Source organism: Oryzias latipes, chromosome 10 (genome assembly GCF_053564925.1).
Source record: "Oryzias latipes strain Hd-rR chromosome 10, Olatipes_Hd-rR_3.1".
Taxonomy (NCBI): domain Eukaryota; kingdom Metazoa; phylum Chordata; class Actinopteri; order Beloniformes; family Adrianichthyidae; genus Oryzias; species Oryzias latipes.
In genome coordinates, this window is record NC_136246.1 from 31,630,898 (window position 1) to 31,691,845 (window position 60,948).

Below are 60,948 nucleotides of genomic sequence, written 5' to 3' on the forward strand. Positions count from 1 at the left end.
GCAGTTATACACAGAGTCCTTAAAGCCTCATCTGCAGCGAAATATGTTCAAATCTGGATGGGGAACGAAGGTGGCTCACGTGGAATATCAAGGTCGTAGGCCGCTTGGTGAACCCGTAGAGAGGAAATGTTTATGCACAATTTTTCTACGGGCATGCTGCGGGTGACAGGTTGTAGTGAACACTTATACAACATGTAAAGGTAAGACAGGGGGAAGTATGTGAGACGCAGGCGTACGTCGTACAAATTCTTCTTTGAATCCTGAGCACTCTGTAACGAGCCTGTTAGCACTGTTCACTCGGGAAATTAGACAATCAGAGAGATTGTGTGGGCATCCTGTGGCCGTCTGTGCACATGCCCTACAAGCAAAACTTTGGCAGTAACTTTGACCAATCAGGGACTCTGCTTTAATAGTCATGTGTGGATGGCGTCCCTATTAACTCACGGAAGTACCAACCGTTTGAAAGTTTATCATTAAGGAGAAATTAATAATTGCAGTTTGTTGCTAGTTGGAAATCTCTGACACCACATTTTTCCTATATCGGAACAGAGCCGTGGAAGAAAAAACCCGGAGCGAGTCTTGCAAAATTTGCACCGCTTTGACATTTCGGATCAAGCCTCTTCCAACTATGAGTTCATGCACTAGTTTCGGGTAGTGACACTCTAGTGTGAACAACCACATGCTAAAAGCATGTTCAAGAACCTGCGTCCACAAAGGTAAATCAGGGTCAGGCAGGCAGGGCTCAATAACAGGCATAATTATTATCAGAGGAGAGACGGGTTAGTCAGGATCCAGGCGAGAGTCGGGGCAGGCGGCAGGCAAACTGAGTCAGAAACAGGGTCAGAAGACAGAAGATCAGGTCCAAATAAAACGCTTAGTAATAAAGGCAGAGTGGCACAAACAAAACTTCGCACTGAGTGAGGCTCGGTGAAGTGCTTAAGTATGCTGTGATTGATTGAATGAAAGAGAGTCAGATATGCGGCATCCAGGAAGTTTGTGCTGGGATTGCTGGGAGCTGTAGTGTGGGTAGAACTCTGGCGACGGCTCCTGCCGGTAACTAGAGGGGGACACAGAGCTCTGACTTCTAACAGTTAGCATGGGTAGTAAAATTCTTTTGTCTCAGAAGGTTAAAGCTTCCACCGTGACCTTTTGAAACACATCCTGATCTGAGGCTTCCAGCAGCCTGTGATGGTTTATAGAAAACCTCCCCACAGTACTCCGTCATATAATAGCATGAAGCACAGAGTTTCACAAATTAAAACCGTGTTCACTAGAGCAGAAAGCTCCAGGTAGTTCATGTCTAGGTAAAACTCTGTGAAATGCTTTCAATTTGCAACATTGCATCTGGATAAATATCATATTTTAAAAAAATGCAAAATAGCATTTTGTATGATGATTGAAAATCATTGATGATGAAAAACAAGCCGCTAGATTTACAGACCTGCAAGACAAATACTGAATTCGGCTGTAGAGAGGCTTAATTGTGGCAGTGGCTGCTCAGACAGAGCTGCAAAATTTTGATGTAAACCTCTAACTGGTGCTTGGGGAACCAGCTTTATCAAAGAGGCTGCACAACATTAAATAAACTTAATTATGCAGCATTAATTACATCCAATTATGCCGCTATAATTAGACGTCATAATAAACGTCTGATCTACAGTTGGTATGTCGTTGTCTAGTCGATGTAAAAATTAAATGTACTGCTTTATATATTTATTTTTGTTTTTTCTCAGTTTTCCATTTTTTTCTGCTGTACTTTGAAAGTATAACTTCTGTTCCTCTTGAGTCATATCATCATTTTCCTTTACTTTAAGTTTCTTTTAGCAGCATTTTTTCCCAGTTTTCTTTCCAGTGCAGTTTCCTCTAGTGCATTGTTTTTCAACCTTTTTTGAGCCACGGCACACTTTAACCCTGAAAAAAATCCTGCGGCACACCAGCATCCAAAAAAAAAAAAAAAAGCAAAAATTCATGGTCTGTATTGATCGACAGCCCCCCCCCCCCCCCCCCCCCCGCGCAATCTCACGTGGATTTTTGTGATAATTGTGGCAGAAAAAGCAGGAAGTTGCGGCTGTTTTTTTCTAAGAGATGAACCACCAGCTAAAGATGAGCTTTAGCTGGTATTTTTGTTAGAACTGAGCGACTTTATCAGCAGGATTAAGAACATGGAAGTGAAGACTTTAACCACTTCTGATTGGTCAGACTGATGACATGTGATTAAACCTTCAAGAATGATTGGCGGAGACAGTTAAAGGGGCGGGACTTTTTCTTACACAGTTATAGCTGCAGCTAAATCGCGGTACCGTGATTCTTATCAAAATGTCTTTAATAGAATTAAATAAACACAAAGAAAAAGTAATTTTAATATCTTTTATATTCCTAACTACTCAGTGTTTTATCAGGGCCTGTTTGGATGAGCAAAGAGCTGATTTCCTGGAGATGGAAAATGTTTTTAGATCAGTGAATGAGGGCAATTTCTCCACGGCGCACTTGACCATCTCCCACGGCACACTAGTGTGCCGCGGCACACTGGTTGAAAAACACTGCTCTAGTGAACGTTAGTGGGACAGTTGGTGACAAAACACCGAAGGCAAATTTTGACAGCGTTTTAAAAAACAATCAACAAACAAAAAAGAAAATTACTTTCAAAATAAAACACAGTTAAAATCAGAGTAAACTAAATAAAAGCAAGAAACTGTAAAAAGTCCCTAAAAAATATGTCCATCCTTTTTCTTTTCTCGTTTATCCAGACTGGGTCATGAGGGCAGCGGTCTAAGCAGAGATGTTCTCCACAGAAACTTTCTCAGGGAAAACCCAGGGTCAACCAAGGGTCTCCAGCACATCCTGGGTCTCACCTGAGAGATTTCCCCTGGAGGCATTTCAAAGAAGCACCTCAGCTCTCAATGTGGAGAGGCAGCAGCTCTGAGCTCCTACCAGGTGCACAATGTGTGGTCACAGTTACAAAAGGTTGTGCTACCAAAGAAGTCCAGGAATCCAATCTTAAGACTACTTGCCTAGCTTGACTCATGGATCTTATTACCTGGGCTTTGCTTTTTTTGTAGAGAGGGTCTTTGTGTAAATCAGCTTTATGGTTCCAAATATTCCACAGGTGGTGGAACTGGCATTTCTATGGCCAAAGCTTGTAAATCCCTGGCGATGGAAGCTGCACAGGCCTTGCTAATGCTCTTCTCTTTCTCAGAGTTGGGCAGTATCTCATAAAATTTTGACTGGAATGGATCCACTGTTTCCTCTTTGTGGGTGACAAACCTTACAAAGAGCATTCGCATTCTACTGGTCATCCTTACCAGTCATCTCATGAAAATCCCTAATTTGCCCACATCTTCACCAGGCATCCGAACTAGGCGTGTTTTTTTTAAATTCCTCTTGGATTTAGCCTCTTTCCAACCATTTCGACCAGCTTAATTCACCCAGAATTCAATGTGACTTTCTTGTGATGTTGTTTCAAATTGAAATTGATTGTTCTACTACCAGAAGACCAAAAATATTTACTGTGTATTGAAGTCTACCAGCAATAACAATGCCTCCAGTTGGAGCACTTTCTATTACCTCTCCTGTAGACTCTACGCAGGTTCTCTGTACCGCTGATGGGGCCATGAGCCAAAACCACAATAGGAGACTTTCTGACCTGGAGGTGCAGAGACATGACCTTCTCAATGACCAGGTAAACTTCAATGGAAGTATGGGCAAACTCATGCCCCCCCCGTTGCTTCCCCCCATGGGCAACTTCAGAGTGGAACTCCAAACCCTCTAGAAGAAATAGTTTTTTTGAGTCCAAACTCTACATTCAGCTCTAGCAGAGCCCAGCTTCCCTCAAAAGCTCAGTCTCCTTCCCACTCAGTGTGGCAACAGTCCATCACAAATCATAAAAAAGTCTGGAGATTTTTCATCTGTAAACATGATCTGGTAAATCAGGTGGCAGCACTTTGAAATATTTGATAGTCAGAGGACGAGATTTCTGTTTTTTCCCGTCTAATTTTTGGTATTGCCGTTCCTCAGCTATATGCAATAGAGACGCAATGCAATTGTCGATAAATAAAGTAATGCACACTGATGATATTGTTATGTTGGGTGTAAATTTGGACTTTTTATCACAGGAATCAATAAGAAATTGCTCCTTTTTGACGACAGGCCTCTTTGGTCATTTCAGAAACTGAATGTTCCAAGGTGACCTCAAATGATATAGGTGAGGGTTTGGGTCCACTACAGTGTGAAAGCCAACCGAACCAAATAAAGGTGTGAAAATTGGTAACATTCTTATCCAATCCTTCAGATACAGTAAGGCAGTAAAAATGCCCGATACATTGTATGTGTGTATCTTCACAGTTCTGTAAGCTTCAGATCTTGATATGACCAACATGCGTGATATTAGACTATAAGAACCTATAGGAACTTTGGCTTGTGTTGTGGTTGCCATACCATTAAGGCAATGGTTAGAGATGCTTGCCACTTTTTAAAAGTTTTTGCAAATATTTATAGGTTACCTAATATTCCCAACATAACCCAATTTATTCTCATAGCTTATCTTGAATATTATACGTACACTTTCACACATACCGTGACGCGACCAGTACACAGGTTCTTCCTCACTGTCTGCTATGAAGGGCCGATTACAAATGGAGAACAGGAACCAGAGCGGTCAAATGGTTCAACAATGGAGTGTGTGTTTGTGTTACGCTTCAAAATGTGTGTTTCACCCCAAAGAGTGTGTTTCAGCGTATTGGCTGCTGATTAATGGTCGCCTCTTTAAAGAACTTATCTCTTTAAGTGTTGCCACGGTGAGGGATGACATCATTTGGATCCACCCAGCTAACTGGCTGCCATGACGACACCTCGCCAACCTATCCATTTACCAGATGGGCCGATACTGTCTTCACACACACACACAGACCCACAGAAACACACACAACCACACAGGTAATAGGAGGCCATGAGGTAATTACAGCCAGCTCCCAGTTCTGACACACACACTGCGGTGATAGAAACACAGACACACACCGATAACACATACCCAGTAGCAGGTTTCTCACAAACGCACTCGGATACAGAAGGCCCCGCCCCCTCGCTCCTCTTATCTTAGCTTGACAGGGCAAAAAAAGCATTGAGGAGGAAAAATTAAGTATTGATCAAATTAGCAGTTTTTTAAAGTGTCCCTTGTGGAGGTCTGAGTGTGTTGGTGTGTGTGTGTGTGTGTGTGTGTGTGTGTGTGTGTGTGTGTGTGTGTGTGTGTGTGTGTGCGTTTGTATTTCTACCCTTGTGGGATCCGGGACCTGAAATTTCACCCACCTCGTGGGTACCAATTTTTTCCGTGGGGACCGAAGCTCGGTCCCCACAGGCACAAGCATTGGAATCAATAGAAAAAAGCCTCCTGATATGCCTAGTGCTGTTTTTTTTGCAAAGTAAAATTGGTCCCCTGGAGATGACTTTTCATGACAAGGTGTGTTTCACCATGACACCCTAGTGGTCAGAGTGGGTATAGCAGTGTGTGACGTTGGACTAATGGGGACATTTTCCTGACAAAGTGTGTACTTTTTCAATATCATATTTTATGATTACAAATGTTGAAATTACTTTTGGAAAGTGACAATATTTGTATTGTCAAACAGATATACTTAGTTGAAACAAATTATGTCATTTTTAAAGCCAGGATAACCTGGCAATTTCTACTCAAATGTCAAAGGTAAAAAAGTGAGGCTTGAGGCCTAGTCCTGAAACAACACCTTTTGGGGTCTTGTGAGGGGAAATGTGATCGTAGGAGCATCACACTTTGTACAGTAGCTAAGTACAAGGTTTTAACCATTACTGGTAAGTTTGGTAGTTCTCACTCTAAGCAGATCTGAGAAATTAAAGAAAACACCTCATCAGGAAAATCTAGGATGAGCTTATTGTAAATGTTTGCGTCTCCCTTGGTGGCCCAGATTACGCTAGAGACTCCAAACTCTGGATGGTGCATTAGGGTAACAGCCTGATGTAATGCAAGAAGTTTCAGCCCCCCAGGTCAAAGCATTGTTCCGGTAGCCCCCTGTACCCTTGTTTCGGCCTACTCCAATTCAAGTGTGAAATCAAGATTAAAAATGCTTCCCTTTGGCCAACAAAGCCCATCTTTGACTATGTTGTATCATTCATCCCCCTGATGCAAAATAACTTTGTTGTTTGTTGCTAGCATGATGCTAAAGCTAACTATCTAACCAGGCAAACAAGCAATCTAAAATTTGGTGAACTTATTAAGCACCCCATGAGGGGCTCTCATGTGAATTTTTTCCTGTTTTTAAACAATATTGGCCCAAGGGGGCAGCTCCAAATACCTGAAAAACAGAAGTTCCAGGGTTCACAGTTTCAAAAATATATGTCTGATTGTGGCAAAACAGACGTCTCCCAGTTTGCGAACCCCTGTACAACATGTTAAAAATGTGGGTGCACAGAAACCCCTAGATATCTTTCATCCCCAAACTCCTTGGAAGAAAAATCAGGAAGACGTACACAGTTACCCCATTCTGAAAGAAAACAGCAATTTTCAAAATGTTTTTGGATGGATTTTCCCCCACAGGCCCATTTGAACCAGTGACCAAAGCCTGGGTTCAAAATTTGAATGTAACTTAAACACTAAAGGTGTTTTTTTCCCCTAACAGAAGGCATTTTGTTAATATCCATCCAAAAAGGGTTTTTTGTGTAGGTACAGAACACCATCCCTCCTAATGCATTAGCATTAGCATAATGCTAATGCTTATGCTAACGACACACTGCCAGAGCTCCACAACAATATCAGCTCGCTCCAGCATAAGCACCCGGAGGCATTTTACGTGGTTGCAGGAGACTTAAACCATGTAAACCTGACAGACACTTTGTTCAAGTTCCACCAGCATGGGAAATAACACTCTGGACTGTGTCCACATCAACAAAAAAGATGCACACAGAGCTGTCCCCATCCTCATTTGGGCTTCTCCGACCACATCGCAATCGTGCTGGTTCCTGTTTACTGCCCTTTCCCCAGACGCCAGGCACCAACACAGAGGACCATCACAGTGTAGCCCAATGAGACTGCCGCAGCTAACCAAGACACAGACTGGCAGGTCTTCAGAAGGCAGCTTTGCACTAGGTGGAGGAGCACCTGGAGGATTATACATCAGGTGTCCTCAGGTACATCAGGAAGTGCATGGAGAACTTCACCAGCACCATGACTGTAACGTACTATCCCAACCAGAAACCCTGGCTGAACGCAGAAGTGCAGTCTCTACTGAAAAACAGGAATGCTGCTTTCCAGTCTGGTGAAAAGGTAGCACTCAGAGTAGTGAGAAGGGATCTGCATGCTGGGGTGAACAGGGCCAAGCATACCCTCAGAGGATCCAGCAACATTTTACGTCCAATAATCCCCGTAGTATGTGGAAGGGCATTAAGTGCATCACAGACTACAACACCAGAGTTGTTCCGAAGACCCCTTTCTACAAGACGCACTCAACCTTTTGTACTGCTGCTTTGAGCTTTGAGGACTCCAACCCTGAAGAGTGGAGAGCCTTCCAGTGTGACACCCGCAGAAGTGAGGAAGACCATCCAGAGGATCAATCTTCACAAAGCTTCTGGACCTGACAACATCACTGGACGGGTCCTGACAGACACCAGCTCACAGAGGTGCTAACAGACATTTTCAACACCCCCCTGAAGCAGGCAGTGTTCCCTACCTACCTGAAGACCGTAACGATCATCCCAAACTCCAAAACATCCTCAGTGACAGGTCTGACGGACTATTGGCCAGTGATCCTAGCTCCAATGGTCAGAAAATGTTTTGAAAAACTGTTCATGACCCACATCACAGAATCCATTGGTGTTACCAAGGACCTGCACCAATATGCATACAGGTCAAACCGATTCACACAAGATGTCACTAGTGGTCCACACAACACTCACCCACCTAGAAAATAAGAACTCGTGTGTTTGCCTGCCCTTTGTGGAGTTCACATCAGCCTTCAACATAATCATCCCAAATACCCTCATCCATAAACTGCACACATAGGACTGTGTTTCACTCTTTGCAACTAGGTCTTGGACTTCCTGAAAGACCATAGTCTATGAAGATCTGTGACCCCCCCCCCCCCGATCACCCTCAGCACGGGCCTCCCACAGGGCTCTGTGCTAAGCCCCGTCCTGTTCACCTTGCTCACGCATGACTTCACAGCAAGTCACTCCAGCAGTCTGACTGTGAAGTTTGTAGATGCCACATCTATACTTGGACGAATCACCAACAACGATGAGTCCAACTACAGGGAGGAGGTGGAGCATTAGGAGGGCTGGTGCAGAGACAACAACCTCTGCATCAATGTGAAGAAGACCAAGGAGATGATCGTGGACTTCAGGAAGGACAGACATCCTCCTCCTCCTCCTCTTTACATCGGTGGGGCTGAGGTGGAAGTGGTTTTTAGCCTCAGGTATTTGGGTGTGCACATCTCCAACGACCTCACCTGGAGCACCAACCCAACCTGCCTGGTGAAGAAGGCACATTAACGCCTCTATTTCCTGATTAGGCTCAAGCGTGTTGTGATTAAAATCTCAGTCCTGACCACCAATATGTGCATAGTGGAGAGTGTCCTGACCTCCTCCATCACTGTGTGGCACGGCAACTGTTCTGTGGCAGAGAGAAAAGCTCTGCAACGGCTGGCTAAAGCTGTGCAGAGGACTGTGGTTTCACCTGCAGTTCACCACTGAGATCTACAAAACTGGATGCAGGAAACGAGCCTCCTGCATCCTGAAAGACCCCAGTCAGCCCTTGCACCCTCTGTTCTCCCTGCTCTTCTCAGGCAGGTAGTGACAGAGCATTAAGAGCAGGACCACAAGACTGAGGAACAGTTTCTTCCCAAAAGCAGTAAGACTGGTGAAGATTCGGCGATATTTGTATCGATTTTAAATGCTGTCAGGCTGATAATTATTTAATTATTTATGAGCGCCCTGCAGCGTTTAACTCTTGTTTTCCATGTAACCCTTGTGCTATCCTAGGCACTTTAACATTGGGAGTTGGGTCATCTAGACCCACTACATAGTGCTCTGAACCTTTTTTCTTCAATGATTTGTGATCTTCACTGGTGTCCATGGATTACATGAAATCTTTCCACCTGTCTGGTAGGGAGAAGAGGTCAATGTAAGGGTGGGGTCATCTTAGATAGCATAAGGGTTAAGCCTCCGACCGCTAGTTGGCACCGAGCCTCTTTTGGCAGCTGTGATGGTGTGGCTCTACACCCCACCCCAAATGAAAAGATCTCAGTGAGAAGCAACTTGTTTTTATGAGACATGAACCACGTTGACCACAGTCAACGTCACCCCCCGAAGACGATGACATCACGGCCAGCGACCCCGTCAAAAAAATTAATGGGCCGAAAATCGTGTATTTCACACACAAAAAGATTAGTCTGAAACTGAAGTCGAAATGTTCGTCTTCCCGAGGCAACCAAATCATTAAAGGGTTGCTATGGAGATAAAATCAACAGAAAAGCCGCCATTTTGAAAAACGTGGATTTTTTAATCATGTGATTACATATAGCTCTCACCAATGGAGCAATGTCTTTTTCTGAGTCAGTTGATGATACTGTTCCCTAAGCAAGCACTTTTAGCCACATTAGCATAACTAGCATAGTTAGCATTATTAGCATTTTGAGCAATGTGTTTTTCAGAGAGAGTTGATGATGCTGATCTCAATGCTAGCACTTTTAGCCACATTAGCATAACTGGCATTGTTAGCTTAATTAACATTTTGAGCAATGTGTTTTTCAGACAGAGGTGATTGTGCTGATCGCTATGCTTGCACTTTTTGCCACATTAGCGTAGCTAGCTTAGTTAGCATAATTAGCATTTTGAGCAATGTGTTTTTCTTAGAGAATTGATGATGGTGATCGCAATGCTAGCACTTTTAGCCATATTGGCATAGCTAGTATAGTTAGCATAATTAGCATATGCAGCTTTGACTAGCCTTGATCAAAGGTGGGTGATGAGGGCGGTGAGGCTGGGGAGGGCGGTAAGAGCGGCGGTTGTGCTTAGAGTTGGGCGTGGAAGGCAGATTGCGTCTGCTATACAACGCTATACAACGCTGGTTGCGGCTTTAATTTTTACTTAGGATGGGCACCAAACCCATCCTACCATTGCAACAACACATCATCAGTAGGGTGGTTTGGGGACCACAGGATTTCCTCTCTGCTCTGTGCACATGATATTGTCCTGTTGGCTTCATCGAGCCAGGACCTACAGCATGCATTGGGGTGGTTTGTGGCCGAGTGTGAAGCGGCTGGGATGAGGGTCAGCACCGCCAAACCAAATCCATAGATCTCGACCGGAGAAAGGTAGTTTGCCATCTCTCGGTGGGTGGAGTGTCGCTGCCCCAGGTGGAGGAGTTTAAATATCTTGGGGTCTTGTTTAAGAGTGAGGGAAGATCGGAGTGTAAGATTGATTGGCAGATCGGAGCAGCGTCCGTAGTTATGTGGTCGCTGTATCAGTCTGAAGAGAGAGCTAAGCCAAAGAGCAAAGCTCTTAATTTACTGGTCGATCTTCATTCCAATACTCACTTATGGTCATGAGCTCTGGGTCATGACCCAAAGAACCAGGGCCCGAATACAAGTGGCTGAAATGAGCTTCCTCTGTGGGTTCACACTGTGGGGTGAGAAGCTTGGTCACCTGCGGAGAGCTGGAGGAAGTGAGCTCTTTGGGCATCTTTGCTTAGACTCCTGCCCTCGTGACCCGATCCCGGAAAAGAGGAGGAGGATGGATGGATGGATGGATTGATGGATGGATGGATGGATACATACTGAACCGAAACTCTGTGCCATGTTGCTGCCAGTATCAAATAAAAACACAAATTGGGGATAAGAACGGGTGGAGCAGAGCCTCTGACCGGCAAATGCATGGAGCATCATCCAAAATGCTGTTGGCAAAGCCTGTCAAAGTGCAGACTGTCACGTAAATAAAGCATCTTAGGCACATTAAAGCACTCTCCTTCATCCTGTCATGATGCCTCATCATCACACTTTTTTTGTTTTCTGTAAAGAATTTATGTTTTTATTTTCCTTTATTTTTGAAGCACCGTTCAGGCTCCTGAACCGTTTAAAAGTAAGAAACTAAATTAAGCAATGTTTTAAATAAACAGCATTTATTTCCTCAATCAGCCTTTTAGGGCCTTATTGGTTTAGCAACATCCATTCCATTTTTATTCTTTCTTATAGAAGAATGTTTTGTTTTGGAAATCAAACAATCTTGACTGTGCCCTTTATATATTTTAAGTTACCAAAATAAAAGCACTATGAATTTGCTTGGGTAAAAGCAACTTATATATTATATACAGTTGCAGGGCTTAACATTGTGCTAATCAAATAAATTGAATTTTACACTTTTATTCTAATGAAAGATGTATTACTCTTGTTTATCTGCTTATTTAATATAATAATATCCTATTTTCTATTTGCGATTACGTAGGATTTGCTGTGTAAATTAGGGTTCTTAATTACTCTTTCATTTTACCCCCCACCTTAGTAGCTGGCATAACACATAAATTCTTCCCTGTGAGATTATTAAAGTTCGATTTCTGCATTTATTTATAAACAAAACAAACTTTTTAATGATTACACAAGTGAATATAGGTGCTGTAGTAAAGCTGAGGCACCCATATAGTAAATAGTTGCCAGTTCCTGACTTTTCGGGTTCCCACCGTGACTATCCCCCTCCCCCACCAAGACTGAGAGAAGGGTGAGCAGAGCAAAGCCACACCCGCTCAGCTCCTCAGGTGCATCGTCTCCCTCTCAGCTCAGGCAGCAGTGCAGACAGCTAACCCACTGGAGTCTCAGAACGGCAAGGATTTTTCATGGAATCTAGGTAAGTCTCATCAAAACTTTTTAAAAACAGACACTAAATGACTTTGAGACATATTTAGTCTGTCTATGCATGCTTTTCTCCGGTGGAAATGCTCGAGAGCCGAGCACATGGCGATGCTAGCTAGCTCGGTCCTTTGAAGCTAACGCAGCATGTGCTTGTGGGGAAGCTAGCTTTCCAAATGATTTTGGTCAGGCTGTTACAGATCCTAAATACATTTTAAATTTAATTTATTGAAGTGTGGCCTTAAATGTATTAATTTGTCTTAAATTCTGTGAGTTAACCCCCCCCCCCCCCCCCCCTTCGCGCTGCGCCAATCTTGATGCTTGCCGTTTGTGCAAAAGTGTTGATAATCTTGATGCTCCTGCAAAAGCATCGTAGTCACGTCTGCATGTCTGGGATCATTACATCGTTTAGATATTCTTTGTACCGGGATCAAAGCTCCCGCTGCAGGAGCTCCGTCTGAGTCACGTGACCCAGTCTCACTGTCCCGCATTAACCCGAGAGGGTAAAACTAGAATAGTTAGAGGATCTCATTTTTTTCCTCTTGATGAAAATAAGAAAAATATCAAAGTTTAGGAGGCCCGACCGAAATTTAATGCTTCATCAGTTTGACATGTTCTTACATTTAATGCTTGTATGTATGCTTGCTTAGATAAACATGATGTTCATGGTCTTTGTAAATATGATTTATATATTTTAAAATGATCTTTAAAAGGTCTTAAAGTCTTAAATTTAACTTTTTAAAATCTGTAACCATCTTGGTAGTGTTTGTTTTTTTTTCATTTGAAAATGCTTACCAATTTGATTTACTTTGGTTAATTTGTTTGTTTGTTTTAAAACCAGGATCACTTCAGTATTTTGTGGTCTTGTTCTTTAGAGCTAAACAAAAAATGTATGACACCATGATGGTGCCCTGTTGTACGGTAATCAAGTGACTTTAAAAAGTATTTCTGGTTCCAACATTTAGTAATATTTTGATCATGTCTTTTGTTTAAAACTCGAGTCCCGCTTACATGTTTTTATACTTTTGCTTCCTGGTTGGTTCATGGTGCAGTAGTAAATAATTGAGCACATTTAGTACTGAGCATTTATCTAAATACTTTAAATCAAAAACTCAGGAAGGTCCAAAGCTAATGTTCATTTTGTGAACCTCATCTGCACAGACCCACTGCTGGGTCATCATTAAGATAATTGTGTAAAGTAAACTTTGTTTATATAATAGTTTATCAGTAAGGACATTTTTTTAGCTGAGTCTGTCTTTCATCTGAGTGTTTAATTAAACAACCTTTCTGTGTTTGATTCTTAGAAGAACCTTCAGATTTAAAAAGCGTGTGAAGATGCTTAGGGAGCAAAAGAAAAGGTGCCAGAAGAGGTACACAGAGGGCCTGAAGACCAAACATCCACCTGTGCAGGTAAAGTTTTTTTGCCACTGTTTTCAGTGTACTATTTATTGGGATCAAAATACTTATTTATAGTAGATTTCTTCTTTGTAACAAGATTCTTAAAAAAATTCACATTGCAAAATAATTTATCATCTCCTTTTTAATAATGTAATATCTATTAGATGTGAAAGCATTGGTTAGCACATTTCTGCTAAACTGATGTAAACGAGTAAAGTCATTTGTGTCCCCTTTATAGCCCTCTGTATCCACTGAAAGCTGCAGCTCCTTGGTTGGATCTTCAGACATCCCAGAAAGAGAAGATGCTGTTGGCAATAGCTGGGTAAGTGTCAAAAAGAACGGCGTTTTTTACCCTATGTTAACTGTTATGAAATTCCTGCTTGCCAGAAATAAATAGCCTGCTAAATGCCTTGGGTGGGGGGAAAAATAAAAATGTGGTTAAAAGTAAAACTGCAAAGATTTAACTTGTAGAGTTTTAATTCATAAATCAGTTAAATATCTTAAAATGTAGATATTTAATTTAGTGAAAAATTAAATCCAACATGTGATTAAACTTGTGCAGTTTTAATTTGTAACTTTTTAATTTTAAAAAGTAAAAATAATCTCTTAAGGAATTGGAACCAGACACCAACACCACTGCCTGTGTCCAACGAGAACAGTCAGATACAGATGAGCCAGAGGTTCCTCCCCTGACAAGAACAGACAGTGTATTTGTAAGTATTTATCATGGAATCCAGCCAATATCAAATACTTTTGTCAATGTTTTTATCAATAGGGCTCAGAATCTTAAGCATCAAACTTTGCCTTAGACCAGGGGTGGGCAAACTTTCTGACTCGAGGGCCACATTGGGTTCTAAAGTTTGATAGAAGAGCCGGACCAGGAGCAGATGCCAGGAGTGAGAATGAAATAATATGGAATCTGGATGAAAGCACTTTTCAAGCAAAATTATATTTTACAACATTTTAGAGTTTTTAAGTTAAAACTTTTGTTTTCATTTTAGAGCCAATTACACTAACAGCTTGATGTATGTTGTGAAAACTCAGAGAAATGCTCCATTCATGTGGTGTTTGAATGATCATAAGAATGAAAAAAAAAAAACACATATTCAAACACCACATGGATGATAAAGCGGAGCCCCCAAACCTTTTCTTATGAGGGCCACAATAAGTCTTTTTTCTTTAAAACTTTAAGCTTCTTTATTTTATTGTGAAGCCCTATAATAAAGTTTTATTAATTCATGATCCTTTTAATACAACAAATGACACTATTTATGAAATAAAAAATAACCAAATTACTCTCTGTGATTTTCAAAGACAAAAAGTCAGGAAACAATATGCTGATACATTAAAAAGAAAAAAACAATGAATAGTGGATCCTCTCCCGTCTTCGTCCCGCTGAGACTTTGAAGCTGCAGCTCCTCACACGTCTCATAGTTTGCTCTAATACTGAGCAGCTGTGTCCTGCATGTCGTTTTCTTATCCAGTAATAATGAAAAAAGCAAATTTCTCTGTCTTCTGCTGCAGCTAATCGTATATCTGCGTTACCTTTTCACCAGTACAGAGTTCTTCGTTTTTTGCAGGAGTTATGTTCTGAAAATAACCGTGATCTGTGAAATCCACGGAGTTTGGTTACTTACAGATGTTTTTTTATGGTAGTAAAACTTCTCACTGCCTTAATACACTTTTCTCACACAGACATGAACATTTTCACCTTTTCTCTTGTTTAAATTCTCAAACCTTCATAGAAATTAGGTCCAGGATCTTAGAATGAAAACAAATTTCTGTAGATCTACAGCGCTCCGCCTTTCTGTACAGGAGACATGGAGATTGACTGACAGGGTCTTCAGCCAATCAGGACACAGAACAGGGTGTTTAAAAAAAGCAGCATAATCGATCTAAAAGAATGAGCTAAACTGGGAAAGATGAACTGTGACGTAGAAAGGGAAGACTGTCTTCTGCTCTATTTGACAGATTTTTAGAGGGTTTCAGGTTGGAGCTCAGACTGCAGAAGGGGGGAAGAAAATGTCACTTCTAAAATGGGCAGATAAAAAAAAACATGGGTCTCTGATATTGTTCAATGGGCCGTACCAAACATGGAGGCGGGCCGGATCCAGCCAGCGGGCCGCAGTTTGCCCACCCCTGCTTTAGACTGAACTCTTAACTTTTATAAAATATTATTTACAAAGTAGTGTATTACAATTTAAAATGAAAAACTTGTTTCTTTTCTCCAGCTCACTAAAGACTACTTTACCAAGCATGCCATGGTTCAAGATCTGTCAGACGTCCCCTCAAGCTGCATAGAAACTAAAAAAGCAGTAGCCTGCAGAGACTTTCGGCTAGCAGACAGATTGTGAGGATAATTATTTACTGACGGAGTTTTTTTAAATGTGTTTTTAGCTTTTGTTTATTTTTTCTGATGGCCTGCAATCTACCCTGCTCATTACGTTAATGAGCACTCCATTTTAACACTTGTTCTATTCTGTTTTTACAGGGACTTCGGGACTTCAACATCTTCAACAAAACATCAAATGGAGTCAAGGAGTGAAGACAGTGAATCTGGTATTACAACCCCCCACTTCTAAATTTAATCTTTTTATACAAGCGTTCCCAGTTGAGTTTTAATTGTGAAATCGACTATTTTAGTCAAAATAACTAAACATATTTTGCTTTAAAGACAAAAACAAAACCTAACAGAGTAGTGTGATGTCGCACACAGGGAGTTCCATCTTGCCCTGATAGCTAAAATCTGGCTCAAAACTGTCTGGCAGGATTGATCCAATATTGCTTGTCATTAGTTTTGCCCCACTAATATTAGCGTGAGGCTATAAGCTCGTGCTCGCACAAACGGCTATCTGTGACATGGAGGGGAAGGAAGCCCAGTATTGTATTTCTAATGAACCACTGCCTATGGTCTTAAAGAATGTCTTACAAAAGCAACACAGCTTTTGGATCTTGGCTAAAAACTGCACAATCATTATTAGGAGATCACTTTTAACGATTTTGACAAAAGAAAAAAAATGCATGTCTATGAAGACTCTCATTTATCCAGGTTGATTCCATTTCCACATCATAGTACAGGGGTGGGCAATTATTTTAAGTCGCATTGGGTTATAAAAATTGGATAGAAGGGCCGGACCAGGAGCAGATGCGTGGAGTGAAAATGATTTAACATGGAATGTAGATGAAAACATTTGGGTTGAAAATTATATTCTAAAACAGAATATTCTAGAGTTTTTAGTTTAAAACTTTTGTTCCCATTTTAGATCTCTATTTTATTGTGAAGCCCTTTGGTACCTTCAAGGAGTTGTAAAGTGTTGTATGAATAAAGTTTCATTCATTCATGATCCTTTTAAGAAAATAAATAACACTATTTATGAAATAAAACAATGACCAAACAACACTCTCTATGATTTTCAAAGACAAAAATTCAGGAAAAGTATACTGACATTTAAAAACAAAAACAATAAATGATGGATCCTCTCTCGTCATAATTCCTCAGAGACTTTGAGCTCATCTTGCGTCTCACAGTTTGGGCAGCTGCGCTTTCTGTTTTCATCCAGTAATACTGAAAAAGCAAATTTATCTGTCTTCTGCTGCAACTACACATATATCTGTGTTACCTTTTCACCACTACAGAGTTCCCTCCTTTATTGCAGGAGTTTCGTTGTAAAAATAACCGTGATCGGTGAAATCCACGGAGAATGATTACAGACGTTTTAAATTTATGGTAGTAAAACTCCTCACTGCCTAAATACACTTTTCTCAGACAGACATGAACATTTTCACCATTTTCTCTTGTTTAAATTCTTAAACCTTCATAGAAATTAGGTCCAGGATCTTAAAATTAAAAAAAACAAAGATCTGATCGCGATCAAAGATTTCTATAGATCTGAGAGCTGCGCGTTTCTGTACAGGAGTTGAGGCACGGACTGGGGAGATTGATTGACAAGGTCTCCAGCCAATCAGGACACAGAACAGGGCGCACTGTTTAAAAAAGGCAGCATGATCGCTCAGATATAATGAGCTAAACCGGGAAAGATGAAATGCGACGTGGAAAGAGAAGACCGTCTTCTGTTCTATTTGACAGTGATTTTAGAGGTTTTCAGGTAGAACACAGACTGCAGAAGGTGAAATAAAATGTCACATCTTGATCGTGTGGCCAGATTAAAAAAAAAGTGTGTTCGGCGGGCCGGACAAAAGATGGAGGCGGGCCGAATCCAGCCCGCGGGCCGTAGTTTGCCCACCCCTGTCATAGTAGTAGGTTTAGGGGCTGTCATCTGGACTTGGTTTTTAAAGTTAGAAAACGTTTCACCTCTTATCCAAAAGGCTTTGTCAATTCTGACAGAAAGCTAAACCTACTACTATGAAAGAAAAAAAATGTACAGTCAGGACCATAAATATTTGGACAGAGACACATTTTTTTCCAATTTAGTTTCTGTACATTACCACAGTGAATTTTCAATAAAACAACTCAGATGCCATTGAAGTGCAGACTTTCAGCTTTTATTCCATGGGTTGAACAAAAAGATTGCAGAAAAATGTGAAAAACTAAAGTTTTTTTTTTTAAACACCACCCCATCCTTTCATGGGCTCGTTAGTCATTGGACAAATGAAATAACTGAAAACAAAATGGTCGTTACTAATACTTGGTGGAAAAGCCTTTGTTGTCAATGACAGCCTGAAGTCTCGAACTCATGGACATCACCAGATGCTGGGTTTTCTCCTTCTGAATGCTCTGCCAGGCCTTTACTGCAGCGGCTTTCAGTTGCTGTTTGTTTTTGGGCCTTTCTGTCTGAAGTTTAGTCTTCAACAAGTGAAATGCTCCTCAATTGGGTTAAGATCAGGTGACTGACTTCGCCATTCAAGAATATTCCACTTCTTTGCTTTAATAAACTCCTGAGTTGCTTTGGCTGTATGTTTTAGGTCATTGTGCTTCTGTATTATGAAACGCCGCCCAATCAGTTTGGATGCATTCACCTGGAAGAGATTGTGTTTAAAAAATGCTTTCGTTTTTCACATTTTCATGCAATCTTTTTGTTCAATCTATGGAATAAAAGCTGAAAGTCTGCACTTCAATGGCATCTGACTTGTTTTATTTAAAATTCACTGTGGTAATTGACAGAAACTAAATTAGAAAGAATGTGTCTCTGTCCAAATATTTGTGGTCCTGACTGTAGTTGAAGCTGGACTTGAAGAGCTGCTTCACAGTGCTTCCATGGCTGTTGTGTATGTGCCATTAGGGCATGGGTCTTTAATATTGACATTTTCTCAATTCAGGGAAGACAAAAAGTGTATGATTGTCATTTTAAAATAACCATATTGGTACAATGAACAGGACTCAAGACTGAAGAACGGACACGGCAGTGAAAAAGTCTAAAAGTCTAAGAAGCGACCCTTACAAACAGGTATGCTTCCTACATGTTACACTTTTAAAAGTTTCTTAAAAATGGCACAAACTATGTTTTCTAACAACCATTTTTAAGGGAGGGGGGTATTATTTATTATTACATTTCTTGCTTATAGCATATGTAGTTCAAAGATAAAATGTTACTAATAATTGTGCACAAGAGGTACATGTCATCAAAACTGTCTAAATCAGACTTTGAAACATCTCACTGCCAACATTGAAAGACTTGAGTTTCATGAAATTGTCTTATGTCAGCTTTCAATGAAAATGTGAGGTTGTGTGGTTCTTGTTGGGTTTTTAATTAAAATGTTTTCACAAATGGAGCCCATGGTTTCTACACAGCAGAGAGACTAAGGCATCGATACTGCTGAGACGGGTAACTTTGCACAATACAGAATCATTTCTAACTACACCAGCAACGTGGCTCTGATACTTTCAACACAAGATAAGAAAATCTATTTCTGTGGGCTTTCTTTTCTAATGAACATCTGACATTTAGTTAACACTGTTACAGGTAGTCAGACGTTTTGCTGAGCTTTTGATATATATCGTAGCATCTCCTTAGTTTTTGTAAATAAGAAATGCTCATTACCTTGAATCTGGTCTAATCACGTTTTGTAAGTTGGTGACTTATAACATTTTTTCCTTTCTTTTTCTAAGGAGCTTAAAAAAAAGGACCTGGTCTTCAGCAGAGTGCCGAGCATTGGAAAAAAAATTAGGAATCTGCATTGAAGGTGGGAGGGTACCAGGAAAACATATCTTTCCTGCATAGAAGCTTCGCCGAGGGAGCTGGAAGGACGAACATGGCAGGCAGTCAAGTTTTTTGTTAGGAACAAAATCACAGCATTGAGGCGGTAAAGTTCAAAAAGACGTTAGTTTTTGTTAGTTAGAAAGATTATGTGATTCAACTTTATTTTGTTTTCTTTAATTTAAACCAGTGCTTGTAAATCTAAGTTCCAAATTTAAGCTTCAGACACGTGCACTTATTTATCTTAGTGACCTTTTTTTCCGGAAGCACTTAATTTTCATTTGAAGCACGTGTATCAGTCAAAGGTGACCTTTTAATTTCTGAAGCATTTTATTTGTATTTAAAACAATTGTATAGGTCAAAGGTGACTTTTTTTTCCTGAAGCACTTGATTTCATTTTGTAATTTTTTGACAGGTCAAATGTCACTTTGTTTTTATAAAGCACTTAATTTGAGTTCAACAGGTCTTTGTTTTCTGGTTAAATCTGTGTTTACGTTGTGGAACTCCAGGCCTTTAGGGCTGATGTCATTTTAGTTTTCCAGATCTTTTTGCTCTACCCCCTTCCGATCCGCTGCCCCGGTGATTCCAGTCAGTTAAAAGTAGGAAAGGGAAAACGAGGGGGAGCCTCCTGCTTCTGATTGACTGAGCTCACCTGGCTCAGTAGATCAACAGGAAGTAGAAGAAGAAAATCTGGAAAACAAGCAGGATGTCAACCCTCCAAACCTGGAGTTCAAGAGCCCTGCAGTAAGTGTGTGATAGAACGTTTAACGGGTCAAAGGGAACCTTGTTCTGTCCAACAGCAGTATATTTAGTTTTATAGATTGGTAACTATAAATAAATTGCCCTTGTCTCTTATTTGCTGTTCACAGTTTCCTTCATAACAAACATATTTTGACAGTGAATGATGCCTCGCATGTTTGGTAAATGACTTTATTAGTCAGGAAGTGTGAAATGAGTACTACAATCCCAATTGCCTTAGTTACAGAGCTGTTAACCAAAGTTAGAGTAACTACTGTTGTATGGGTGGTCCCCATGGGAAACCAAAATTCAGGTTTATTTTTCATGTTAGTGTTTTCAGTATTTGAAATGATAACACTCCTTGAAAAAAAATTACATTATTTTAGCAGTTAAAACCATCTCAGAAAACCTTGTAGAAAAGGTGGATCCCACCAGGAGGGTCCTAGTCATGGGACCTCACGGGGTAAGAAATACGGGTATGTGTGTGTGTGTGTGTGTGTGTGTGTGTACACAGTGGTGGGATGGGGAGGGTCACATCACATGCCTTTAATGAACCCATCAAGCTGCAAACAAAATGGAAAGGCCACGAGGACACTTGACCTGCAGCTCACGCACACGAAAGATCAATTTGCATATTAAACACAACAAGAAACCACAGCAGCGGGTTCCAGTGGCCTGAAATATTGACCAACGTCCTTTAACATCACTGTGACATCTTTATATTCACTGAAGAGAGCCGCACAATCACTGAGAGAGCTCTTCTGCTGTCAGATAGCCGAGTCTGTAGAAAGAAATAACCTCTGAGTCCAGCCTGCCGGTGTGTATCCATGGTGTGGAGTCCATAAGCCTTTTGATTGACTGATGATTTGTCAGATGGATGAAAAGTCCAAATGATCCAAGACGCCGACCATCAGAGGTCCTGAGGTGTTCTGTTAGCAGCTCGATTTGTTTGAGCTGGTTTGGATTTCAATGAATCCAAACTCTCCTGGATGGAAACACAAAGCTAGTGAACTTCCAGAGTGAACAAAATCGTTTTTGATTTCAACTGGATATTTAAAATGCACCAAAAAAAATTAGGAACATATTCTGAGAATCTCTGCCATGATGCTCATTCTCCATGTTATTTTTTACACGAAAATAATTTAGAAGTTGACAGAAATCATGCCTTAAGCTCCATCAAAATGTATCAAATCTCTATAAATGTAAACTAAAACCCTATTTTACAATTACACTGTTTTCATTCAATCCTAGTTTGATTTGATTTGATTTATTACACAGGAAAAGATTAAAATACAATCTCACCTGACTTAGTGTAAAAAACTGTTTTTCAGCAGCTTCCTGCTCTGCAATACATAAAACTCAGACACACATCACACACAAAAAAAACGTACAATCATAGCAGTACAAGCCAAACAGTACCAGTGGGATGTGAAATGGGGTGGCATTTGTATTAGTCTTGAATGTTGGTCCCTTCACAAAACCTTTAGCTTTTTTTTTTATTTCTACAAAGTTCTTAACTAATTTTTTCTTATTATAATTGTCTGAGTAACCAACAACTATGCAGGCCAAACATGTTCTTCTGGCATTTTTCCAATAATGGAGGCCGTATATAAAGAAAATAAAGCTTAAAATTACATTTTGGAAAAATTATCTTTTTAAATTGTGCTGAATCAGGAGCAGACGAAGAAATGCAGTTTAAAAAGATCATATTGTGACGTAGAAAAATTCGCTCAGCGGGTTACAAGCTCCCTGCTCCAGTCTCCTCCACAGTGGGGAGTGGAAAGAGGGGCGGGGTTGCTCTGCACCAATGGTCCCACCCCCAACTCTGAGGCAAATTTCTGTCACTCTGCTGAAATGTCCTAGTTTTTATTTTTTTTATTTTTTTATTTTTGCAAAACATAATCATCATTTAAAGACCACTGGGAACGCTTTCAGAATAGATCAGAAGATGATTGGAGTGGGTCTTTAAAATCACGACTCTGCATTTGAACCAGCAGTAATTTTTCACAACCTTCCCTTTTTTCTTTTACAGGCATCCTCAGCCCCGTCCTTGATGCGTTCATTTATTGGCCCGTTGCAGATAGAAAGCACTGCTTCCTGTGCGCAACATAAATGATATAAGTCCAATGCAATCATCATTTTGTGAAGCAGCTGACAACCTTTGACCACATCCCAATTCCCTTTATTGTCAAAAGCAAATAACTAAATGAATGAATGAATCCCTCCATCCGCCTCCTACCCGCCTCCTAGAAACCAGCCACCGATAGGGCCGCCCCGCATCATCCAACTGACAATTACTCATTCTTAAAATAAGTGGTTTGTCCCTTTAGAGCTCCGTGGACTGAACCAACAGCAGCTTTCAGAGACAGAATAAGTCAAGTAAATGCTGTTTGTAATGATGAGCTATACGTTCAGCCACTCTGGACCTCATACTGCATATTCAGACTGGAAACAAATACACACACAGACACACACACACACAGAGACACAAGGGGAAACTTATTAGGTTATTATCTTTCCGCCCCATAAAATAGGAATAACTTAAAGCGCTGCCGCAATTAATAACCCAACTATAAATCTGAATAATCCCCATGAATATTATTCCATATTACACTCGCACACTTATAAGTGAGATCAGCGGGGTGTTTGGGAGCGAGCAGAATGATAAAGCCATCAGAGAACGTTCTGGATGAGGTGATCCAAACGTGAGCGTGTGGATCAGGGCATTTGACTGTGTGTGTATGTGTGTGTGCGTGTACGTACGACCCCTTAAGAGTGTTCTGCATGGCAGCATATGCATCAACACACTGATGCAATCTCCATTTTGCGTGTTGAGGGGGCAGTTGGCTGCGGAACAAGCCAGATGCAGCGGTTGAATCGATGCTCTGCCCCGTAACCTCCAACTCCGAAACACGGCGCCGTCATTACCTGTGACCTTGCTGCCTGTTAACAAAGCAAACTATATGACGATGGTGTCAAAGACTCACTTCAGTGAGACGGAGTCAAACACCTCTTCAGGAAGTGGGTTTTATTCTCTCAGGAAACGTGTAGATAAATGTTCCTCTTGAGTGTTTGTGTCAAATCACTCCTTATTCCTGCATTAAAATCTCAATTTAGCGTTGAAATTTCAAAGAGTTTCGTCTAATCTATAACCAATCATTCAAACATATATGTTCTCTGACGTAATCTAGGTCAAATCTACAATCAGTGTAAACAGCAGTGTTCAACTTGATGGGATTTTTTCACCAATAGTTTTGCTGGACATCCTCTTTTTGGCAAACGCCTATTCCAAGTGATTAGCAGACTAAAACATTACACAAAAACAACACAAACTGAACGCAGGGCGGTTAAAAGTCATGTTTTGTTCGGCTTTTATGTAATTAGATTAGATTTGTTTATTAATCCCACGAATGGGAAATTTCCTTGTCCTTAACACAACATCTCTGTGAAAAGCTAAGATTTAACCCTTCAAAACCAGCGACAGCTAAAAGACACACACTCTTTGAAACACCATAACTCTTCGACCGTGCACACGATCAACGTAAATTCTGATTCTGACCTGGAAAAAAAGAGGCACGGCATCACATTACTACAATAAAAGCCCAATCCGAATTCTTCCCCTACCACTATGGCTTCTCCCTACCCCTCTATTGATTCCTCCAGGTGGAGAGTGTCTTCAAAATTCAGATGACACTACTTCTTGATGAGGTCATCAATAGTCGCCGGTGAGCTACGTTAGCGTATAGCTGTCAGTGCTCGGAAAATACATAACATCAGTTTTATAACTTGAAATAGTCATCACTTCAATTTCTGTGCTTTAGACCAGGTCCACGTGAAGAAATGCGTTTCTCCTTCATGGCGCGGCACGACACGGATCACCTTACCGGCAGTATCCTAAGTCACTGTGGCTCCTCCTTAAAAAAATTAGTTTGAGTGTGTCCGATTGTTAGAAATCATACGGTAGCAGCGTGGGATCTGGACGAGGGCTGTTGACATGGCAAGGACTGGATGTCAATCTGGCGATCGAGGCCACCGTGGTTCCAAATGGGAAGACGGCATTGATGCTTCACAAAACCCGTCATGGCGTTGATAGAATGGCACCACTGTGACTCTGAGACCTGACTTCCGGTGTCTCCATTCATGACCACACCAACGTCTTTTCCAAAAATCAGGCAGCGGCAGCTAATCTTGAAGATTCTGCCGATGCCTCCCCATCGCGCGGTGGCGGTTGTGACCGTACCTTAAATGAAGCAACCATTTTTTAGCTCACTCAGTTAAAAAAAAGTGACAAACTCTGTAATTGTGTGCTGGTAAAAACATCATTAAAGACCTATACATTCCTTTTTTAATCCAAGACGCTTTTTGTTTGTTTGTTTGTTTGTTTTAACGGTCTGGCATTTCTGGAAGTTTGTTCCCGCTAAACAGAAGTCGTTCCTCTCCACTGTCGCCATGTACGTTCTCAGGATCATAAACGGATTTAAATTTGGCTGTTTTTGGCATAAGATGAATATGCCTTTCATTGCTTAAGCTGAGCTGTAACCCAGTCAGGCATGTTTAGGGTCTCTGTGCCTCAAAAATAAATGAATTCTACACAAAACCTGTTCTTTTTGTCTTGAATTTTCTTTTACCGGCCAGTTAAGTAAAACAATGATTTTCCACAGCCTTGTATCTCCAGCCATCCGCCCCTAACCCCCATGAGATCGTCGATTCAGATGGTGCCAAACATGCGATCATTCTCCCCCATTATCTCTGTCTCACACACACACAATGCTGACAAAGTGGGGTCAGGACCACTGATCACAGCCTCAGTTCATATCCCTCATCCTCTTGTTGTGTCTCTCCTAATGTCTATATGTTGGTATGCCTTTGTCTCCTTCTTCCCTCTCTCTGATCTATGTCCTGCAGCTCAATCTCTTAACTCCAGCACCAACACTCTCCTCCAGCCTTTCTTCAATTCCCCCTGAACCGATACCATCAGAGCAGGCCAGAGGAGAGGAAAAAGCTTGATGTCTCTTTCTCACACACACACACACACACACACCGCCGCTCGCTGCGTTGACAGATGCACTGGGACAATAAAACAGTTTGTAATGGAGGTAATATGATTTAAAATACTATCTATTAACCTGGAAAGGCCTGTCAGGTGTGCGTACATGTGTGCGGGAGATAAAACAATGAAGATGGCAGAGAGAATATAGGGTGGAACGTCTAAATCAAAGCCAACGCGCACAAACACGCAAAGTCCAATTCATCCCATTAGACAACACAGATCAAATCCTTAAACAAGTGCAGGGAAAACAGATCCTCACACAAATACAGTCAATGAACAGCCAATAGGAATTCAGATCCACGTCAAACAGGAGCATTTAGAGATGATATGGGAAGTTAAACAAGTTCACTGAAAAACTTTCTGTCTGATGCCACAAATTTACAGCTGTAATAGATTTTATTTTTTAATGATGTGCAGTCCACTCACTTAGAGCGATGAGGTTTAACGAGTCATTCCGATTCTCCGGGTTTTCTGTTTCTACGTTCGTTTAAGTAGCTGAACAGACCAGGCGGTGGCTGGAACAGTTCACCGCTGAGGGTGAAGAGCCATATCGAAGCTGGTGGAGGAGGACAGGTCCAACTGCAGTTGGGCTATGGTTGTTAAAGTCTGAGTGACAGTTTTCCCGTTTTCACAGACGTAAAATCTCCAATGAGACTGAGTATGGGGGGTTGTGGCAGCGTTTAACTGAAGTTACAACTTGGGGTCATTCAGAACGACCTGAACTCTAAACTCTAATAAATAGGAAACGTTTTTGTCTGGTTTACTTTGTTTAAGCTATAGTCCCAACTGCCCTAACAGGTGGATGTGGGCAAAAAAATGGCCACACTTGTACGGGGGCACGCAGTTGGTCTACTCAAAACAGTCTCTAGTTTAGACTGCTTGGTGAGACAGTAAAGGAAAAAAGTGTTCATGCACAGTTTTATCTAAGGGTGACAGGTCATAGTGAGCACTTATAAAACACATAAGGGGCCCATTTAGGCTGTTCACCTGATTAGGGTGTGATTCTTGTGGTGCAGCCTGACTGGCTGCGTTCACACCAAACTCGATTCGTGCATCGGGGCGTTCAATGTTAAGTCAATATACAGACGTAATCACAGGTCGATTTGAGCGATGAGGCAGCAGCACAATTTGGGTGTTGCGGAGCGATTTGGTCTGTGTGGTGGATCAAGAGTTAAAAAAAACAAACAAACGTGTCACATCAACCAATCGTGGGCTTAGCTTTAGCGTGGGCTAGCCAACATGGAGGAGAATCTTTGAGTTTGTTGTCATTCCGAACTTTGTAATATTTTTCTAAGACAACAATAAAAAGATCTTTTAATTTAACTTTTATTATGGCCCGCAGCAGTCATAGACTGCAAGGACCATATTGTAACTGGTACGAGGGTCGAACACTCAAAAAGTCCAAAACGTCAAAAAAACGCGTCAAAACGCCAAAAAATGGGGTCAAAAGTCGCCCAAAGCACACAACGACACGACAATTGTGTAACGCAACAAAAATACACACACACACGCACAACACCAACGCACAAACGTCAAAATTGTAGTCGCAAAAATGACGACAAAAACCCAAAAAAGCCCCAAAAAGCCCTCAAAAGACGGGTTTAAAGCCAAAAACACATGCCCAGCCTATAGTAAAAGACAGGCCGCATTGAAATACATAGGCCACCTGACTGCAAAAACTTCTATATTGTTTCTGCTTCGTTTCATTATTATTATGGCCCGCAGCAGTCATAGACTGCAAGGACCATATTGTAACTGGTACGAGGGTCGAACACTCAAAAAGTCCAAAACGTCAAAAAAACGCGTCAAAACGCCCAAAAATGGGGTCAAAAGTCGCCCAAAGCACAAAATGACACGACAATTGTGTAACACAACAAAAATACACACACACACGCACAACACCAACGCACAAACGTCAAAATTGTAGTCGCAAAAATGACGACAAAAAAACAAAAAAGCCCCAAAAAGCCCTCAAAGAACGGGTTTAAAGCCAAAAAGACATGCCCAGCCTATAGTAAAAGACAGGCCGCATTGAAATACATAGGCCACCTGACTGCAAAAACTTCTATATTGTTTTTCGAATGTTTTTTTATTATTATTATTATTATTATTGTTTCTAACGGCGTCTTTGAGCTCAAATTTGACCCCCGCCACATACCCGAAAACTCACCAAAATTGGCACACATCTGGGATAAATTGAAAATGAATTTTCGGCAAAGACAACATCACCCCCCCCACGATGATGACATCACGGCGAGCGTTCCCGTAAAAAAAATGAATGGGCCGAAAATCGCTTATGGGGCCAAAAAAAAATATTTTGAAATACTGTTACGAAACCAAAACACGCGTGTTGGGGATATCCCAAAGAAGTTATGAAATCATTATGGGATGGCCACACGACTTACGGCTTGTCGGCCATTTTGTGGCGAACTCAGAAAAATGGCGAATTTCGTGTTTTTTGACAATATGGGAAAACGACACTTTTGTTTAAGCGATTTTCATGAAATTGCACACACATGCCAAAACCATGATTCTACAATAACCAAAGAAGTTTCGTTGACCTTTGACCTTGGCAAGGGGCGGCCATCTTGAATTTTCAAAAAAAAGCACCTTTAGTAACGGATACAAACGAAAACTCGTCCTAGGGATTTTTATCGATCTTTTTGAAATTTCTCGGGCATCAATGGCAAGCTACTGTGGACAAAATGTTGGAATTAGAAGTTGTAGAATTTGAAACACGTGCGCGTGGCGAATTCGCAACCGTCGCCATTTTAGCTAGCTCGCACATATTTTATCGAAATAGCCTGAAACTGAAATATGCGATAACCTGGCCCACACTGAACAAAACGATGTCACATACGACAAAATCGATAAAGGAATGTGGCCGTGGTAAACAAAAAACGGTCGCAAAAAAAAGTGCTGACTCGGCTAAAAAAAAAAATTTCGGATTTTTTTTTTTTATGAATCGGCTAGCGAAACCCAGATAACTTTGTCGGGTATATCCAAACAAAGTTTTGAAATCATTATGTGATGGCGACACGACCTACGGTTTGGCGGCCATTTTGTGCCAAAATCCGCCATTTTGAGTTTTTCGCGTTTTTACACAATATGGAAAAATGAACTTTTTTTCGAGCGATTTTCACGAAATTTGACGCGCATGTCCCTAGTGTAAGTTTACAATCACCTCTGGAGTTTTGTCGACCTTTGACCTCGGGAAAAGGCGGCCATCTTGAATTTTCTATAAAAAACACCTTTACCACCAGATTCAAACGTAAACTTGTCGTTGGAATTTTCATCGATCGTCTCGAAACTTTTTGGGCATCAACGGCAAGCTACTGTGGAAAAAATGTTGGAATTAGAAGTTGTAGATTTTAAACGGCGTGCGCGTGGCGAGCTAGCAAAGTGGCGCACTGTTATAACTCCCATGCATTTCAATACAATACAGTGAAAATTGAATGCATGCATTCATGCCTGAAACAGATTACATTGAAAAACACTGGATATGGACATATAAGGAATGTGGGCGTGGTTAGCATAAAACCACTGTTGCTAAGGACGACAAAAAGTTTACTTTTACCGATTTGTCCGAAACTGAAGTCAATCTGTTCGTCCTCCCGAGGGGACCAAAATATAAAATGGTTGCTATGGAGATAAAATCAACATAAAAGCCGCCATTTTGGAAAAAGTGGGTTTTTTAGCAACTTATGACATATAACTCTCACCAATGGAGGAATGTGTTTTTCTGAGTCAGTTGATGATGCTGATCGCTATGCTAGCACTTTTAGCTATGTTAACATAACTAGCATAGTTAGCATAATTAGCATTTTAGGTAATGTGTTTTTCTGAGTCAGTTGATGATGCTGATCGCTATGCTAGCACTTTTAGCCACATTAGCATAGTTAGCATAGTTAGCATAATTAGCATTTTAGGTAATGTATTTTTCTGAGTCAGTTGATGATGCTGATCACTATGCTAGCACTTTTAGCCACATTAGCATAGCTAGCATAGTTAGCATAATTAGCATTTTAGGTAATGTGTTTTTCTGAGTTGGTTGATGATGCTGATCGCTATGCTAGCACTTTTAGCCACATTAGCATAGCTAGCATAGTTAGCATAATTAGCATTTTAGGTAATGTGTTTTTCTGAGTCAGTTGATGATGCTGATCGCTATGCTAGCACTTTTAGCCACATTAGCATAGCTAGCATAGTTAGCATAATTAGCATTTTAGGTATTGTGTTTTTCTGAGTCAGTTGATGATGCTGATCGCTATGCTAGCACTTTTAGCCACATTAGCATAGCTAGCATAGCTAGCATAATTAGCATTTTAGGTAATGTGTTTTTCTGAGTCAGTTGATGACGCTGATCGCTATGCTAGCACTTTTAGCCACATTAGTATAGCTAGCATAGTTAGCATAATTAGCATTTTGAGCAATGTGTTTTTCTGAGAGTATTAAAGATGCTGTTCGCTATATTAGCACTTTTAGGTATATTAGCATAACTAGCATAGTTAGCATAATTAGGATATTAAACAATGTTTTTGAGAGTCAGTTGATGATGCTAATCACAATGCCATCTCTTTTAGCCACACTAGCATAAATAGCATATTTTAAATAGTTAGCATATTAAACAATGTGTTTTTCTGAGTCAGTTGATGATGCTAATTGCTATGCTAGCACTTTTAGCTACATTAGCACCGTTAGCATAATAAGCTCTTTAAGCAGTTTCCCCTCTCTTTCACTTTTCATTGTGGATCATTATTTGATTTTCAATTGATAGTGCAATCATGTCTCCATCATGCACGTGCATTACCTTTGGAGCCCAGTAATTAGCATATCACAGCTCAAACCAAGGGTGTCAAAAGTTATTTTGGTTCGGGGGCCACATTCAACCTGTCTGATCACAGCTGGACAGGGGGGTATTCCAGGAGGCATGTTTAAAGAACACTGACTGTAAGCCTGAACTCTGGCTGAAATCCGCCTGAACTTGCTTACTTGGGGTATTTCGGTACCAAAAGGCCGGATATGAGTTGGCGTAATTACGCTTGACTTGGTAACCCTGGGTTAATGCACGTGCATAAAGACATTCTCAATGGATCACCAATTTACGGAGTCACCATGGAAACGCAAAGGGAATGGTATTCCACAATCCCTTGCGGTGCCGATCTAACAGCAGCACCAAAGTTACACTTACTTAATTTAATTAATTTGAATGATAGTAAAATAACAGTCTGAAAACTACGTGTTATTTTTAAACTGACTAAACAAAAAAATGATTTATCTTAACTGAAGAGGGGGTACGGAAAAATATGAAACACTGCCTAAAATTTATGCGCAAATGTGAAAATTAATAAAAATTAAACTAAAATATCTTTGTAAACTTTTGTGAATATAACAAGAATTTTGAGTTAAGCTCTTTTGCTCTCCTGAAACTTCAAAACCATAAAAACAGCACATTTCACTGTGCTAAATCAATAAAATGTCCAAGGATCTTTTCCTGGTTGGCTCCCTAAATTTGGAGGCACCATCTACTTTCTTCCTGACCTTTGATGGAGCTCCATCAGTGACTGACATCATGTGATCAGTTTACTCAAACATTGTCCTGCGCGGTAACTAGAGAGCTGACTGTCATCAGCTGCTGCTGTTGTGTCCTTCTACTCAAGAAACTGTGCTGTGGAGGTCTCTTCAACACCTCTAATAAATATGCACAGCTGTACAATATCTGTGATGTCGGTGCTGTCATCAATAGACACTGAAATTGCAAAAGATTCCTTTATTCCTTCATTTGGCCGCCCAAGTCTCCTCAGAGATGTATCTGCAATCGTAATCCTTGACAACCTTATGTTGGCAAAAGTCAATTGCTTTTTGGGGCACAACACTGAAAATGGTTTGGAAGTTTGCTCCAACTTGTCTGCAGTAAGGAAGCTGTCACTGCTCCATCAGTGACGTTACAGCTGCAGTAAATGCAAAGGGTTGCTTTCTCTGTTCCGGTAACAATTTGTAAAAAATTTTATTTTCTTCACTGCAAATGGTGAAACTTTCCTTTATGATGTGTCCCATATTGGTGCTGAATGCTATACTCTTTGAGCACTGCAACCTGTTGATGACATACAAAGCATGCAGATTTTGCATTAAGCTTCCTGAACAAATAAAACTTTCCATTTTTCCTGGAAAGCTTTGCAATCCACTTCACTTTTTGACAACATTTTGGTCATTAGGGTGTCACTACTGATCATCCTTATAGCAAGATAACAGTGGTAAGGCTCATAGGGAACCTTTTATTTCTTATTGACAACATTTTGTTCATTAGGGTGGCTCTCTTAGCAAAGATGGACTTAAATTCTTCATAAGCATTCATTAAAATCTCCAACGGTGCCTCTGTATGCTGCACCTTTCCTCTCTCCTTCACTTTCCATGGTGGATCATGAATTTGGTGATCAATTGAGAGAGTGTCAGCGTGCACGTCCATCACTCCTGGAGCTCAGGGATTATCAGATGGCGAGTTAAACCTTTCTGGAACAGGACGCAGTTCTTGAGAAGTTAAAGCATTTTTTCTACTGGAGAATAATCTTTGGTTTCAAATGAAAAGATTTTTCCAGGAACAGCAGCAGCGACCTCATATCTGAAACTTGAGGGACAAAAAAAAAAGTGTCAGGCTGGTACCACCATATTACAAACAAATACAACAATTAGAGTAAAATAAAAATAAAAAACATCATCATGATCAATGATATCTTGATTTTATTATTGCTATATTTACCAATTCCTAAACAATTCTTTATAAAAATAAACAATTCTTTATAAACATGTTATCTTTTCAAATTGAGAATAATATTTTTTGGAAGATAAATTATTTTTGATGTTTCATGTCAAAGTCAAAGAATTTTCAAGGACACTGCAGGGAGTTGAACCCCGTCTGGCTGAAGCCAGAGTACCAACTACCAGTGCCTTTTGCTTTTTTGACAGAACATGGAAGCAAAACCTGTATTTCAACCTGCATTAGACTTCTAATGATCAAACACATTTGAAGTGAATGTCAATCCAATTGCTTTAAAAAGCTGTTAGAAATTAGGTGTCTGTGTCACATGCTTGTTGAAATACAGTAAAAGAAACCGAACATTTGAACATGAACACATGCATTGAAGAACAAAAATCAAGAACTTACCCTTTAAAATAGATATGCCATTTAATATGACATTTAACATGAAAGAAAGTTATAAAATAATGTTTCCCAGAAAATGCACTCCATCATGTTTCACCCCCCCCCCCCCTTTTCACTAGAAACAAATCCAACGACAATTCCCCACCCTACAATAAACACCAGGCTGTCTCCAGCAGAAAACTCCCCCCTCTAGGATGCACTAAATGAACAGAGGATCCCCTCGTGGTCACTAAAGTAAATTTGACTGACCACGGCCTTGACAGTAAATTTGGAAGTTTTGGCATAGACATGATCTATGATGGTTTCCCCCCTCTCTGTTGTGGGAGAAGTGACATGCTGCCTGAAGCCTCTGTCCGTCATCAGATTAAAAATGGAAGAGGACTTCAGGATGTCTTCATTAAAATCTCCCATCACTACTACTGATTCACTTTGAGTTTCTAACCAAAGTACTAAATCCTGTAGGTGGGATCTAAACAGCACTACAGGATAGGAGGGGGGCCGATACACTACAGCTAACACTAAATTTAGAGCCAGACTCCTGTAAACAATACACTCCAAATTAAGGTCTGGCTTCTCCAGAATTTGGTAGTCTCCTCCGTCCGTACAGTAGATCCCAACCCCACCATGTTGCTGGCTCTTCAGGCCAACTAATGCTGGGTTGGTTCCACTGTAGGAAACCCCTCTCGGACGGCTGTGGAAACTGAAGCCGTCCATTTGGACAGCTTCTAAGGCAGAACTAGGGGTCAGCCATGTCTCCGTCACAGCAATGCAGTTAGGCTGCAGCTGCTGTGTACAGTGGGCCAGATAGGAGACATGTCTGCATAATCCCTGAACATTCAGCAGGAAAACTCTGAAAGAAGACGGGTCACATCTTTCACCACTCAGGAGGGGGGGCATCTTCTGCAGAGCAGCCTTCGCATGTTTATTGCAGTAAATCGCCTTTTCCTTAAAATCCCGAATGATTAACCCCTCGATGGTCCTGACCCGACTCACAGCAACATACACCTGTCCAGCAGCAAAGATCTTGTTAAAGGAGACCACAGCCTTGTCCACGGTCAGGCCTTGTACCTTGTGGACGGTACAAGCCCATGCCAGCTTGAGTGGGAACTGTCTCCTCATCCCCCCCTTTTGGCTCACCCGCTCTTCCTCGGGCTCTATAGCAGTGGAACCAGGCAAGTCGGCTTTGGCACACGTTCTCCGAGCTATTTTCCCAATTTCCTCGTCGTCAAATTTCACATAAACATATTTTGGAAACCCCCCCTCTGTGTAAGATTCAATGTGGGTGACTATGCCGCATGCCCCATTTACCAATCCATCTGTGATGTCTAAATTTTTGCATAGCATCACTCGAGCGTTGACTCCCAATAACAGCCTCTCTTCCAAACAGCTGTTCTTCACTTTTTTATGATGCCCACTCATCAGTTGCAGTTTACCCGTCTCTTTACTCGGGATAAAGTCTTCTGCAACAATTTCACAATAATTTTCACATGTAATTTTCAGCTGCTCCAAGTTGTGTTGAAACACTTGGGCATTGGTGGGGAAAATGTGCAAAGCCGTGCTGTCCTCGCCCGTTTCACACTGCTTCAGCATTTGCACATCACTGGGCAACAATTTAGTGTCTTTTGTACGCGTCCTAAGCCTGTTTAACATCTGTGCAAATGCTTGGTCTTTCTGTCGGACGATCTCTCTCAGTTCAACCACTTTGAAGCACATGGACCACAAATTTAGCTCAGATTTGTCTGCATAAAGTGGTTTCCCTCTAACGGGAGGCAACTGATAGAAATCTCCAACAGCGATAATTGACACTTTTCCAAATGGGGAAAAGTCACCTGTTTGTTTAATTTGTCGCAGTCTGCCGTGGATGTAGATCAATAGTCTGTGGTCCACCATGGAAATCTCATCAATGATCAAAATCTGCAAATCGTGGTACTTAACGCGCATAGAATTAAGTTTCTCCTCGCCCAAAGGAGAGTACGGCAGACGGAATTCTGTACCGATTCCAAATGTAGTGTGAATGGTTGCTGCCTTCAGACTGTAGGCAGCAATCCCTGTGGGGGCGGTCAGCAGAACCGACACAGCGTCCGGCTGGAGACACAGAGGTGACAGCAACCTCGTAGCCTCGTACTGGATCGCTCTGATCAGGTGGCTCTTTCCAGTCCCTGCACCGCCTGTAACAAACATGTGCAGAGGATCTGGATTCTGACCTGAGACCTTCTGTAAACACCACTCTCTGACATGTAGGAAGGTGGAGAGCTGCAGCTCATTCAGAGAGCTGATGAGCAACAGCCCCTCCTCCCTACTGAGACCGGGACTCTTCTCTAGTCGAGCAGCTTCTCCACGGAGAACATCCAGATCTGGAATGTCCTCCTGATGTTCCCCCTCTGTCCCTCTCTCTACCAGCTGCTCTCGCTGCTCCATCTCACTCTCCCGCTGCTCCAACTGGGCCCCGGGGACCAAAATGTCCCATGCAGCCTCCAAAAACTCTGCATCCGACAGCTCAGCCTGGGCCAGCTCTAACGCATCAGCCTCAAGCTCGAACTTCTCCCGGTTCCGATCAACAACACTTTCAACAGTGTGTTCACCGCTACGAAGACGCACTGTACCATTCTTATAATAATCCTGATTGAATTTGAAATCCTGCGGTTTCAGGTCGTCGTCCGTGCGATACGGGAGGAATAATTGGAGAATACTCAAATGAAACCGCTCCGGATTTTTGTGCTCGGAGAAGCGCGCATAACGGACGACTGCAGGTTTGGTGCGTGTGCGTTTTACGACCAGACCACAATTATTTTGGAGCTCTATCGCATTTTTGGAGCTTTCGTTTTTTGACAATAGCCGATATTCGGACGCGAAAGTAGCAATGCACAGGTCGTCAAATTCCTGATCGTGTGGCCTATTTTTGTACCGGTCCACGATGTTTAGCATCCACTGGGACCCGGACTCATCTTGCTGCTGCAGAACAGCAAGCGGTTTGCTCATCCTAATGATGTTGTCCCCGGTTGGAATGAACACAACTTTTCTGGAGCATTCTTTTAGGTGCATATTAGCCAATCTATACACTGCTTCTTGAGCCGACACATGCCGATTGTGTAAATATACGGTGCCTAATTTCTTCAGTGTCTCTTTTGCACTGGTGTTTCCCTTTTCCGCTTCTTTTTGGGTGTTTCGCAACAACAGGCCAATTTCGCGCTCTTCTTTTGAAATGTACGAGATGATGTACACGACGCAAGCGAACGCATCAACGATGTACTGAATGTCCATGTTTGCATTCCAACATTTTAACAGGGACTTGTTGTAGGGGTTGATCCAGATTTCATTTTTGTTTCTTTTTAGGACGACCTGGCTTCTCCGATGGCAGGCCCTGAACAGTTTCTCGTATATTTCCTGGTCAATTTGGAAATACTCAAAGATCTGCTCCAGGGTTTTGAATTCTGATTTGTCGTCATTAACAACGCGATTAATTTCGGTCAAAAAGTCAAATGCCTCCGCAGCAATCTGCTTCTTCATGTCAATCTTCCAGCAGATGCATTCTAATTTGGATACTTCGCCGGCTTTAACGTTCGGGTCGGTACATTTTGGGCATTTCACAATCTTTTCATCTTCGATAACAAATGTGCGGCCGGATGCTGTTTTTGGAAAGTTGAAGCGACATTTGGTCCCGCCCTTCTTACATGACTTGGTGTGGTTCCTAGAGTGCTGCTGGACAGCCAGAACAATTTCCTTCAACACTTCATCCTGAGGAATCTCGCAGGTGACGTATCTATCTATGAACGCCGCGACCTCCTCTTCCGACTCTTTCCCTATCCGTGGAGCCCCCTCAATCCAAAACAAAACATGCACGTGAGGGGACCCACGCTGCTGAAACTCAATCCTATAAAAGAAATCCACAATTTTCCCTATAGGATTAGCCGGAGACATCAGGACCACCCTCAGGAAACAGTGCCAGCGGAAGTCAAACATGCGTGCTGCTGTGACACTGTTCCTGCGCAACAATTCACACCTCTCAGCCCAATCCAACTGGTCAGCTGTCTGGGTTCTCCCCTCCTGTCTTAACACAGTGTCGAGGAGATTTTTCCAACGCATGTCGGCAGCAGAGAACGAACAGAACCACGTTGGAATACCCAGCTGACGAACACAGGCCAACAGGTCCTTCTGTGTTGCCTGCCAGAATGCCGGAGTGCCTCGAATAGGCCGGAGGAAACAAAAGCCCTGATCTGCTTCCAGCAGCTTCTTCAGGGTTTTCTCAGAATGTGCATCGGCACTTACACCTTCAGATGCACTTCCTGATTTTTCTTTTCTGAGAGCCACAGACACACTAGAAACAACCTTCTCCACCTCCGACATGTACTGTGCAAAAAAGATGTACTCGACGTTCTGTGCAAACCTACCGTCAGCATGGAGGATCCTGTTGTTAAAGTAACGCGATAGAGTTAATTTGAACTTTCTGCTTTCATGGTAAACGTTTTTACCATCGGGAAAGATGACAGGAAAACATTTAGCTTCATTTTCTCGATTAGTCAATAATCGGACCGGATTATTGCCTTCCGCCGGGGCCAAATTCAAAATGTCTTCAAAATACTGATCCAGGACTTCTTGGCCGATGTCCACTGGGAACAGAGCAGAATCTTGGAACATGCAGTGATTCTGTCTGTCATGGAGAAGCTCATCTTCTCCATCATCGGCCTCATCCTCTTTTTTGTCCGTCTGCTTTTCTGGTTCGTTTCGATTTTCTTCTTCCAATTCTTCTTTACAAAAGTCATTGAGCCAAGCTTCATTAAAGTCTATGTCTTTGTAATATTTATTGTTGCGTTTCAAATACTGCAAGGCCCGCCTAATGTGCATGGTATCCACAAACTGATACTCATAATGACCTTTGTAAGTCAGTTTACGCTTTAATTTGACGCGCAACAGAGACCCTTCCATGTCAGACCGAGGCAGCACATTGGTCGTTTGCACCAAGTTGGCAGGAACACACGTGATTGGGCCGTGAACACCATTCTGCCCACCTTTAGGCAGAGCAAGCATCTTCATGAAAGGTATATGCAGTGCAATCAGATGCTGCTCTAGACTATTTAAACAGGCCAACTCAGGTGGGACAGGACAAACCTCCAGGTTATTACCGACCCACTCAGGCGGGGTCAGACCTCTTTTTAACTTTGAGTCGCAGCAGTGGCAAATCCAAAGAGCGCTCCTCGCCGTCTCTAAAAACAAACATGGGCTCTCACAGTCCATGTTGCAGCGGTGCAGGTAGTCCTCACTAATGCACACATCTGCAATCTCTGCCATCTTCGCAGATTTGCTGTAAGTCTCCCTGACACACAGCAAAACCTGGTGATGGAACAGAAGTCTGTTGCACACACAGCAAACAAACTCTGGACCCTTTTCCACCTTTTTTAGGAAGTCCTGCATGACTTCCTGAAAACTCTCCGCTTTCTTTTTATTCAATTGCCTCTTCTGTTGAACATTATTTATGACACTCTTTCTGAATGCAGGGTTTTCTCTGTATCGCTTTTTGATTGCAACATTAACCTTAATCTTGTGTGTGGCGTCTCTTTTATTTTTGTCTATGCTCAGAGCTTTCACCTTGGTCCTGTGGGCCGAGTCTCCGCTATATTTCTGTTTGCTCAGAGCTTTCACATTGGTTCTGTGTGCTGCATTATCTCTATATTTTTGTTTGCTCAGAGCTTTCACCACGATCTTGTGTGCTGCATTATCTCTATATTTTTGTTTGCTCAGAGCTTTCACCACGATCTTGTGTGCTGCATTATCTCTATATTTTTGTTTGCTCAGAGCTTTCACCATGATCTTGTGCGCTGTATTATCTCTATATTTTTGTATGCTCAGAGCTTTCATCATGGTCTTGTGTGCGGCATCGTGTCTATATTTTGCTTTCACTTTTGACTTTAACATTTCTCTATAATCTTCATTTTCAACGTAACTTATTTGTCGCCGTGTCTTAATTATCAACTTCACTTTCTGTCTGTAACTTGCATCTTTAAAATATTTTTTTTGGATGGTGTGCTTCAACCGTTCCCTCTCGTTTTCTCTGTAGATTTTTCCTTTAAACTTTTTTGTTGTTTGTTGCCTTTTTTGGGATAGAAAGTATTTAGTAGTTAAATTTCTACATTTAATCTGGCTGTCAGTTATTGAATTTGTCTGTACGCCTGTCAAATTATTGTCATCTTTGGCATATGAACGCATGTAATATGTTTTTGGTTGTTTGTTGGCAGAGGGACAACAACTAGCACAGCGGTCCTGTTGTGGATCTTTAACACACAAAACAGTCTCAAAATGTGTTCCACCACAATTTTCTATATAAATTGCATTTTCACATAATTGCTGACCGCTGCTCTGGTGCCGAAGCCACCTGCCATCAAACAATACAAAAACATTTACTCCTAACAAATCAGCCGTGGCTTGAATTTCCACGTCTGTGGCCCAAACACTAACAAACCGCATTCTAGATTTGGTTATGTACTCAGCCACAGAGGAGTACTCGCGCCCAATTACCCAGCTGTACAGATCGGGGTTTGTTTCCAATTGTTTAACGATGGCTAACCGAATTTTTCTGTGGCTGTTTTGGGATCCGCTCACAGCCTGAGAGATGGCCCTAAAGTAACAATTTCCATCTCCAATAATTTTTTCGTTGGTACAAGGGGGCCCTAACAAACCAATGGGAGGAGCAGGTGGGGCATTAAAATTTTGGAACTCAATATTTAACATTGAGGACAGAGCCTGGCAGACATGCCGATTTAAAGGGTTAAAATAGAAAATTTCCTGCTCAGGCTCACTAAAAATTACATCCTGTTCCTCCACAGCAACATCATCTAATTTGACTTTCTTCAGGTTTTCGACTGAAGGGTCTGCATTATCAATTTTTGAATCCATTTTTCGTTTTGTTGCTGTCTGTTTAGATTCTACAGTGACATCTAATGAAGTGTCATGGAAGAGGCTCTCTTTGCAGAGGTTCAGGGAGTTACTTTCTGCAGGACTTCCTAAGAAAGGGTTAAATGTATTGGAAGCAGAAAAAACAACACCAACTATTTCAAACTCTGTGAGGACAATGCCCTCAACTGACCTCTGCAGGTAGTCGTGAACTTCACCCACAGAGTCAAAAAACAAAACTACACTGGATCCATCAGGGACCCTCATCCCTTCAGGACTGCGAGAATGGGAGTCTACAATAGCCCAGCGTCCATTCTCAGCAATGACGGCACACGTGTTCTCACACAGTGTCAGCAGACATGTGTTGTACTTTGCCGTCATCCTAGCCAACCCCTCCTTCAGGGGAACCAACACACCCACATCAACAAATTCACCCGAATCGATTTTAGCATCCCCGCTAACAACTTCCCCAAAAGCACAGGACAGTTCAACCCCATCCACCACTACTTGATCTGGAAGATCAGTCGCTCTCAGAAAACCTGCAGAGTCAGTGATTTTGTTCTGTCTCTGCAGGTCCGAGTAAACCTGATCTCCAGCAAGCAGCACAGAATCTAACTCACAACAGTCCCACTGAAACACACCTTTAACAGTGTGCTTGGCAGCAGCCACCAAAGAGATGGCCATGCACTGCCGCCCAGTGTTGCTCCCAAACAGCTCACTGCCCTGGTGAAACGATCCTCTGATGCTGGGGAACTTTAACGTACCAGCAGCAGGAACAGGACCAGGCTCCTGGACCTCAGAGGTTAGCAGCTCATCATCCGAGGAGCCAAACGTTACACCAACCTCCATGTCAACTGAACTAGAGTCTGACACAGCCTCAACACTACAACTGGCAGGAGCAGCAACCACCTCACTGTTACCTTCAGAGGGACCAAACAGGATTACAGGGTCTGAACTTGGCTGAACCACACAGCAGATGCAGGAAGGAGAACAGCTCTTACCTTTGCTGCTCTTCTTACCTCCTGCAGCAGGCCGTCCACGCTGCTGCTGGTCCTTTAGAAAAAATAGGAGAAAAGAAAGACATTACTTTAAAAGGATACAAGGCTTAGGAAGCATTTTGATCATACTTGCCCAAGAATCATGTCTGCTACTAAAAGAGCACACAACAAAAGCTTAAGTAGGAACACAAACAAACATGTCAAACTTAAAATGAATATAAATAAATAAAAACGTCAATATTGAGGTTTTTTCTGTTCTTCTCTCACCTGGTCCACAGGCCGCTCCACCGTCACGTCCTTGGTAGGAGACCTAGGTGTCACCCCCACACGGTCCTGCATACAAACATGAAATGTATTTAAGGTCACACTTTTACCATGAACTAGGTGCTGCAGCATTCTGACTGAATGAAACTACAAAGTCATTATACCTGAGCCGGCACCCTCTCCTTCCTGGCACGCCTGGCAGGTGAAGGCCGGGGTTTCACCTCCACGTGCTCGGGAACCTCCGCCTTAGTGAAAAACAGAAGAACACAAAAAATACACACCATTAAATGTGTTTAAGAAAGAACATTTCACTTTAAAACTCTATTTTGACCTCTACAACACACAACATTAATGTGTCCTCTTCTTACCTGGGGCCTGGGGGCAGCCCTCTGGGATGCAGCCACAGCCCTCCGGCGACGTCTAGCACGAGACGTCTGACGAATAATGACAAACACCAGAAAAAAGTATTTAGGAGCAGTTTTAAAGCTATTCTGAACTCTGAGCATCAAGACAAAACACTTACCTTGTTCCCAGCGGGAACAGGCGCAGCAGCTCCAGCACAGTCCAGATCTGACGGGTAAAATTTGTCCATCAGATCCAGAATAGCAGGGCTGAAGCGCACGGGCGACACCGGGAGAGGAGCAGCCTGTGGAATAGAAAACACAGAAATGTTATCATGTGGACACAACAAACACACTGCAGTTTTATTTTTCCTGCAACTCACCTGCTCCAATCCCCGCCCGTGCCAGGATGCCAGAGGAGAGCGGTCTGCACCCGAAGGACTGGCTTTCTGTAGAGAGTGAGAAAGAAAGAGAAAACTATTTAGACACTTGAACTAGCCTCTTCCATGGACCACAGACCTGCTCTGCACACGCCACTTCTGGTCTGGCTTTCAAGGAAGCTGGATTCACCTTGAACACATGTACAAGTTTAAAACAGGAAAATCATTTCATTTGTATAAAGTGAGCTGACGCTTACCTTTGCCTTCCCTACCTTGCAAGCCCACTCAAAAGGGTTGGTTGGAGGAGGGGACACAGGGTGCTCCCTCACAACCACCTTAGGAGCGACTCGCCGCACGGCAGGCCGGGGCGACGCAGGAGGAGGCGCCTGGACCTCTGGCTCCACCAGCTGCAGAGCAGAGTAGTTCCACAGCAGGGAAGCCAGAAGGACCATCCCTCCATCGTCACTCAGGTGGACCTGAGAGACACAAAAAAACAAAAAACCCCACGAGATTTAATTTGAGACTTATTGTACTGAGAAAAGCTGTCTGCATCAAAAACAACCAGAACCATCAACCTACCCCATCGCGGGCCCACAGCTCCAAGTGGTCCAAGCTGAAGTGCTCAGCAACAGACAGGTACTTAATGCCTGCACAGGAATGAAAGTTAGTGACCTGTTCCCCCAGACAATCATCTACATGACAACCAACAAGGACATGATGTTATACCCATCTGCGCCGCCACTCGGTTGAAGTCCTGGCGGAGGAACGTCTGCAGGTCCGGGGCCACAGTCAGGCGAGGCGGGAAGTCCAGGACGAAGAGCTGGTAAAACAATCCCACAAACACACAAACCAGCTTCAGTAATTACACTTTCTGCTGCTGCTGCATCCCCCTCTGCTTCTCTTCAACGTGCAACGATTAAAACACACTTACCTTGGACCACTTGGACTGGAACAGAGCCAGGAGCCGCCTGAAGTCCACAGCTGCCTCGGGGAGCGTCCGGCTGGCCGTCAGGTTGTTGCTGGGGGCGAGAAGACACACAAGATCGGGGGTACGTGGAATGTTTGCGTGCCTTACCTCTTTGTACAGCTCGGCTGCACTGGCGCCAGGGGTGGAAATGAACCCGAAGGTCATGCCCCCACCCCCAGGCATCCGGACGATCCCGTCCACCAGGGCGCGAAGGTGGGAGTCTCCTACCACCAGGACGAACTGGAACACATGCAGTTGTTGTCATAGCCATAACTTACACTGGGTAACAGTCAGTCACAGGTACTTTACCTTCTCCCCGGGAGACTCTGGCGGCACAAGGCACTTGTGGCTCTTCCCGGTGGCAGAAGACACTGGCCATCTTCGCACGGGGTGCCTAAACCCAGTGCCGGAGCCTGGGAAATACAACACGTTAGGGTGTGTTCTCTTTTTAGCCAACAGCACATACACATGCATCAATTCATAAAAGATTCGGGAGCAGAATAAAACTGATGCAATAATGGAGAGAGAAAAAAAATCTCAGTTACTTACGTGAACTCGGAGCACTCGGGCTTGGATGGCCAGTCGGTCCCAGGTCCATGGGCGCGAAGTTCCTGGCACGGGCTCTGCGGTGGTCCTTGCCCCGTGGCATCTACACAAAGATCATAAACACACAAAAACACACAAAAACACTTTTAGCACAACCAGTACTTTTATAATATAAGATCATTTTGTCCAATATACATTAAAACTAATTTTCCTTGACAATATAAATAATAGCAGTACGTTTAAAAAGCATTGTATGTTTCTTTCAGAATAAACTTTAGAAAAAGATTTACAGCAAGCAAAAATAGTTGCCACTGTTGGTGAGCAGTCAATCTTTTATTCAGTATTATTCTATTAATCTATTCCAAAACACAGAATGAAATACTGTGCTATATATCCTTTTTGTTTTAAAAAACAGATCTTAAAGAAAATATAACTTTTTGCTGACCACTGCAGCAGCAGAAGCAGGACATGCTAAAATTCACATGGACAGTCAGCCCAGAAATAAGATAAATCTGGCCAAGCAGCAGGAAATGGCCAAAACGACAATAAAAAATAAAATAAAAACAAAAATCAGCCAGGTGCATTAACAGGTCTCTTTCATGTCAGGAAAACTGATTTAGTGCAGCAACCAGCATGTTCAAAATGTTTGCAGCAGAAAAACCCGTCTGACTTCTGACTGTGCAGCTGCAAGTTACATTTATTACAATCAAGATTTTTATCTGAACTGTCATTTCATTTAAAAAGAAAGTTGAAATACTAGAAAGCATTTTTTTCAAGAGGTTTTTTACCCTTTGGAGAAAAGCACACCTGTTTTTAATAAGATACCCTTTGAAAAGTAACATTACTAGTTCAAAATGGCTTCTTCTGCTACATATATGAAGTCTATTTTGGTGAGCCATCAGTTCTTTATTCATTACTTCTATTAATCTTTTCCAAAACACTTCTACAGAATGAAATAAATGTGCTTTAAATCTTTTTTGTTTTAACAAACAGATCTTAAAGAAAATCTAACTTTTTACCAATATTTTCCTCCAGAGGATGCACAGATCACAAACAGGCATTTAATTTCGCATCAAGTCAGCGAATAAACTCTACAGTTTCAGGAGATCCTCAGCCATAAATCCACAGATCTGACTAAATTCAACTTCATCATTTAGCTGAGGTTACACAATCTCACAAACTTGCATCAAAACAACATGCAGCTCCATGAGTGATCATTAAGAAACCAGCTGCACCAGCAAGCCCAAACCATCCATAGGTAAATTCACACTAAAAATCACAGCATTCAAATTAAATCTACCAAGTAGAATCAATCACAACATCCAGGAGTCAACAGTAACAATCACTGCGAAGACAGTAACTAATACATAATAGCATCTACCTACATGCAAATGTAACCCAATGTGAGTCACATTTCAGGTTAAATGAGCAAGAAAAAAAAAAAAGAATCCTAGCAGGTTCTATTTGTAATGATCTTACCAATCCATGTGAACTTGGAACATTTTAAACACAAAATAATACCCCAATTTAAAAATGTCATACGTTTTAATAAACTCTTAATGACTTAACAAAAGAACACTTATTTAATAAATGCTTTACCTCTTTGACAAAAGATTTAGAACATAGCTGAATTTTTTCATGTGCAGTTAGATTTTTTTAAATGCAACTCTTAATGCATTTTAAGACATTTTTAATTCTAAACTGAATGAAAGCAATACAATCAGCACTGAATTGAATAATGAATAACAGCAAAATATATATAAAATCACCAAGCAATAACACAATAAAATTAGACAATGCCACAGCAATAAAGCAGCAAACCGCATGAACAGATGAGTGAACACCGACCGACACCCCCCCCCCCCACACACACACACCATTCCGGCAACATCAAACACACCGACTGTCCTTTGAAGTTAAAGCTAAAGCCAAGTCGAAGCTGCGCCACTAATAAATTACACAAATGCAACAATCACAACAGCAAAAATATGAAACAATACTTTAGCTTTGGGTAATTCCATACTGACAAAGCTAACACAAACTAGCTTGCTTCAAGAAACGTCCACTTGATGTTAAGATAACTTCAACACGAGGCAAGGTCACTGATAAAAATCACACAAATGCAACACTCATGTTTTATATTTACAACAGCAGAAAAATAAATCAAGCATTTTACTCTCAAATACTTTCAAGTTTGGGTCTGGACTAGCTAGCTAACGCGCTAGCTAGCTAGCTTCAAAATGTCATCCTTTTGAAGTTAAGCTAACTTCAACACGAGGCAAAGTCACCGATAAAATTACACAAATAATGCAACACTCATCTTCACAACAGCAGCAAAATAAACCAAGCATTTCACTCAAATACTTTTAAATTTGGTCTTTCAATGTTCAGGCTTGCTAACGCTAGTTAGCTAGCTTAAAACGGCAATGCTTTGAAGTTCGGCTAAACTTCGACACACAGCAAACAAAGTGACTAAAATGCAACACTCTTTTTTACAACAGCAGAAATATAAAGCACAAGCATTTTACTCTCAAATACGTCTGAGATATTTATGAAACGCTTACCTTCTCGACCTAAAAAGTGGGCCGGGGCAACAAAATGGAGTCCTACAGAGACAGAGGAGAAGAAAAAACGGGGGGATGGGTGGAGAATAAAAACTCTTCGTGGAAATAGATGGAGTTAAATCCTCTTTTGGTCGAAGTAACAGGCAGTAGAGATCCTTCTCTGGCGAAAATCAGCCGATCCTCTGGGTGCAGAAACCAAGGAAAACCTTTTCTCACAGAGCTCTGACAGACACGTCCGATCACTCAGAAGTCCCGTGTGAAAAGGGACGAATTCTCCACCGTTCCAGAAGCTTCTACCACCTTGGACCAATCACAGACAGCCACACCCCAATTGTTGTTGACGTGATTGGATAGAAAACGGGCAAAACCATTTGTAGGACTTTTGCAACTACAAAATCATAATACTTTATTATTCACAACGTTTTAAGCACCGACTCAGCATTAGTTACTGTTTGCAGAAAAAAAGAGTGAATCTGTGAATTACAACAGTGACAACGCTTTTATATAAAATAGTATCAGCATTTATTTAATTCCTTTCAAAATTTGTCTACAGCAGCTTCACAAAATGGCGGCTTCCTGGTGGAATAAAAACGTTTAATATATAATGTATTTTTTTATAAATGACTCTTTTGTGACATTTCTAAGCAATACAAACTAATTTGACATAAAATACACCTTTGTGAATGGACAAGATGTTTTTTTTTAATCATACTTTGTTAGCAGAGAGCAGTTTTTTTATTGGTGATGACTTATGAGCATGTAGCACAACAGTTAAAATGTATTTACATTTTAACTGTCTGTATCAATGCCCCCCCCCCCCCTTAAAACCTGATTACTATTTTCAATTTAAATAAAAAAACACCTTTGTATTTAAAAATGATTATAGATTTTTTTTGGTTACATTTGTTCCCCTAAAATTTGGAAGCCTATTTTTAAGTACAAAGCATCTTTATATCATCAGAAAAAATAAATACCCACCTGTCCACATTCAATGAGGTTTGAACTGCTCCATTTCTCCTTTAAAGACTGATGGTTTTCTTTAATTCTGGCCTAACATGATTTTTTTAACATGTTCACACACAGAAAGTTGTTTGAATTCTTACAAAAAGGTAAAATTGCTACCACATCAGTATGTAAGCTAGATGAGCTTTTGTGAGTGTTACATGTCAATCATTGTAGGTTATGGGAAGCATTCAAGCATCTTCACTCAGTGAGAAAATGACAGAATACCACGTTGACTTGATTTATTCATATCATAAAGAACACAGGTGTCAGTGACAGATAACTGCTTTGCCATCCAGACTCTGCTGACGCTCACAGCATCTCCTCATCAGCTCAGTCATCTCCAGCTCCTTCTGAAGACCTTTGACCCGCCTCGCTTCAGTTAGCTGTTGGAATCTGATCCTGTTCTTCACTTCACCTCTTTTCTTCTGGATGAGACGGATCATCTAAGTGAAGATCTCCTCACTCTCCTCCACCTGCTGTTGAAGCAGCTGTGAGATGAGACGGTGTTATGTTCTTCCACAGAGCAGAGAGAACAGATTGTGATCAGTGTGACAGAACATCCTCATCACCTCATCATGACTGGAGGAGCAGATGTTCTCTTGCAGGTTCTTGGAGGGTCCCACCAGCTTGTGTTTCTTCAATGCAGCTGCTTTCAAATGAGGCTGAAGGTGTTCCTCCCAGGAAGGAGAAAGGCTGGTCAGACAGGACTTCAGGGCGTGTCGTTTTTTCCAGTGCAGACGTCACAGACCACATCTGCTCCGCATCTCTAAGCAGCTTGAAGTTCCTGTGACAACAGTGGCACATATTATTCAGAAGTTTAAGACCCACGGTACAGTAGCCAACCTCACTGGACGATGGAAGAGGAACATTGATGACAAACTGAGGAGACGGATAGTTGGATTGTATCCAAAGAGCCCAGAACAACCTCCAAAGACATTAAAGGTGAACTCCTAGATCAAGGTACATCAGTGTCAGATCGCACCATTCGTCGTCGTTGTTTGAGCCAGAGTGGACTTCAAAAACGCACATTGACAAGCCACAAAGCTTCTGGGAAAATGTCCTTTGGACAGATGAGACAAAACTGGAGCTTTTTGGTGAGGCACATCAGCTCTATGTTCATAGACTCAAAAATGAAGCATCCAATGAAAAGAACACTGTCCCTACTGTGAAACATGGAGGAGGCTCAGTTCTGTTTTGGGGCTGCTCTGCTGCATCTGCCACAGGGTGTCTTGAAGTTGTGCAAGGTTAAGATGAAATCTCCAGATTATCAAGGCATTCCGGGTAGAAATGTGCTGCATAGTGTCAGAAAGCTTGGTCTCAGCTGGAGGTCATGGGTCTGCCAACAGGCCAATGATCCAAAACACACAGCCAAAACCCCCTAAGAATGGCTCAGAGAAAAGCGTTGGACCATTCTGAAGTGGCCTTCTATGAGCCCACATCTGAATCCCATTGAACATCAGTGGAAGGAGCTGAAACATGCCATTTGGAGAAGACACCCGTCAAACCTGAGACAACTGAAGCAGTTTGTTCATGAGGAGTGGGCCAAAATACCTGTGGACAGGTGCAGAAGGCTCATTGACAAATACAGAAACCGTTTCATTGCAGTGGTTACCTCAAAAGGTTGTGCAACAAAATAATAAGTTATGGAGGTACCATCATTTTTGTCCAGCCCTATTTCATTAGTTTTTTTTAAATAATTCTGTTAATCAACAACTCAAAATTAATGGCTGATTGTGATTATTTAACTTTCAAAAATGTTTTATTTATTGTTACTTTTGAACGTTTCAAGTCATTTCAGTGAGCATTGGGGACTTTCTTTCTTTAACTGAGGGGTACCAACTATTTTGTGCACCACTCTTGGTACCATCTAGTGAATAAAAAAATGTACTACACTCAAAGTGAACATAGAGAATTATAATTGTGGCTCAAAATAGATCATTTCTATTTCACTTAAGAGCGAATAAATATGTAAATCTTTAAATATATCTGTTAATATAAATGTATTTGTAAATACTTGTATATAAAATTATTAAAATTATTTCTGGAAGATGCTGCTCCTTTTTTCTCCTCAGAACAAGGATAGAACTTTAGAAAAGAAAACATCCACAGAGACCTTCATGCAGCAATAAACCAGATCAGGTTTCTCACTCCAGGCCACTGAAGAGCAGGAAACCCGCAGGATCAGAATTTATCTGCCCCCAGCTGCTCAGGAACTTTGCAGAGCATCTCTGTGATGTACTCACATGTACACCATAGTACCAAAAGTATACACTCACCTGCCTTGACTCACATGAACTGAAGTGTCGCCCATCCAGTTCAGACTCTGTGCAGGTCAGTCCAGGTCATCCCACAGACTCTGTCCTCCATGTCTTCATGGACCTTGTTGGAAGAGGAAGGGATGCAGTCCAAAGTGCAGCACCTGGCAGATGGAGCCTCCCCTTGAAGATTCTTAGAGACAGAAACACACATCATGAAAAACAGAAACCTCCTCCAAATATCATTTCCTATCAATGAACAGAGAACAGCAGAGTGTACCTGTCCTCTGGAGCTGGAACAATGTTTGCTGAGGATGGTGCTGACTGTGGGTCCTGGATGGAGCTGAACATCTGTGTGTAGCGTCTAGACCAATTGTTCAAATCCTGCATCCTCACTCTGGAAAAGTCGACTGAGAGAATCCAGCAGCTGCAGGTTCATGATGACTGGAAAAGACAAACACATTTATCAAACACACACATTTCAGGTGTGTCTAAACATTTTTCTGTCACTGAATCCTGCTAAAAAGCACAACAAGAATGTTAGAATTACATTAGGTATTTAAAAGAAGCCCCAAAATGTACTTTGAACCTGAAGTTGGATTTTTTGATTCAGGAAAATACTTTTTTGTAACATGTTACAAATGTAACATCTATCAACTTCACAAAGGAAGTTTCTTCAGTCTGAATCTTCTGAACAGTCAGCCCAGACTCAGCTGTGTGTTTGATGAGGAGCTCAGCAGACACATCCAGAGATTTCAGGTCAGGGAAATATGAGGAAATGTTCAGATAAAGTCTGAACATGTGAGCAGGATCCAGCTTCATGTCCTGACTAGCAGACAGCAAAGAGCTGCCCTGAGACCGTTCACTGCAGTCAGACCAGCATCCCTCACTGTCACTGACGTCACACACAGCCCCCCCTCTCTGAGAGACCACCAGTCTGCTGGCTTTAACGCTCACATCTGCAGACGTGGAGCCCCGCCTTCTCCGTTTCAGAGACCCCCACCTGCCCCGATCCACGCGCTACATAGTCAAATTCAAATGAAGTTTATTTCTATAGCACCTTTCATGGAAAACACAGCTCAAGGTGCTGTACATAAAAACAAACAAGAATGCAGAAAAGAACAATCCCTATTCATGCAATAAAATAAACAAACACAATTAAACTCATGTACCTTCATCTTCCTCCAAGTGTGACATCATCATCATCACGTTTCCTTCTCCTCATCAAGCTGAACTGGAGTCTCTGCAGGATTCGTTGTTGATTCTCCTGCAGCTGTCTCTGCTTCTCAGGGCTTTCTGCTGCAGATGAGACATTTTTCAGAAACAAAAACACATCTCAAACACACACATGAGTGAGATGGAAAAGCCACAGAGTTCTTAGTTGGACAATCAGATAGTTGAGAAATCTATTTTCTAAATCTGGACCCTCCAGAAAAAAAACATCCTACACCACCATCAAAGATCCTCAAATGTCACAGTAAAAGAGGAGGATTTCTTTAAGGAAGATGCTGCTACTTTGTTCTCCTAAGAACAAGGACAGAACTTTAGAAAAGAAAACATCCACAGAGACCTTCATGCAGCAATAAACCAGATCAGGTTTCTCACTCCAGGCCACTGAAGAGCAGGGAAGCAGCTGAGGGCAGATGACATCAGGACTCTGTGCAGGCCAGTCCAGTTCATCCACACCAGACTCTGTCCTCTGACTCTGATTAGAGTATGTTAGAATGTTAGAATGACATTGGGTATTTTTTAACAAGCTCTAAAAGTACTTTGAACCTTGCTCCTTTTACATCTAGATCCAGTTAAGAAGCCACTTAACAATAAAAACTAATGAAAGTAAAGTTGGATTTTTTTTTATTCAGGATAAAATCTTATTTTTTATATCATGTGTTCAATCAGTCTTAGCTTTATATCAGAAAATTAAACCTAGGAACAAATGTGACATCTATCAACTTTATAAAGGAGATTTCTTCAGTCTGAATCTTCTGAACAGTCAGCTCAGACTCACTTGTGTGTTTGATGAGGAGCTCAGCAGACACATCCAGAGATTTCAGGTCAGGTAAATATGAGGAAATGTTCAGCTAAACTGCCATTAGTCACCTCTGGTTTTTTAGCAGCTCGCTGGGTCTTCCACCTTTCAAAAGGTCACAGGGAGCATCGATGGCTTCCACATATGAATAAAGGGCCTAAAAGAAAATGCAGTTTGTTATTTTAACAGGAAACTTTTTTATTCCATTCAAATGCAGGCTGTATGTGACTCTAGTGCCACATTTATAGATATTTTTGTTGGAAATCCAGGATCAATCCATGATTCACAGGTTCTACGTAAAAGCCCAATTTATGTAAATAAAACATACCCACCTGAAGGAATCTTTTGGGTGATGGTGGGTATCACTGCATTGCACATCCCATCATGCTGCTGACATGAGGAATGCCATTGAGGCCCGTTACAACCAGGGCACGCTCTGTGGTGGAGAGAGAGCATTTCGCATGATAAGGAGGAGAGCAATATTTCTGGGGGCGTTGGAAGTAAAACCAACCTTTGCAATGAAAATCATTGCCTGCAGCACCATCCTGCACAATGTGTGCATCTGTGAAGGGGACTGCTGGGAGCCGCAGATGTTGAGCCACAAAGGGCAACACCAGGAACCAGCAGGACGAGCAAAGTGGCGTCCATCTGCGAGGACAAATCTCTGCTTTCCTTTCAACTCCAACTGTGTCCGACATGACTCTGGAGGACCATGATGATTGTTAACATGTATACAAATATATGTTAACATATAAAACGAAATTGTAAATATGTACATTTGATATCTGTATGAAAATCCTTTTGGGATTGTTAAAAATACCTCAGATTTAAATAATACATGTAAATTATTCAATTTTTTGTTCATGCATTTATTAAACAAATAGGAAAAACAACGGCAACATAACATTTTTGAACAATGTTTTCAACTCAAGTAAGCTGAACAGACTATCGTGTTGCTCTTTGTCCTTTCCTCTGGCTCTTTCAACAAAAAACTTTACCCCACTATGACAACGATTAACAGTTTATTAATAAATGAAGACAAATCTAATCATGATCGAGTGTCTCTCTTCCCTCCATGATCCGGCACGAGCTTGCCTGAAAACAAATAAGCTATCTTTCTCCATCCATAGATGGATTAGATTTTCCTCTTCCTCGTCTGTCCCTTCATATATAAACACATTAAAAAATGTTTTAATAACTTATGACTACGTTTAGAAGTCACTGCTTTTTGATGTAATAACTAGCGTTTGTTTTTAGCCTTCGGGGCTAATTCGCGTTAGCGTTAGCATTACCGAACTTGATGAGCTTCAAAACAATCTAGGTTGTCGATTGAGGAATATAACATATTAAACACATCATCTTATGCATTTACACATATATTTTACAACAGTTACTAGATACTTTTTAATATACTTACATGTTTCGGTTGTTTTCCTTGCGCAACCGGCAGCTATCTTCGAATAATTCAAACGCAATGAATTGTGGTTCACACGCATTGCATTGTGGTCCGAACGCAGTGCATTCTGGTAGGGATGGCCCGTTTGACACGGCGTTTCGGAGTGCGGTTCACCTTGATAAAAAAAAGTGTTTCAGCATACAGTGTCTGGGAAATAATAGCTCAGCGGGATAAACAGTGGTATGAACATCATGAGATTTTGAGTTCGACTCCAGTCTTTAACGGTTTTTTGCGTTTATTTTTTTATTCCATGTGATGTGTATTTTGCTGTGTCAAGCACTTCTCACAGAGAAAACCTCACACGTTGTGTTGTTTTATGTTTTTTTAATCATCGTCAACAACATTGTTCTGTTTCACGTTTTTTCATCATTTCCACAAGGAGCTTTGTTGAAACATACGTCGATATATATCCAGTCTGCCACCAGAAGCCACTGTTCTGTGTGGTTTCGAAGTTGTGAATGGGTGGTTCATTTTTCCGGCACAATTACATGAACCCCAATGAGTCTTCATGGGGCTTCTATTCGCATCCCTAGGAATCAGCGTCAGTTCATTGCATTTTACCATGTCTCCTAGTAAAAAACGTTCTTTGGCTTAGGATCATTTCAATTCGGTTCTTCCTAATTAAACAATACACTGAGGACGTTGTATATAGAGAAATCACTGGGATCAAGATACACTGGCTTGCCACTTTGACGTCAGTGACAGTAGCTCAGCGGTATAATTGGAGGCACATGCTTTCAGAGGTTCTAGGTTCGAGCCCCGAATTCGACGTTTTTTTTGCGTTTATTTTTTTCTTCATGTGATGTGTATTTTGCCGTGTCAAGCACTTCTCACAGAAAAAAAAGAAGTTGCAGTGATGAAGACGCTGATGGACTCTTCATGCTCCTCCAAGGACCAGAAAGGCAGATGTGTGCACATCCTCAAAATCACACACACACTTACATTCACACTGACGTTTGTGTTCATAAGGCTTTTTTGTTCATAGTAGTTTCAGATTGTGTCAGTCATGAAAGTAAAAATCTTGTCAATAACTGTTTCAGAAATAAAAGTCTCTTAACACTGGAGAAATGAACAGGTGTTTTTCATGTCAGTTTTCACATATTAGCATTATACCTAAAATAACATTGATTCTATGAGCTATAGTCAAATGAACTGTTATCTGAATGGAAGATTCATGCATTCATCTCTTCACTCAAGTTCTGGCCCTTCATTTTAAAAGCTTTGACTCAAAGACACATTCTTGTCAAATATGTGAAAACTTTCACTGTTGGACAGTAACACATAATGAAAAATGGGTTCATAAATTCAAACAAACTCTTCATACTTTCATACTAAGGAGTTAACACGTCTACAGCCAAAAGAGGCAACAACACAAGAAAAATGTGACCTGCTGAGGATGTTTAACCTAGAAAGTCAGGTTTCTATCCAGCCATCCATTTTCTTCACCAGTTTGATCCTTTTTGGGGACACAGAGCTGCAAGAGTCTGGCTACTGTTGGGCTAAGGCAGAACTTCTCAATTATTTTTTGCAAGGCCCCCCCTAGGAAAAAAAAATATTTCAGGCCCCCCCTAACCCCCTCCCCCCCACACACACACTCGTCACGGAGACAATACATTAGTTTAGTATCTAAAAATTGAGTAAGTATTCATGAAATTGTATCTTTTAACAATAAAATAGGAAAAAAGAAATATAAATCCACTTCCAACAAATATTAAATTTATTTTGCCACACAGAAACCCTGTTCTAGTCTAAAACAGAATAAAACCTTAAAATAAAAAGTCTGTCAGTCCTTACTTAGCTAGAAACATTTTGACATAATGAACCATTTGATGCTGAGAAAAATAATTCAATCAATAAATACAATTTAATGTAAATTGATTTAAAACATTAACAAAGCAGCACCAATATATTTAATGTTTTTAGTCTGAAGAAATAGGTCAAAAACATTGTGCTGACTTTTTTTCTAAACGATGGATTGTTTATTTTTGATCTCATAAAGTGCAGCTGTTTTCATGCATTACCTGCTGTCTTTATGTCAAATACTGACACCAACTAAACCACAGGCAGACAAAGAATACATGTATGAAAAATAAAGACACGTCATCAAAATGTCTTCAATAGTTCATAAAGAAAGACATTATTAGAATGAGCTGAGGAATCTAAAGGCACAAGATGATCCTAATCTGGGCAACTCTCCACGTGCGCGTTCCAAACATCAGCTGGAGCCCACCACCCCTCTCCTTTTAATGCTCTTAGACATGCCAGCCGCATGTGACAGGAGAGAGGAACGCGCAGCTGCTGGGACGGCAGTTCACAGGTTTCAGGCTGTTACAAACTCTGTCATATAAGAGATAATAAGAAAACAAAAGTGAGGCGGATTTTTTTCCAAGCACTGAGCCGTTGTCACCGCCAACCCCCGTTAAATTTGCGCACCTGTGCCTAAGACCGCTGCTACTGCGCGCCCCCTTGACATCGCCCCGCCCCACTATTTGAGAAGCACTGGGCTAAGGCTACATCCTGGTCATCACTCAAATCACATGCATCTATGATCAGCCTTACAGGAAGAGAAGGGGGGGTCAGGAGTATGAAGTGGCTGCTTAGCAAATTGGGTCTGGTTAATGGTGGGTGGTGTGAGCACCGGTGGTACCTACACCAGGGCAGAAAGGACGGGTGGGGCGTAGAGGCGGGGAGCGAGTGCGGGTGGTGCGTAGACGTGGGAAGCGAGGATGGGTGAGGCCTATAAGCGGGGGTGAGAGCGGTTGGTGGGTAGAGGTGGGCGGTGAGGGAAGGGGCGCGTAGCGCCTGCGGGCCATACAACGCCGCTTGCGGCTTTAATTATTATTATTATTATTATTCTTCTTGTCCTCTAACGGCGTCTTTGAGCTTAATTTTGACCCCCGCCACATACCCGAAAACTCACCAAAATTGGCACACACCTGGGATAAATTGAAAATGAATTTTCGGCAAAGAGAACGTCACCCCCCCGAAATCGATGACATCACAGCGAGCGTTCCCGTAAAAAAAATGAATGGGCCGAAATCTCTTTATGGGGCCAAAAAAAAATATTTCGAATTAGAGCTATGAAACCAAAACACGCGTGTTGGAGATATCCCAAAGAAGTTTTGAAATCATTATGGGATGGCCACACGACCTACGGCTTGGCGGCCATTTTGTGGCGAACTCAGAGAAATGGCGATTTTCGTGTTTTTTCACAATATGGGAAAACGACACTTTTGTTTAAGCGATTTTCACGAAATTGCGCACATATGCCAAGACCCTGATTCTACAATAACCAAAGAAGTTTCGTTGACCTTTGACCTTGGGAAGGGGCGGCCATCTTGAATTTTCTTAAAAAAGCACCTTTAGTAACGTATACAAACGAAAACTCGTCCTAGGGATTTTTATCGATCTTTTTGAAACTTCTCGGGCATCAATGGCAAGCTACTGTGGACAAAATGTTGGAATTAGAAGTTGTAGAATTTGAAACGCGTGCGTGTGGCGAATTCGCAACCGTCGCCATTTTAGCTAGCTCGCTCATATTATATCGGAATAGCCTGACACTGAAATATGCGATACCCTGGCCCACACTGAACAAAACGACGTCACATACGACAAAATCGATAAAGGAATGTGGCCGTGTTAAACAAAAAACGGTCGCAAAAAAAAGTGCTGACTCGGCAAAAAAAAAATTTTTCGGATTTTATTTTTAAGAATCGGCTAACGAAACCCAGATAACTCTGTCGGGTACATCCAAATAAAGTTTTGAAATCATTACGTGATGGCGACCCGACCTACGGTTTGGCGGCCATTTTGTGCCAAAATCTGCCGTTTTGAGTTTTTCGCGTTTTTACACAATATGGAAAAATGAACTTTTTTTCGAGCGATTTTCACGAAATTTGACGCGCATGTCCGTAGCGTAAGTCTACAATCACCTCTGGAGTTTCATTGACCTTTGACCTCGGGAAAAGGCGGCCATCTTGAATTTTCTATAAAAAACACCTTTACCACCAGATTCAAACGTAAACTTGTCGTTGGAATTTTCATCGATTGTCTCGAAACTTTTTGGGCATCAATGGCAAGCTACTGTGGAAAAAATGTTGGAATTAGAAGTTGTAGATTTTGAACGGCGTGCGCGTGGCGAGCTAGCAAAGTGGCGCACTGTTATAACTCCCATGCATTTCAATACAATACAGTGAAAATTGAATGCATGCATTAATGCCTGAAACTGAATACATTGAAAAACACTGGATATAGACATATAAGGAATGTGGGCGTGGTTAGCATAAAACCCCTGTTGCTAAGGACAACAAAAATTTTACTTTTACCGATTTGTCCGAAACTGACGTCAATCTGTTCGTCCTCCCGAGGGGACCAAAACATAAAATGGTTGCTATGGAGATAAAATCAACAGAAAAGCCGCCATTTTGGAAAAAGTAGGTTTTTTATCAACTTATGACATATAACTCTCAGCAATGGAGGAATGTGTTTTTCTGAGTCAGTTGATGATGCTGATCGCTATGCTAGCAATTTTAGCCACATTAGCATAGCTAGCATAGTTAGCATAATTAGCATTTTAGGAAATGTGTTTTTTTGAGTCAGTTGATGATGCTGATCGCTATGCTAGCACTTTTAGCTATGTTAGCATAGCTAGCATAGTTAGCATAATTAGCATTTTAGGTAATGTGTTTTTCTGAGTCAGTTGAAGATGCTGATTGCTATGCTAGCACTTTTAGCCACATTAGCATAGTTAGCATAGTTAGCATTATTAGCATTTTAGGTAATGTGTTTTTCTGAGGCAGTTGATGATGCTGATCGCTATGCTAGCACTTTTAGCCACATTAGCATAGCTAGCATAGTTAGCATAATTAGCATTTTAGGAAATGTGTTTTTTTGAGTCAGTTTATGATGCTAATCGCAATGCTAGCTCATTTAGGCACATTAGCATAGCTAGCATGGTTAGCATAATTAGCATTTTAGGAAATGTGTTTTTCTGCGAGAGTTGATTATGCTGATCGCTATGCTAGGACTTTTAGTCACATTAGCATAGTTAGCATAGTTAGCATTATGAGCAAATCCAGCCTTGATTAGCTTTTAATTTGTGGGCGGTGAGGGCGGAGAGGGCCGCGGTAGTGCGTAGAGTTGGGCGTGGAAGGCGGGTTGCGTCTGCGGGCCATACAACGCCGCTTGCGGCTTTAATTCTTCTTGTCCTCTAACGGCGTCTTTGAGCTTAATTTTGACCCCCGCCACATACCCGAAAACTCACCAAAATTGGCACACACCTGGGATAAATTGAAAATGAATTTTCGGCAAAGAGAACGTCACCCCCCCGAAATCGATGACATCACAGCGAGCGTTCCCGTAAAAAAAATGAATGGGCCGAAATCTCTTTATGGGGCCAAAAAAAAATATTTCGAATTAGAGCTATGAAACCAAAACACGCGTGTTGGAGATATCCCAAAGAAGTTTTGAAATCATTATGGGATGGCCACACGACCTACGGCTTGGCGGCCATTTTGTGGCGAACTCAGAGAAATGGCGATTTTCGTGTTTTTTCACAATATGGGAAAACGACACTTTTGTTTAAGCGATTTTCACGAAATTGCGCACATATGCCAAGACCCTGATTCTACAATAACCAAAGAAGTTTCGTTGACCTTTGACCTTGGGAAGGGGCGGCCATCTTGAATTTTCTTAAAAAAGCACCTTTAGTAACGTATACAAACGAAAACTCGTCCTAGGGATTTTTATCGATCTTTTTGAAACTTCTCGGGCATCAATGGCAAGCTACTGTGGACAAAATGTTGGAATTAGAAGTTGTAGAATTTGAAACGCGTGCGTGTGGCGAATTCGCAACCGTCGCCATTTTAGCTAGCTCGCTCATATTATATCGGAATAGCCTGACACTGAAATATGCGATACCCTGGCCCACACTGAACAAAACGACGTCACATACGACAAAATCGATAAAGGAATGTGGCCGTGTTAAACAAAAAACGGTCGCAAAAAAAAGTGCTGACTCGGCAAAAAAAAAATTTTTCGGATTTTATTTTTAAGAATCGGCTAACGAAACCCAGATAACTCTGTCGGGTACATCCAAATAAAGTTTTGAAATCATTACGTGATGGCGACCCGACCTACGGTTTGGCGGCCATTTTGTGCCAAAATCTGCCGTTTTGAGTTTTTCGCGTTTTTACACAATATGGAAAAATGAACTTTTTTTCGAGCGATTTTCACGAAATTTGACGCGCATGTCCGTAGCGTAAGTCTACAATCACCTCTGGAGTTTCATTGACCTTTGACCTCGGGAAAAGGCGGCCATCTTGAATTTTCTATAAAAAACACCTTTACCACCAGATTCAAACGTAAACTTGTCGTTGGAATTTTCATCGATTGTCTCGAAACTTTTTGGGCATCAATGGCAAGCTACTGTGGAAAAAATGTTGGAATTAGAAGTTGTAGATTTTGAACGGCGTGCGCGTGGCGAGCTAGCAAAGTGGCGCACTGTTATAACTCCCATGCATTTCAATACAATACAGTGAAAATTGAATGCATGCATTAATGCCTGAAACTGAATACATTGAAAAACACTGGATATAGACATATAAGGAATGTGGGCGTGGTTAGCATAAAACCCCTGTTGCTAAGGACAACAAAAATTTTACTTTTACCGATTTGTCCGAAACTGACGTCAATCTGTTCGTCCTCCCGAGGGGACCAAAACATAAAATGGTTGCTATGGAGATAAAATCAACAGAAAAGCCGCCATTTTGGAAAAAGTAGGTTTTTTATCAACTTATGACATATAACTCTCAGCAATGGAGGAATGTGTTTTTCTGAGTCAGTTGATGATGCTGATCGCTATGCTAGCAATTTTAGCCACATTAGCATAGCTAGCATAGTTAGCATAATTAGCATTTTAGGAAATGTGTTTTTTTGAGTCAGTTGATGATGCTGATCGCTATGCTAGCACTTTTAGCTATGTTAGCATAGCTAGCATAGTTAGCATAATTAGCATTTTAGGTAATGTGTTTTTCTGAGTCAGTTGAAGATGCTGATTGCTATGCTAGCACTTTTAGCCACATTAGCATAGTTAGCATAGTTAGCATTATTAGCATTTTAGGTAATGTGTTTTTCTGAGGCAGTTGATGATGCTGATCGCTATGCTAGCACTTTTAGCCACATTAGCATAGCTAGCATAGTTAGCATAATTAGCATTTTAGGAAATGTGTTTTTTTGAGTCAGTTTATGATGCTAATCGCAATGCTAGCTCATTTAGGCACATTAGCATAGCTAGCATGGTTAGCATAATTAGCATTTTAGGAAATGTGTTTTTCTGCGAGAGTTGATTATGCTGATCGCTATGCTAGGACTTTTAGTCACATTAGCATAGTTAGCATAGTTAGCATTATGAGCAAATCCAGCCTTGATTAGCTTTTAATTTGTGGGCGGTGAGGGCGGAGAGGGCCGCGGTAGTGCGTAGAGTTGGGCGTGGAAGGCGGGTTGCGTCTGCGGGCCATACAACGCCGCTTGCGGCTTTAATTCTTCTTGTCCTCTAACGGCGTCTTTGAGCTTAATTTTGACCCCCGCCACATACCCGAAAACTCACCAAAATTGGCACACACCTGGGATAAATTGAAAATGAATTTTCGGCAAAGAGAACGTCACCCCCCCGAAATCGATGACATCACAGCGAGCGTTCCCGTAAAAAAAATGAATGGGCCGAAATCTCTTTATGGGGCCAAAAAAAAATATTTCGAATTAGAGCTATGAAACCAAAACACGCGTGTTGGAGATATCCCAAAGAAGTTTTGAAATCATTATGGGATGGCCACACGACCTACGGCTTGGCGGCCATTTTGTGGCGAACTCAGAGAAATGGCGATTTTCGTGTTTTTTCACAATATGGGAAAACGACACTTTTGTTTAAGCGATTTTCACGAAATTGCGCACATATGCCAAGACCCTGATTCTACAATAACCAAAGAAGTTTCGTTGACCTTTGACCTTGGGAAGGGGCGGCCATCTTGAATTTTCTTAAAAAAGCACCTTTAGTAACGTATACAAACGAAAACTCGTCCTAGGGATTTTTATCGATCTTTTTGAAACTTCTCGGGCATCAATGGCAAGCTACTGTGGACAAAATGTTGGAATTAGAAGTTGTAGAATTTGAAACGCGTGCGTGTGGCGAATTCGCAACCGTCGCCATTTTAGCTAGCTCGCTCATATTATATCGGAATAGCCTGACACTGAAATATGCGATACCCTGGCCCACACTGAACAAAACGACGTCACATACGACAAAATCGATAAAGGAATGTGGCCGTGTTAAACAAAAAACGGTCGCAAAAAAAAGTGCTGACTCGGCAAAAAAAAAATTTTTCGGATTTTATTTTTAAGAATCGGCTAACGAAACCCAGATAACTCTGTCGGGTACATCCAAATAAAGTTTTGAAATCATTACGTGATGGCGACCCGACCTACGGTTTGGCGGCCATTTTGTGCCAAAATCTGCCGTTTTGAGTTTTTCGCGTTTTTACACAATATGGAAAAATGAACTTTTTTTCGAGCGATTTTCACGAAATTTGACGCGCATGTCCGTAGCGTAAGTCTACAATCACCTCTGGAGTTTCATTGACCTTTGACCTCGGGAAAAGGCGGCCATCTTGAATTTTCTATAAAAAACACCTTTACCACCAGATTCAAACGTAAACTTGTCGTTGGAATTTTCATCGATTGTCTCGAAACTTTTTGGGCATCAATGGCAAGCTACTGTGGAAAAAATGTTGGAATTAGAAGTTGTAGATTTTGAACGGCGTGCGCGTGGCGAGCTAGCAAAGTGGCGCACTGTTATAACTCCCATGCATTTCAATACAATACAGTGAAAATTGAATGCATGCATT

At 41.5% G+C, this 60,948-nt stretch overlaps 2 protein-coding genes across 17 annotated transcripts; one reads left to right on the forward strand and one right to left on the reverse strand.

Annotated features, from left to right (window-relative positions):
- Window positions 1-11,715: 11,715 nt before the first annotated feature.
- LOC144994937 (uncharacterized) lies at window positions 11,716-19,871 on the forward strand. Of its 7 annotated transcripts, XM_078954409.1 has the most exons (8): window positions 11,716-11,856; window positions 13,163-13,268; window positions 13,495-13,578; window positions 13,868-13,969; window positions 15,488-15,606; window positions 15,748-15,815; window positions 18,592-18,661; window positions 19,324-19,871. In XM_078954409.1, the coding sequence occupies exons 1-7, from the start codon at window positions 11,846-11,848 to the stop codon at window positions 18,621-18,623; spliced, it is 522 nt and encodes a 173-aa protein (XP_078810535.1). In that variant the 5' UTR covers window positions 11,716-11,845; the 3' UTR covers window positions 18,624-18,661; window positions 19,324-19,871. The 7 variants fall into 7 exon arrangements, 6 of the variants coding, with proteins under 6 accessions (XP_078810535.1, XP_078810534.1, XP_078810538.1 ...); XR_013658676.1 differs by lacking the exon at window positions 15,488-15,606; XM_078954408.1 differs by having other exon boundaries at window positions 18,592-19,871.
- Window positions 19,872-32,282: 12,411 nt separating this feature from the next.
- Window positions 32,283-52,085, reverse strand: LOC144994780 (uncharacterized). Of its 10 annotated transcripts, none has more exons than XM_078953762.1 (22): window positions 52,010-52,085; window positions 51,104-51,294; window positions 50,925-51,028; window positions 50,664-50,749; window positions 50,169-50,268; window positions 49,736-49,859; window positions 48,844-49,007; window positions 48,585-48,756; window positions 46,878-47,092; window positions 45,304-46,796; window positions 42,743-42,842; window positions 42,503-42,606; window positions 42,158-42,433; window positions 41,953-42,046; window positions 41,806-41,873; window positions 41,484-41,702; window positions 41,230-41,295; window positions 41,029-41,151; window positions 40,874-40,939; window positions 40,670-40,750; window positions 40,509-40,574; window positions 32,283-40,296 (listed from the first exon to the last, which is right to left on the reverse strand). In XM_078953762.1, the coding sequence occupies exons 11-22, from the start codon at window positions 42,840-42,842 to the stop codon at window positions 32,548-32,550; spliced, it is 9,012 nt and encodes a 3,003-aa protein (XP_078809888.1). In that variant the 5' UTR covers window positions 45,304-46,796; window positions 46,878-47,092; window positions 48,585-48,756; window positions 48,844-49,007; window positions 49,736-49,859; window positions 50,169-50,268; window positions 50,664-50,749; window positions 50,925-51,028; window positions 51,104-51,294; window positions 52,010-52,085; the 3' UTR covers window positions 32,283-32,547. The 10 variants fall into 10 exon arrangements, with proteins under 10 accessions (XP_078809888.1, XP_078809885.1, XP_078809887.1 ...); XM_078953759.1 differs by having other exon boundaries at window positions 49,736-49,862; XM_078953761.1 differs by having other exon boundaries at window positions 50,134-50,268.
- Window positions 52,086-60,948: the final 8,863 nt, after the last annotated feature.

What these genes read in the sequence shown, in the direction of transcription:
- LOC144994937 (XM_078954408.1), top strand. An exon ending in ATGCTGTTGGCAATAGCTGG is followed by an intron (nt 13,579 to 13,867) that starts GTAAGTGTCAAA and finishes TAATCTCTTAAG; the next exon opens with GAATTGGAACCAGACACCAA. An exon ending in CAAGAACAGACAGTGTATTT is followed by an intron (nt 13,970 to 15,487) that starts GTAAGTATTTAT and finishes TCTTTTCTCCAG; the next exon opens with CTCACTAAAGACTACTTTAC.
- LOC144994780 (XM_078953762.1), bottom strand. Translation starts at nt 42,842, where the DNA reads ATGCCACGGGGCAAGGACCACCGCAGAGCCCGTGCCAGGAACTTCGCG. An exon ending in TCCAGTCCAAGTGGTCCAAG is followed by an intron (nt 42,047 to 42,157) that starts GTAAGTGTGTTT and finishes TTGTTTTACCAG; the next exon opens with CTCTTCGTCCTGGACTTCCC. An exon ending in GGGCTGCCCCCAGGCCCCAG is followed by an intron (nt 40,751 to 40,873) that starts GTAAGAAGAGGA and finishes TTTTTCACTAAG; the next exon opens with GCGGAGGTTCCCGAGCACGT.